A 72,089-nucleotide genomic window follows, 5' to 3' on the forward strand; every position below is an offset into this window, starting at 1 on the left:
CTTCTGGAAGCTAGCCAACTCACCCTGGGACAGAGTACTCCATTGGTAGCCCACAGTGAGCAAGTTTCCTGGTAACCACTCTTCAAATCTTGACTGAAGGACAGATGTGTGTCTCAAAAGGATACATCACAGTAACAGCATACTAGCCCTCTAATCTGGGGGCTCTCACAGGAGCCTGTAATCTTCATGCTAAAAGTCTGGTTGAATCTTCAAAGATGTCACATGAGAATTAGCAAGGAAAATGGAACTCGGAGACTACATGGAACAAAAGGGTTGACTTTCTGTCTCTTTCAATCTCTGTTGGCAGCAGCTGACTTAATAACTGAATTTACCCATAAAAGGATACACAGACAAAAAACAAAAAACAAAAAACAAAACAAAAACAAGCAGAAGCAGAGACTGAGCCCAACCCAGACCACAAAATTGCAGTCAAATTAAAAAGATGTATGTCAAGCCTGTATGTTTTAAGTGTTGGTTTAGTTTTGAAAAATGAATAAGGGGATTTAGCCATATAGAACAGGATAAGCATACTATGAAGCATAGATCCATAGAAGATAAATAACAAGGAGGATCCAAGGGAGGATGCATAAATCTCACTTAGAAGGGGAGATAGAATACACAGAGGTAATGGCTCAAGAGAGGAAACAAGTTAGGAGAGGAGGTACAGAGAATTAAGAGAGTGGAGAACAGACCTGGGAGGACATAGGAACTACAGAAGGAAGAGAAACACTGGGTGGGGACATCTCTGTGACAAACTGGAGACCTAATTCAGGGTAGGCCCCTGAAAGGATATGAGAGGACTCAAGCAGAGCCTCCTAGTAGCTGAACCATAGGGACTGAAGAAAACTCCCTCTAACTAGACTAGTCTTCTAGTAGAGGGAGGAGAACACCAACACACCCACAAAAACTTCATCCCCACATTTAGCCTGCCTACAAGATGTGTAGCAATAAAAATAGGGCAGATGGATCAGAGATTGAGGGAATGCCCAACCAATGCCTGGCCCGACCAATGCCTGGCCCAACTAAATACCTACCCTTGACACTATCAACAATACTCTGCTAAGCTTGCAGACAGGACCCTGATAGATTTGTCCTCTGAGAGACTCTTCCCAGCAGTGTCCCAAAACAGATGCTGAGACTCACAGCCAAACATTGGGCTATGCATAAGGAGTCTTGTCGGAGGAAGATCACCACAAGAAGACAACTAATCATGGAGGCCTGTAGAGTCTGAACACCAAGAAAGGACAATGCATGGACTGGACCTAGGCCCCATGCAAAGATGTAGCAGATGGACAGATTTATGTGGCTGTCCTAGTAAGGGAAGCAAGGACTGCATCAGACACGGACTCACTTGCCAGCTTTTTGATGACTTCTACTTGGAGGGACTGCCTCACCAGGTCACAGGGAAAGAGGACATGCTCAATCCTGATGCAACTTGATGAGCGAGCTGGAGTGAATGGGAAAGGAAGCTTCCCTTTTCTGCAGAATAGGTGAGGGAAGAGGAGGGGAGGGTGAGACTGGAAGGGGAGGAGGAATGAGGCTGCAACAAGAGTGCAAAGTGAATACAAATAAATAAATACTTTTTTTTTGCCAGACAAAATTTCTCATTTATTCTTGTATGTGGAAATACACACACACACACACTAAAGTAAAAGTAATATAAATAGAGAGGGAATGTTCCAAAAGAAGGAAAGCTAGAAGAAGAAAAAGTAATTGGGGAAGAAAATAAATGTCACACATTCTGTCTCATATACGAGACTGATATTTAATATATCATAAAATCTGAGTAGGCACTATTTGGGAAGAGGAAAGAAAACAGCAAGAAGGGAAGGAGAGATAAGAGAGGGTAAGAGAAGGAAAATATGAACACAATATAATCAGAATATGATGATACACATGTATGAAAATATAACAAAACCTATTATTTTGCAAGCTTAAGAAAAGCACCAATAAAAGACTAAAAGACAAAGAAAAAAACAACCAACAACTTCCAGTCTGAAAAATACAAAAGAGCAGTGACAACTAATCATAAAAATTAAAAGGTGATGCATACTTGAATAAAGTGTCATACATTTACTTCTTGGTCTGTCAGAAAATTAATGTTATTCTAAATATATAAAATGGCACTTTAGCTAGGATTAAGCTATCATAAACACAGAAGACACAATTATCTCTCACGTTTCTGTTCCAGGTATGAATGGCAATACTTCTGTGTTTGGCCACGTTTTCTTTTTTTTTTTTTTTTCAATGCAGTTTAGAAAAAGTAAGAATGAGACAAAACACCCACATGTTCCCAAATCTGTATAGTTTGTTAATGAAATACAAAGAACATACATGAAAGAAATGACATATTTTTCCAGGTTTGGAGCTCCATTTTGATATGCATACTCTCAGTGAAAATATCAGAATTTATGTCTTATACATAATGTTTTTGTTATATGCTTGGTTACTCAAAATGACATGGCAAGTCAAATACATTAACCATTTGGTAGGCAAATGAACTTTGAGCTTCTAATAAATAATTTCCACATAAACTTTGAGAGCTTGCCAATGGGCTGAGTCTTACCGAGAGAGAGATTTAAGCCGACTTGTGCAGTTCAAGAAAAATTGGAACATGTTGGTGTCGGGACACGATAACACAAATCTTTATGTCTTTTCAGTATGTGCTTCCAAATACTAGAGTATGCTGCCTGCACCTAATGAATACTTATAGACAAAGTTAGTGGTACTAAAGCAATCCATATGGCTGTTCGATGAATATCCCCAGGAGCTGAGTTAGAATTTATTCTCAGAACACGGAGATATTCGAGTCTATCCAACTTTGTAGAAATTGGCTAGAGTCCTTTCAAACTGCATAAAGGTTTAGAGGCTTTGGTATTTAGTTATGCTTTCCAAATTTTCAATGTCTCAGATTCCACGGTGTTTCTTCCTATGGTCATAACGGAGGTATCGGTTGCTTCCATAACTTAGCATAGAGCAAGTGTCATTGAGTAATCCAGATCTGACTTAAATATGTAAGCACAAACTTTAACTTAATAAAGAAAAACAAATAATAAGCATGGTATATGTTTCTAAGATACAGAATCTATATATTTTTAGGTTTCTCCTTTTTAGCACTGACAGTACAAAATATGGAAGTTCTTTTAAAATGCAAAAGTGCTTCATGTTTTTTTCAAAAGCATTACTCTAAATGGATACAATTTAGGCTTTAAGTATTGTTTGCAGTAAAATATTAAAGGTAGCTTTTGATTTGAAATACTTAAATTGGAGATGTCTGTAGATTAATTTCAAAATTAAAACTCATAGTCAGATGTTAATTCTAATTATTTTCACTTTCATAAAAGTGTAAAATTGTATTTTTATCTCTAAGGTAACATAATGAACCATGAATCTAAGATGTGAAAAACTGTATACTAATGAACTTATAATTCCCTTGTGCATATGATGGGTGGGTTTTTTTTCCAATGTGTATCTGAAAGTATAAAGAATGTCTTTTAAGTGTTTGATTAGCAGCAAAATTAGTGAACTAGAAACATTCTTTCTAATACAATGGAGATGTAGGAAACTTGGAAAATCTCCAAGAGAGTATTTGGAAACAGGAACAACTTAATTGTTCTGAGGGTGAAAGACAAGTTATTGATTACATTTTTCCCAGGAAGGCATTCTCTTTAAAATTGAAACTGATTTTGTTGGTATGTTTGCTAAAGGAGATGCTGCTCTTCTCTTGCATACTGTTCATCACCTAGCACTTAGGAAATGCTTAAAAATTAATTCAATGTGAAAATACGCCCTTTGACTCTGAATCTCTGAGGCTTGTTACTCATTTAAACTTAATGGAAATTATCATTTTTTTATTTTCCTTACATATTAAGCACAGTCAGAAAATATGAAGATGGATTCATTGTTGGTTGCTTTATGAAGAAAAAAAAAAGATATTCTGAATCAACATTACTATTTTTAGTATATATTTTAAAAATCTGCAATGTATTGCATTTGAAACTAAATCTTTGTATAATCTCTCTTTGAACATATTTTGAATTATAAACCTGAAAGTATAAGAAAGAATAAAAGGGGAACCAGAAACGGGAGGTTCCCTGTGACCCATTTGCCAGTCAGCCTAGCTGGATTGGTGAGTCCCAGGGAAGTGAAAGGCGCTGTCTTAAAAAACAGGCTGGCAAGTGATTGAGGAAGACACTCAACATTGACTGCTAGTTCTCATATGAGCCCATAATACACATGTGCTCATAAATGCACACATATACACACACGAGCGTGCGTCTATATGCACACACAAACACACACGTGAAACAGTGAAATTCCTTAAATGTTAAGTGGAATTTTCAATGAAGTATTTCTTAATTACAATTGTATTGTGAATGAAGGTATAAAATTTCTGGGCAGCATAAGAAATTATGCTAAAACAAGACATTCCTGCCGTTTATGGTGGGCACATATTTGTGTTACTGCTGTGTGTGCTTTACCAAAGATGTGAAAATGAATCATATTTCTCCCGAGTAACTAGCAATTTCAGGTTCCTGGTAGTGAATGTATCGCATGAAATAATATTTTAAATGTTTGCCATCAGTTTTGTGGCTCTACTCAACTAGAAAGCGTTTTCACCTTCCACGAGAAACGTGGCAAGAGCCGAGCTGGATGTGGGAGGGGAGAGAATGATCAGAAATGAGCAGATACAGGCACAAAGGGGTTCTGAATAGTAATGTGTTTGCAGCAGTGTGAAAAGACCGTTCTTTGCCCAACATTCACTGGACACAGAGACTGCAGAATGAGAAAACTGGGAAAGTCACACCCTTTGTTTTAATATCTGCCATTAGTTTCAATTTTGAAGATGCTAATAGAAACAAGGAAAGAAATCAGATGTTTCTAAGTGAAGCTCACATATAGGAGAATAGCAGATACATCAGGCTTTATTGTAATATAACAGTAAATCTTCCTGGCTACATTGTGGCAGAGCACTCATGTACCTAAAATTAAATGAATCTAAACTAAATTTCAAAGGGGCCACATAGCAGAGAAACTACAGGTGAAGAGATGAAAATTAAAGAAGCATAATATTAGGGTTACAGAGGAAAAATATGCATCATGTGTTTAGTGTTAACTAGAATATGATTCTGGAGTGATACTGGGCACACAATATGAATGATGATAGAAAACTGTATAACTATAACATTAAGTTTTCTCTCTGTGTGTTGGCATTTAAAAACTTCGGGTTAAGGAGCCCTAATTGTATTAAACAAACTCACAACGTTACCAAAAGTCTATCAGAACCCATAGGCTAACATGAAAAAATGGTGCATTTGAGGAAGGACACTTTTTGAATGGAGGTCCATGGGAAAGTATGCACAGAAAGTCTGAAGACAAGTTGGAAGGTTTCTATGAAAATCCAGACAATGAGGCCTATAAGATGCTAAGAATACAGAAGTGCTTGATGTACATACGTGTCAAGCTGTATGATCGCCGGAACTGACATAAAGATGAAAAAAGAGAATTGATTCCACAAAGTTGTTCTTTGACACATGTTCCTTGGCATGCTTACGTTACATACACATCATTTACACACACACACACACACACACACACACACACACACACACACACAAACACGAAGATGTAGGGTGTTAAGAGTCTCAGCCACTTCTGATGAGAACTGGTCAGTTCTCATCAGAAGGAGAGGAGGACCTCCCCTATAAGTGGACTTGGGGAGGGGCATGCGTGCAGAAAGGGGGGGAGGGTGGGACCGGGAGGGGAGGAGGGAGGAGCTGAGGGAGGGGCTTATAGGGGGATACGAAATGAATAAAGTGTAATTAATAAAAGTTAAATAAAAAAATTTAAAAAAAGTCAGCAAGAACATAAAGAATGAAAAGCAAAAACTGCTGCCAGGAATGAAATAAAATATTTTATACTCAAGTACATTTTCACACAGATAAAATAAGTGAACTTATTGGTAACTACCTACCATTTGTTCAGATATTTTTACTTCTCTAAAGATTTTATCCCTCCCTCCTTCTTCCTTACTTTCTTCATCTTTCCCTCCTTTCTTCTACTGTCCTTCCCTCCCTTCTTCTGCCTCCTCTCTTTGAGGCTTTGCTCTGCCTCCTAGATTGGCACCAAACATTTGATCTGAGGAGATTCTGTTGTCCTCTGAATCCCTGGAACTGAAAGCATGTACCAGTGTTCTAGGATGAACTACCATCTGAAATTTTCTTTCATTTCATTTCATTTCTGATGCAAATCTAACAAACTGGGCTGAAATGGGTTAAAAATGTTTTCTGCTTCTTCTGCATTCAGGAAAAGTTTATACAGAATTCTCATTTCTTCCTTGAATATTTGGTAGGCTTTACAAGTGAAGCCATAATTTAAGCCTTATCTAGATACACAGTTGTGTTGAGTTTATTTTTTTCAAAGAGCCCACGGGTTACGAATTTGAAAGAATATGTCTATTTCATTGAATTTATCAACATTAATTGAAGTTATTTAGAATGTTCTTACTTTGTTCCTTGGTGTTTATAGTATCCACAGTGACTTCCTCTTTCAATTTCTAACACCACCCATCATCTGTGTTTCTATTTTTTTCCTCAATTAACTTGACAATATGCTCTCTCAATTCTATTGATCTTACCAAAATGTCAACTTTGGTTTCTTTGGTTTTCATCTAGTGTTTTTCTGTGCTGGGCATTTCTATTGCCGTTTTAAAAGTTTTCTTTTCCTCTTCTTGCTTTGTAGCTAAATGATAATTTTCGATTAATTAAAGCAAAAACTTAGAACTTTGGATGGAGCCCCTTATTTTCTTTTCTTTCTTTCTTTCTTTTTTTAAACATAGCGTTGTTAGTGCTATTTATTTGCTTTACATTCCTATAGAAGCTTTCCTTCCGTTCTCTCCTTCCAGACTCTCCCTCTTTCCTCCCTTTCCCACCTACCCTCCTCCCTTCTCCTCGGAAAAGAGAGGCCTCCCATAGATGTCAAGCAGCCTTGGCATATCAAGTTGCAGTAAGAACAGGCACATCTTCTGCTATTGTGGTTAGAAAAGCAGCCCAAAAAGGGTAGAGATTCAAAGTCAGGCACTGTAGTCAGAGACAATCCCTGCTCCTACTTTAGGAACCCACATGAAGACCCAGCTGCACAACTGTTACATATGTGCAGAGGGCCTAAGTTTGTACTATGCATGCTCTCTGGTTGGCAGTTCAGTCTTTGTGAGTCCCCATGGGCCCAGGAAAATTAATTCTGCAGATTTTCTTGTGGTCTCCTTGACCCCTCTGGCTCCTTCAACCCTGGCTTCTTCCATGGTATTCTGCAAGCTCCACTTAGTGTGTGGCTGTGGGTCTCTGCAATAGTTTCCATTAGTTGCTGGGTGAAGAAGCCTCTTTCATGACAGTTATGTTATGATCCTTCCTGCAAGTATAGCAGAATATAATTAATAGAGTCAGGGATGGGCTCCCTATCATGGCATCAGTCTCAAGCTGGGCCAGTCACTGGTTGGACCTTCCCTCAAATTCTGCTCCATCTTTAACCCCTGTACATCTTGTAGGCAGGACAAACTTTGAGTGTTTTTCTTTCTGGCTGGGTGGTAGGGATGCACTCTGCAATCTTTGGTATGGATACTTCTTTTGTGTAAAACTTCAGAAGATTTTACGTTCCTAATTAACTCTAGTAGAAATATTTGGTGGAGAAGATATAGCAGCAGCACATTTGGAAGTGAAGAAATGAAGACAGACAAAGTGAGTGCTCTGACTGGAATTTGAAACTAGAGTTTGCTTTTAAATATCTTGCTCTTCCCACTATGCCATATGGATCCTTGGGCTACTTCACAAGTTCTCAGATGCAGAAGAGCTGAAGAAACTCATAATCAGGCAAATTTTTGGATACAGGAATAGAAGAAAAAAATTCTCTTTACAGTAAGGGTGTTTTGGCTTTCTTTAACCATGGTAGATTGAAGCCATTTGTCAGGGAGATCAGGTACTGTCTTCATAGTTTTGTTTCCCTAAATACCTTGAAATCTGTTCTTCAAGGATGTAGCATCTGGAGGAAAATCACCTGCTCTTTTTTGTTTCCCTGACACTGTGGTGGAATTGAGGTAAATACATGGCTTCATCTACTTACCACTTACTATCCTCCATATTCAGGTAGACACATTAGACCTAAGAAAGCAACAAGGAACAAATTGGGGTGGCTGTCCTAGCATATTGGTCACAAAGGAATCAGCCATGCAAGCAGATCCTGGCTGAGAACTGTAGAAGCCAAAATGTCTTTGGAAACTGTGAGTTATGATAGGAAAAGGAATTTGCATGAATTGAGAGTATCAGGGTGCTAATAATGGCTATACAAAAATATTCTCACAGGTAAAGAGAATGATAAGAGGCAAAACTTGACATAAATTGTGAAATACATTGGGAAATACATTGATGGACCTCATCATCAAAGGGTTACTAAAAGTTACCATTAGAAGATGTGCTATGACAAGGCAATGTGCTCACCATCTAAACTGACCCTTGGCAGTGTATATATTGATCTGAGAAATAACTGGAGAAATAAGTTAAATGAGCCCTGGCCTAGTGGCATATAGATACAATCCCAGCAATCATGATACTCAGATAGGAGAATTGTGAGTTCTGGCGCATCGTGGGCTATGCAAAACAAGTAAAAATCAAATTAAACAAATATACAGCAAAAACCAAAAATCCTCTCTGACCACCTTAAAAAATAAATTTTGAAAATACAAAATAATGGGCCACACAGAATATACGAAATAACAACCAAACTGATGGAATGGATTTGGCACCTGACTGAGATAGCCAGGGATTGTACTTTGCAAAATAAGAGGTTGTAGAAACCATAAATAAATTTCAGAAAGCAATTAATGCTCTTACAGGAAGCATTGCTTCACATAAAAGAGAAAACAAATTTTATGTTGAAAAGCACTGTTCAGATGCAAGAAAGACAATGACTTAAAAGAAGGGGGAAATGTAAGGAAACTAATTATCTAAGAAGGATAAAATGCATTAATAATAGAAAAAATGTTAGATGGTGACATGCGGGGAAAAAAATAAAAACAAAAACAAAACAAACAACAGAACCAATCAGGATCAGAGGAAAAGAACCAAACCATGAACTGAAAATTTTAGTCACAACTCTTTCACTTAGCATAAAAATACACCTGGAGAGCCTAGTGAATGATTTGGTAAGTAAAGGTGATTTCCACCAAGACCCAGTTTGATTGCTGATACTCACGTGGCAGAAGGGTGTAGCCAACCCCAACAGACTTCCTCCTCCAACCTCCATACTGGAGTTGTTGTTCTGGCACACGTGTTCCCACACCCACACAAATAAATAACCAACCAAACAAACAAACACTTAAGAAAACTACATAGGGGGAAATAATCAGTGCAGTCTGTGTATCTCTCTTCAGAAATACATACTTATGTGCATATAGGATGTGTGTCCATGCCACAAAGTTCAAATGTCTCCTAAATAGCATTTATACATACTGTGTTATGGGGCAGTTTCCAATATACAGCAAACTCAGTGATATAAAACAACCTTCTTCAAATCAATAGTGAATAGAACTTTTTTTTTTTTTTTTTTTTTCAAATTGGCTGTAGCCAAAGCATCCGGTAGAATAAACTTGGGAAAGTTCAGGTCAGTCAACCCTAAGCAGATGCAAATATTTCTTTACCTCTCACCCTCCTTTGTGTGCGGTGTGAGAGCATGTCCCTGATCATCTCAGCAAGATTGAGATTAGTCAACATGTATTCATTTTACAATGGTCTTAATCCTGAGGTATATGTACTGTTGTTTCCGCTTTTACACTGACATGGGAACTGAAAGACAGCAAGATGAAAGAATGTGGTTTAATATTGAAACAGCTGGTGAAGTAAGGATAGAATTCATTCCCGGTGCGTAGTCCTTGTCAATAAAAACAGGAAGCAAATAATAAAGGGATCATTAAACATTTATTTATTTTGATAGAAACTTGTCAGTATTCTATGCAGTGCTGTTACACAGAGAATGATATGGAAAGTAGTAATATGACTGATGATGTGAACTGAATAACATCTATATACACAAGCTAAGGCATCATAAAAATAGGAAGTGCTTACAAAACTTGAGCTTTCTAGACAACTAAAATAGCTTAGCATATTCTAGATATAACAAGAACATATATTTTATATATTTAATGTTGATAGCAACAAAACTAAATTAGTAATCATTAACTCCATCAGTTATGACATCATTGCAGTTGCTGAATGGGGTCTTGAAATAATAGCCCCTGAAGAGACATTAATTTGTCTCTTAGAGCAATGATTCATACATTTTCAGAGCAGAAAAAGTAACTACTTGGAGACCAAGATGTCTACTTGCTTATTCCAGAAGCTGCCATTTTTCATCTGGGGTCCAGGGGGTGGTGAGATAGTCCAGTTCCTTTCTTCTTCAGATCTGCATTTTAAAAATCAGGAGGAAGATGCATGCTTCCTCTGAGGGTCAGAGTTCACACCCTTTCCCTTCCCAGGATTGTCTCCTCTTGGAACTCAGTGAGAGGGCCACAGACAGTTGCAAAAGCGGCTGAGTGAGGTACTCAGTTAAAATATATGCCACTACATGGGAAAATGCTAGCAACAGTGGAGTCGTAGAGTAGATGTAGGAGTTTTGGTAGAGGAAAAAAAAAGGAAAAATTCTCCTAACTCATGTCAAGTTTAAAAATCAGAATTATATCCAGAAAAGAACTAAACCAGTAGGTTACTGCCAGACCTATACTCAGAATAAAATATAATGCTTTAATGTTTTTCATGTTAAACAAGAAAGAATGAAAATAGGTTACTTAATCATCACAGTAAAAAGAAAAATAGGAATAATTCTTTTAAATGAGTATAAAGGGGCAGGGATGAATTAATAAAGATACAATTGCAGATCAATAATTTACAAATGAGAGTAGAGCATTTGAGTGATAAATTTAAATGCTTGCTCTCCAAAAGATCATTAAAAGAGATAAACTGCAGAAAAGGCAAGTCAATAAAAGAGGAAGATGCTAATCCTTGGGGTTGTGCATGAAAGGGAGCTATAACCACAAGAAAAGTAATCCTGTGCTTAGAGGAGAAGCCAGCCAAGTCTGTCACAGCACTTCAGCTGGCCCAGCACCCTCATTGTGTAGTACTTAAAGGGGACCAGCCAACAAAAGGCACCTGTCAATAAAGTGATTCATATGTGCATGTGTTACAGCAACACAATCAAAATCGACCTAAAACAATCTTGCAAACAGAGGAGAGAAAAGCTGGTCATGTTCTCACCGTTCTGAAGGTTAAGACAAGAGAATCATGAGTTTAAGGCCATCCTGAGCTTCATAGTGACTTTCAGATCATTTAGGGCAATATCTTTTCTTAAATAAATAACATACAAATCACCAAAGATTCTTTAAGAGAAAGAAGGTTGTTAATATATTTTAGTGCATTTTAAATACCGTTTTCTCTGTTCATGGGCTTTTTCCTTTTTACTTATTTTCTTCTCTGCTTCTTTGGTTTATGTGTGTGTGTGTGTGTGTGTGTGTGTGTGTGTCTTTACACAAGCAAGTGAGTGCACCTATATGTCACTATAGGAAAATCTGAAATGAAATTCCATATAAACAAGTTTAAAAAGCATTTAGTTATTAGACTGTTGTGAAAAGAGCTGGGTTCTTGAACTAGAACACTTCTGTAAGTAACAATATTTTACATTAATAAAAGAGCAAACCAACAGAAGCAAATACAGTTAAAAGGTTGTGTTTATCTAATAATGTCATATCCATGCTATGATGGTAGATGTTAAGGCATAAATCAGAATAAAGAATGGAATACAGATAAATAATAAATAGGAAACAGGTAGATGAAAAGATGACAGATTAGGCATAATGTATAGGGTATATATGCAAATGGTAGATAAAAGGTAACAAAAAAGATAACTCAGAAGTTATAACTGAAAATTCAGCTAATGATTATTCAGGTTTAATGGGATAAAAGAACAAGGCAAAACTAAGAATATGCAAGATCTAAACAACACTACCATTGACTCACTGGCATATATTGACATACACTCAAAATTAAATACATATTATATTTAGACATACAATGAACCAATACCAAAAATGAATCTTAACAGATTACAAATAGAGACTAAACTTCTTACTACTACTACTACTGATTTAAATTAAAGAATAATGGGACAAATGACCAGAAATCTCCAACTTAAACTGTTTCAAAACTTTCTATCAAGAAACTTTTCTAAGCATTGCAGAAAAAAATAATAGAGATTCTACACAAACCCCACCAGAAAATGATGAAAATAATTAGTGGAGACAATTTCTATTCAATGTTTGAAGTTTATGTAAAATCTGGCAAAAATATTAGAAAAAATTAAAATCACAGATGAACCACTTTCATGAATACAGATGGAAGTGTATTGACCAAAAGATTAGCAAACTAAATAGAGGAGTACATTAAAATGGATTAGTTTTAGCCTGTGAATTATAACAGGATTTTAACAATAAGAGAATACAAATAGCCAACATTAACATCAAAAAGAATAAGAAACCTTGTCACATGAACAAATTAAAAATGCTCAAAAACCAATCATAAAACCGTTAGTATGCAGAGAACAGATGAGATCTTCATTTGAAAATTGACCAGCTCATTAAAATATTGTATATAGTTGCAGAGTTTTAAGAACAGTCAAGAGCCTAAGGTCATCAAGATAGCTCAGTAGGTAGAGGCACTTGCTACCATGATTGTGGACATGGATTTGACTCTCAGGGTCTCTCTCAGGAGAACATTGACAGCCACAGGACTTCCTCCTCACGTGTGATATTTTCACATGTATTGTAGTTCAAATACCACCCACATAAAATAAATAAAAATAAATAAATAATTTAAATGTCCTTAAAGAATAGTCAAAACTCTTATAGAAGAATAAGGAAGAATGACTTTCATGGTTATTGTACATGTAAATTAAACCAGTATAGTTTTGATAATATACCAAAGAAATCAATCTAAACCCAGTAGTATTCTACATTCATTTTTATGTGGCTGTATGACTAGGGAGGTGGCACAGGTTATGGGACTGCAGAGAATTGGTTCCTTTAGATACACACACACACACACACACACACACACACACACACACACACTGAAAATTCCAGCAGTGGAGAACAAGGCTGTAAAACAATAAAAAAACAAGAAAATTAAATATTTTGGAAAGAGTTGATGATTCATTAATCATTACATATCATTAGCATTGCATTGAAGAAAAACATGAGAAGTTGAACAGCATTAGCGGTCAGTTAGTAAGCTTTATTACACTAATACGAAGACTGGCCATGAAGATGGCTCAGCGAAGTAATAGGGCTCACAGCACAAGTCTGACACCTTAAGTTCAGTCTCTGGAGTGAACAATCTAAGTAAAGAATCTACTCCTACATATTGTCTTATGACCTGCATATATGTAACCTCACTGGGCACTCATGCACACACACACATACACCACAGAAATATGCAATAATAATGAATGAAATAAAAAAATAAAGAATGTTTAGTGACTAAAAGCATCATAGAATTTAAATCAAAACATATCCATAAATGACATGCATATATGCATAGATCAATTGTATCCAAATTCATCTAGGCCCGATTAAGAACATTTTCAAATCAATATGAAAACATTACAGCCTAGTTGAAAACTTTTGAAAGGACTTTAATAAACTGTTGATGAATGTGCACATCCAAATGTCCAATGGCTGTGAGAAATTCCTCCAATTCCTTTGTTCATTGGCTTAATGTAAGTCAGAAACAGACTAAGTAAAGAGACAGCATAGACAGTTCCAGTACTGGTAAGGTTATGGTACAGTGGAACCCAGCACTGGGCTAATTGGATACAAACTGGTAAAATGAGTTTAGATAATGGCAAGACAGGCTGATTAAAGCAACACTCGAACAATTGCATTCAGTACGCACTTAGTAGAAATTAGTGCATGTATGCACACATTCATGTATTATCTCAAAGACAGTATTCATTTTAACCAAATGGAAGGGGGAGAGCAAATTTTCATGGACAGTAGAAAGAGCAAGTCAATTGCAGAAATGTAATGACATAGTTTAATACTCCAAGGTCCTGAAAACTATTGATATCTTTACCAACAAGGATAATAACCAAAGACAAAATATATTGTGAAGGAAGCCAGAATAAACAATGGCTGCTGCATAATTATAAACAGTTAAGCCAAGAAAACCTCCCTTTGCTTCTAAGATGGACAATATTTGTAAGCTACTACTTCCCAGAAAATGAAGAGGTATTCTCAGCTGCACATCTAGTGGAGGAGAACAAAGTCCGCAGCTCACATCCACATGTTACTCCAGCTCCAGGGAATCTCACACCCTCTTCTGGCCTCCAAAAGCACCCTCATCATGTGACATGTACTCCCACAGACACACATTTGTATATATATAAGCATATATACAAATAAAACAGAAATGGAAAAAGAAATGTTGTAATACAATTAGCCCAGCTACAGTGGGATCAGCATGGAGTTGTCTCAAAACTTCTAATGATAAACAGTTTACCTATTTCACCCAACATATTAAGGTGGTTTTATGCATACTAGGAAGTTTATTTTAAATTGAGTAAATTTGTATGCTAATAGTGTCTAGACTGTGTTCAGTAGTGCAGGGATAGTTTTCACATTTTGGTGAATGTGGTGGTAGATGTTCTCAGTGCCCAGGGATGCCATCATCACTAGATGTCATTTGAATATTTTTTTCTTTGAATTTCCTGCACATAACCCCACTTGTAACATCCATGACCAGAGCTCTAATATATTGGAAAACTTAGAAACCGAAGGGTTGTGTGCAACTCATTTGAATGCTAGTTCCACACACTGTCTGCATTTCGAATGTAAACATGCAGTAAGACGTAGCAGAATCATTATTAGCTGCTTCCGAAAAGACACTGACTTCATTCATCATGTATTAGTTTGGGGGCCCTGACAGATTTACTCATCACCTGGCTCCCACATTTTCTGAATTTCAAAAAACAGACACGGTTCAAAAACAGGATGAAAAGGTGGAATTTGGAGAAAGCTTCCAAGTAGGGGTTCTGTTGAGTCTCCAGGCAGGAGGCCAGAGCACAGTCATTTGCATAAGAGAGAGTGGGTGAGGACAAGTAGGTTAGGGTAGTCTAAGGGGAAGGAGGATCTGTGACAGGGTTTGAGAGTGTGTTTTGGGAAGGGAGTACTGGAAGAAACACTGAAAGGCTTTTCAGAGGATTATTCTTTGTTGTACAACACCCAGTACAGAAAACTATTCTAGGAAGATTTGGAGAAATTGCAAAATATGAAGGCTGCATCTCAGTAAATAGAAAAACAAGTGAGACTTTAGGGGAAAAAGCAGTAGCAGAGGCATATAATCAAGTAAAAAAAAAAAAGAAAGAAAGAGAACAATGTACACAATCATAAAATAGCATTTATAAATAAGTGTCATACAATCCACGTCTTTCTTTATCTTTACGTTTCACTCAAGGTTTCATTTTCATTGTTGGTGTATCACTTGACACAGAAAGCATCTCTTTCTGCCTGCATTCCGTTGTTACTATAATATTTTAGATGTTAACTAATATTTTAGATTTATTTCTAAAAGAGACTGACTCCCCAGAAAAGCTAAAATGATCTTTGTGACACAATTTGCAATTCAAAAGGAAAATTATTATGATGAACTTATCATACATATGTGATATCTTGCCCTTTTCACACAGTTGTAGTATCTTGCTTACACTCTTCCTGTTCTTACCAAGTAATAAACTTAAAAATGCCCCCACAGAAGGGAGGTAAATCATATTTTAGCTAAAGTCCACAGCATGAACTGCAAAATTCCTTTCTGAGCTGTTTATAATTTGAAAATGTCGATGATTTATGTATTCTATCTAATGAATCAAAATGATCATCAAGAGAGTGACCAGTAAATATTTAATGGCTTCGTGAGCATCAGACCTATTATTTTAACTTGTTTCCATTATATGTAAAAGGAATATTGAAAAACGGTGGCATATTCTGCTGAAGACATCATGTTTTCAAGCCTTGCCGCTCATAAAATTTTTAACGTTAATAGCAACCTTATAAATTATTTCATCCTAATTTTACTAATGAGATCCAGGTAGAGAGAGGTTAAGTGATGTTTCCTGGTCAGGGAGGCTCTTACTCTGTTTAGTTTTGTTGCAATCAGCTCCACTGTTAGTTACTTCGCACTGTATAAAACAAGGGGTTTTCAGATTGTGCACTCACCCAGGACAGGACTCTCCATTTCACAGACAGCCTTTTGCTCCACTTTACGAGTGGATGACTGTTACCCCCGGGTGTACCCACACTATCTGCTGGGCACCACCCATCCATCACTATAAATGACCTTATCCCAGGAGTAGAAATGGTGCCACCTTCATGTTTATTGCAGTGCATTGAGAATTTGAGGGTACATGGGCATCTTACAATCATAGCAAAGAAACGAGACACAAGCGCTTGTTAGACCAAAGAAAGGCAGTGTTTCCAACATGAACCCCAGAAAATGTTGGGCATCTAGCACTATGATGGCAGGCCCTTGCACTAATTTATTATCTGTTACCCTCGCCTGAATTCTTAGTTATCTTACTAATACAGACTCTAACATTCCCATCAGCCTACTTCTAAGACCTTTTGAATGCTGCTGTAGCCTCTTTGACTTATTTTCATTCTGTAGGCCACATATGCCTAGATATACTTTTGTTCTGAGTGACTGCTGTGAGATACGTGATAAGAAATTTAATATTAATGTTTAACATTGAAATAAAAGAACGTTCATTTTGTCGTGGCCAGATTACCAAGGGAGTGGGATTATCTTCCAATATACTGTAGTTGAAACTATTGAACCTTGTGATTTATTGTTATCCAGTGAATTCTGACAGTGTGGAACACTACAGGTGTGCTCCTCTGTGGCAGAGAGTACATGTGGTGGTTTTCTCACATATTTACTCCAAGTTCCCACTAATGTGCTGTGATCTAGACTTTCTTTATCTTTCCCCACTTCTGGAATGCACCAGCCACTTTTCCACATAATCATGGAGAACTGGGTTCAGTTTTAAGTTGGCTGTTTTTGTTTGATCTGTTTGGACTCTAGTACCTGGGAAGTTTATTGACCCAATAACAAAGTTATCTAAACACCTTTGTTTTTCATAAATACATATCCTGAGAGTTATTCAAAATACCATTTGCGCACATGTATGAATAACCATACTAAGTATATTATGGGATAGAAAATCAAAATGGGTTCATATTTCCTTTCCCAAAACTATGTATGTCTTTATAGGGAGATTGGACTAAACTGGATTTACCCTGCCAGTCATAGCCCGGCAACAAAATCTACATTGTCCTCATACGTCTTCTTACTATAAGACTGATAATAGGCACTATCTTTTGAAAAACACCTTTTACTCTATGGTACTTAACTCATTATCTGCTCCATAGAAGCTCTTCTTGCTGGGACTCATCACTGTTCGTGTCTACTTCCAATACTGGTAAAATTCAATCACTTGTTTTCCACTGAGAAATCCATGTTTGTAGCAAATATTTTTTAAGTACCTGGGCTGTTCCTATCATCTTATCAAGCTCTGGGAATATTTTGGTGAGCAAGAAAGATAATGTATTTCTTTCCTTACACAGTATTCAGTCCAGCAGGAGAAGAAAGTAATTAGATAAGACTATTGTGCTACTTGTTCTGATCCACAAAGTACAAAATCTGAGACAGTCCATAACAGAAACAGCTCATACAACTTCCAACAGAAATTACTTTTAAATAGGCATTGATGGATGAGTAGGCAGTTCCCAAGTACTGCAAGCCAGCTACCATTTTTATAGTTGTGTTTGGAATTCTTCTTTACTTTCAAGAAAAATACTTTGGGAAGATTATATTTAAATGCATTTCATTGGGAAACTAAGTTTTTGTTTGCTTTTTGATCCAGAATGTATTTCCTACATTTAAATTTCTAGGATTCCTATCATGGAATCTTAACATCTGAAGGTCAAGCCTGGTATAGACTTGGTTTCCTAAGAATGAGGTCACTCTTATAATTTCATATGTGAATATCAACTATGAGTTGATAGGCTTCCAAGTCTTAGGGAAACAATCTCTGAAGGAATGGGGACTGTGAATACTTAAAGGTTGCCCTCATTGACCTATGTTGGCTGTCATCATAGTGTGATTAAACTCTATTTCCTAATTTTCTGTTGATTGCCTTTAAAAAATCAGTGTGTGTGTGTGTTTTCACCTGCCTATATGGTAAAGGCTCACCTTGATTATATCCCAATTGCATCACCTAAGGCACTCTGTTGGTGCACAAGCATTTCTGGGAAACAAAATGACACATGCCTAAGGCGATTGCCAGTTACTGCAGCCCACTGACTTGGGAGAAACAGGAATTAGAAAGGTCAGTGTTCAGAATTCCTGCTTTGCCTGTCTGGGGTTGTATATTTTTATCTAGGAAGAGAAAAGCACGGTTACTGTAAATGGCTTGCCTCTGGCCAACTAACAAAATTGGGGCAAAGTTTATCAAAAACAGAGTTTGGAGCCAACAATCCAGTTGTTTTATCAACTAAATCTGTTTGGTGCCAAAACTTTTTACATAAAACTGTTACCTTATTTAGTATATGACCAGCCTGCTAGAACATGATACCGAAAGATCACTTGGTACGTGCGAGAAGACTCAACTTTATTTTTCTTTAATTTGCATATCGGTGTGTGTATTCTAAGTTGTGAGAACTCATGTTCCATGGAGTTCTAAAAAGAGAAAAAGTTGGCTTAAATTATTTGACGAGCTTTTCTTTTCTTTTTTTTTCTCCTGCTTTAGCATATTCTACTTATCAGAATAGGTAACTCAAGTGGCTAGAGGTTCCATTCAGTTGGAAGAGGAGGAAAGATAGAAAGAAACCCAAAGAAATGCCTGAGTCTCTTCCTTTCTTATCACAGAAAGGAAAACACAAACATGGGATAATGTGAAATAAAGGGACTCAGAGATACAATTCTGAAAGAGTAGCTTTATGCCCAAGTCCATTGCTATGGTGAATAAGGAGCAAAACACTGGTGTAAAATCAGCCACCTGCATAACTGTGCTTTAGAAACGCAAGCTGAACAATAAGTTTTATCCACAGAAGAGCAATTGGCTTTGCAAATGCATATGTAGTTTTTCACGAGTATAGGAATTTATTGGTTTAATAAGAAATGAGGCATGTTCCCTTTGGGCAAATGTCTGGGTAATTCATTGCTGCCCAACAAATCACCTCTTAGAATTAAGCAAGAGTTCACAAAGTTTTTGGTGCAAACAGGAAGATTTTTTTTTCTTTTTTGGCTTCTTAGGTCACAGAGTCTCTGACTGTTCAACTCCTGCACCTTTGTGCACTGCAAAAATAGTCTTAGCTAAGTAAATGTATCTGTGTTCTCCCAGATTCTGCATTCCTAAAGCAACTGATGTCTAGGATTTCTCGCATGAGCTATGGATTGCCAAATTCTGTTTTCGTTATCTATTCTCATGTATCTTTGTGTGGAGTATGGTTATCTTTTAGTGGACAGGTCATCTTAGTGTAGTATAGCCACTGTCATTTGGTTAGTGTTTGTTCCCGTTCTCTTAGCTGACATGCTATCTCTTTCTTGTGCTGCTTCCCGGATGCTTCTTTAAGCTTCTTTTAAATAGTGGCTTCAGGAAAGCATATATGTCAGCTTTGACAAATATGTGCTTTCGTCCTGCTTGCTAAAGTGATATTAGACAAAGTGTGACAATAGGCAAAGTCCAGGTTGAAGGGACAGTACGGAAGTGCAGGGGTGGGACATGAAGTAGCATATAGCTAAAGATAGATGAGTTATTTTCACTTTTGTAAATAATCACTCAAAATCTGTTAAGTAACAATTTCATTTCAGTAGTTTCAAAACTACACAACTCCATAAAAAAAGCTTTTAAAATGTTTTAACAGTACATTGACCTTCACAGTTTGTAAACTATTTTGCAAAAAAACAAGTGTATGAATAAGTTGTTTTAACATAGTGTAAAAATTACATTCCTAGAGCAGAAACAGAAAGAAGGATCGAAAAGAACAAATAATCCCTGTTGAAAACAACCTACATGAAAGAAGTTTTAGCTAGGCAAGTGAGCAGGGTGATTTGATGATGGTTTAATCTTCACTTAAATTCCTGATCTCCTGCAGAGCCTACCTTTAAAGGTTCTCATTGTACATTCTGCCTGTCATCATGATAGACACAGTGGCCTCTGGCTTAGAATATTCTATTAGAGCTTCCTGGACAGCAGGGCAAACAACCAGCACCAGATGTCATACTAATTTACCAAGGAGTGAGAAAACAGAAGCCCTGGATTTATTCTAATTCTGAGGAGCAGTTAAAATACCAAGAGGTGTGTGTGTGTGTGTATGTGTGTGTGTGTGTGTGTGTGTGTGTGTGTGTGTGTGTGTGGTGTGCTCTGCTTGTGCCTGTATCGATGGTTAGTTCCTGTCAACTTTCCATAAACTAGAGTTATAGGTGAAGAGAGAATCTTGAGATCCCGAGTTGCTGCTTGCATTAGGTTGCCTGTAAGAATATCTACACAAGGGGGGCATTTTCTTGATTAATGACTGATGCAAGACGATTCAGGCCATGGTGGGAAGTGGCACCCAGAGCAAGTTGGTCTTCTGTAAGAAAGCAAGCTGAGCAAGCAACAAAGAGCAAACAATTAAATAACATTTCTCCATGGTCGCTGCTTCAGATTTTGCTTTCAGGTTCCCATTTTGAGTTTCTGTCCTGACTTCTCTCAGTGATGAACTCCAATAAGGAAGTCCAACACAAATAAACCATTTACTTTCCAAGTTTCTTTTGATGGTGTTTTATCACGATGTCAGAGAACAAGTTAGAATATATGCATGTATATATTCTAACACACATATAGAGTATATCTGTATTCTAATTGTATGCATATATACAATATATGAACTTAATAGACAATTTAGTAAGTGTATGTTGTCTTTGAAACTTTCTAATAATTCTTAAAGGCAAATATCTCACCTGTCAAATGATTTTTACAAATTATCTTTTCCTGGAGTTGTGTTCAACTAATTGAAATGCTTTCTAGTACATCAGAATTGCAAAAGAGTTCACTGTTCTGCAGAACATGCCGAATTAAATTACAAGAGTTATATTAATTTTTGCTTCATACATGAAATCTGAAAGATACCATTTATTGAAAGATCTGCAGAATCTTATGCAGAAAGGACTGTCCTTGTATTTGTTTCTTTTCCAATGAATAAAGGAGGAAGGCTTGTAAGGGTTTGGAATGCTTTTCATCTCCAGCTGTGTGCTGCTGAATGAACACAGGAGAAACAAAGAAAACTTCCCTAATTTAGGAATTGTCCCCTGCGATGGTCTCAGTCATCCTGGCTGTGTGTGATGCATTGCCGGGCATGGTACTGGGGCAATCAAACACAGTCAGCTCTTGTGGACTAGCAGGAAGTTGCTCCAAGACGCCAGCCAAGATTACACACATAGCAGGAAGGAGGAAGCAAGGATTCCGGCTCCAAGTTCTCTGCAATATCCACTTTCCAAGCCACTGTATAAAAATGTTTTTTCTCACCTGCTAACCCGTTGCTATGATGAAGTGTAACTACATGTTATTCATGTATTTAGACACACAGGTGTCTCTTTGTTCTATCTTGAAAGTTAATTCCATGCCGGAAATATTATTTCCGAATGAATCAAATTATGATAAAGCCCCAGGAAGCAGTTTGTGCATTTTTTCTCACAACTTCCTTTCTTTCCTTTCCATCATCACCGTAAAGCATTTGCAAGGTTCCTTAGGGTAATGGTTCATATCACCTGACAAAAATCTTGAATCACCTGGGTAACCGGCTTCTGGATATGCCTGTGGGAATTATCTTGATTAAGCTACGTAACATGGAAAGAGCCACCCTCTGTGGGCAGCACAGTTCCTAGGCAGGGGATCATGGGGAAAGTGAGCTGAGCATGAATTCACAGGCTCCCCCGCTCTCTTCCGAATGTAAACCTGAGGTGTTCAGCTCTTTCTGGTTCCTGCTGCCTAGCTCTGCCACTGTGGTGCTTGAAAAAGGCTGGAAGACAGCCTTTTGCAGGGTATTTTACCACAGCAAGAGGAAAGGAAACTGGGCCACTTAGTGTGGCATCTTACCTGTATTTTGCTGTTACACTTCATCTTCAAATCCTTATGCTTGTTCTTCCACAAATTTCTTTGCTTCCACTTTTCTCATTTTCCCCTATATACTCACCTGTTTATTTCTCTTACTTGTCACACAAATTCTGACTTTGATTCCGGTCCCTTGGCATTTGAGCAAGAAGTAGTAGATGCATAGAATTCCTGTTACTGAAATAAGATAGGCTCGCAATTTTACAAAAGATTTACCCTTGGGATACCAGAGTTTCAACATCTGTAAGTGGAGATAAAGTATTTCTTATGTAATATTGGAGAAATGCTCCATGCATTAAAAAAAAACTGCATAAAACCATAAACAAATAAGTACAAAGGTCTGGCCAGAAAATTGCTGCCCAAGAGGAATGATATCCAGGAACATTTGAAGCTAATGAAAAAGAATATTTGATGAGTGTGGGGCATACTCTAATCAATTGGAAATAGATTTTCTGAAAGAAATAACTTTTTTTTTTTCAGAAGAAGAAACAAAAAAAACTTGTTGTGGATACTTTCTTTATGTAACTCAGATAAGCTGAGAATTTAAATTATTGTTAAAATAATGAAAATACAGGTGGGTACTTTTTACCATTACCATAGACTGAAGGAATGGCCAATGAGTAGTTGTTTTCCCTAAATAATAGTGTAAGTATTTAGTCTAAAAAATAAAGGAAATAGTTTTGTGATTTAGTATATCTGGGTGAGCCATTAGGGAAAAACTCATGAAAACATACCTGTGATAAACACAGAGGCAGGTTTGCACTGCCCCAGAGCATAGGAATCCAGCACCCCACCAGAGTTCTCATAATGTCTTCAACTGGCTGAACTGCAATAAGTGGACATCCAGCAAAATTACTATCACACATCTGTGAAAAGTGAAAGGAGATATTAAATCCTTTTAAAATAAAATGAACCTCACTGTTTATGGTCTCCCCATGTAAAGATAAGATAGGTGCTGTGAAATTGATCATTTACAACGGGCAGTTCCTGCTGTAGAGAAGTTAAAAAAATCATCTTACCTTACCTTTTTTTTTTTTTTTTGGATGTATCTTTTAATGGATCTGTGAAAGATGGCTGAGATCCTGGCTTTCTGGTGAGATTATTACTTTTATTCCATGATAAAGAGGAAGTCTCCAGTTAGTGTAGTTAGCTACAGCTTGTTAATGTTACACAGTGCATCTTAGAATTTTGAAGAGTCATACAGAGTGGTGAGTAAAAATTTTATTTGGCCCTAGTGTATTTTCAACTACATTCAGGCAAATAAAGATAAAAAGATAGAAAACGGAGCTAATTCAGAAGACTGAAAATCAAATAAAATTAAAGCAACAGTACAAAGCTCTGGGTCGGGAACTGGAGGCAGGAGTGAATTCCGTTTTAAAGAGCAGTTAATTGTAGTTGGACTACAAGCAAAATTTGTAAATCATGAATTAGGCCACAGAAAGAATCACAAAACAAAGTCTGTACCCTGAGTCTCCACTGACCTTTACTTTCTCAGCTTCTGCCCTAACATCTCTGTTGCTCCCTCGAATCCACGTTTCACTGAGAGATGGAAGAAAACAGAAGATTATGACATGCTTTGGGCTGGGAAGTAGTTCTGGTGAGAAAAATCATGTCATAAATTTTAACCAAAATTGTTCTAATGGAAGGGAAGATGTGAAAGTGAGGTAAAGCCTGCTTCAGAAAGAAAAAAGGAAGAAAGAAAAGAAAGAAAGAAAGAAAGAAAGAAAGAAAGAAAGAAAAAGAGGAAAAAGAAAATCTGTTGAACACGGAAGCTGTTTTACAAATGCTTCGTTCTGTTGTTGAAATGGATGCTAACAACAGCATTCTGTCAGAAAGTGCATCTTGAGAAGGGGTGGTCATATCTTGCTTTTCCTGGGAAACTAAAAGATTTGACTCTTCTTTCTGCCTAGCATGTTTGCTGTTGATGAGCCAGATTCTTCTCTTCAGAGTGTTGCTGTACTGTAAGTATAATGCATAGAAACAATAACTGACAGCATTTTTTTACTCCCCCCACCTCAGTGGAAAGTAATGAATCAGCTTTTGCCTGAAATTTGGGTCTTGAAAAAATTATTGTTTATTTTATAATTCTGGGAAATTTCTATTTATTATCTATCTATCTATCTATCTATCTATTTATGTATTTATTTTCCTGTAAAATGACAGGGCCTTTTAAAAGATATAATAATTTATATTATCTGCAAGAACTATATCACTGATGAATATATCACTGACGAATAAATCTAAACATGTTCTAGCTTAAACAGATTGTAAAGCAGATGTCATGAGAAAACTAAATAAATAATAAATAGAATGAGAGGAATCAGAATTACTCAGAGTGAAAATGAAAGCCCTAATAATGACAATGTTGTGAACAAAACATTTGAGGAAAACGCAGGATGCATGCCTTATGGATGGAAATTCTCATCTTCTCATACATTCTCTGGGATGTACTTTATTGCAAACTTAGAATCTAGTATCTGGAATGTTAGGCATGGTGAAATTTGGAGGTGTTGCACCAATTATTTTGCAGCATAAACATCCACTTTGAATGTCCCTAATAAAAATTCTACATTATGGAGATGTTATATTTAATAGCTTTAATGCTTTAGTACATATGACTAGAATCTCTCCATGTTAACTTAATTTGACTGTATAAACTACCATTTAACCAATAAACTCTTATTTTTTTTAATCCTGAACATTCTTTTTTTACATAGTCTAATTTCCAGAAAGCAGTCGAGAGTGTTTAAATTGATCATTTTTATGGAATGCATGGTGTGTCGTGAGCAACATAAACAAATACATTAATTGCCTTATCATAGCTTTATCTGACAGATGGGTCCCCAGGCACAGAGCCTAACCTTTTATTTTGACACCTGCCACGTCTTGCCAGCCGTGACCCTTTTTCTTTGCCAGAGTGTCTCTGTGTGGTTCACCATGGTTTCATTAATCTCCAGCTCTTAGAAGGCATAATGTTGGAACCCTTCTGAGAATCACAACCATCAGTCAGCTGATACTACAACAGAAAGTATTTCACAGATCTATCCAACATCCGCTCTCTCGTGCAATTCAACACATTTTCTCTTATTCCTATGACCTACTGGCTCAGTAAGATTACACTGAGCTCCCTTCAATCAAAGACATATATTGTTAGCATGTGACTGGAAACATTTAATTCAGTGGTCATTTAAATTTCAGAATTTATCGGAGAAAATGTTTTTAAAAAGAAGCTATATTTTGACTTTTGTGCTAAAAGACACTTTTTGCCCACAAAGAAAATTTGCTGTTTTACCAAAGCTAAGGAGTTAAAAAAACAAAAGGAATGCTTAACATTTCAAAAGAAAAAGAACCATCAAGGCAATAACCCTGTGTTGTGAATCACAATACACACAATCTCCCATTTGCACCTTTGCTTTCTGGGGTGACTCCAAAAGCCATTGTCACATGATATGTGTTCTGGTTAGTACAGCTAAAAGCACCTGTCAGGTCCATTAAAGGGAGAGGTTCGGTTCTAAAGAGTTTCACAAATCAGTGAACACAGAGAGGACAGGTGAATTATGAGCGCACATCCATTATTGGGGTAATTTGGTGTAAATTTTAAAGGATTGTCTGCTTGAGTTAAAGCAGACTATAACGAATTACAGAAAATGCTGTAATCAATCTTTGAGGGGCGAAAGTTGGGAACAAAAAACCCGAAAACTAGATATGCAGATAATAGATAGGTTTTTAGAAGCATATAGATTGTTCCACTAGCTCGTAGCAGTTTGGTTTAAAATATCACTGCCGAACTGTGTAATTTGTCTTTCCCAGAGGCATTTGTTAGTTCTAGAATAAGCTTATTTGATAAAATGTAAAAAGCCCGGGCCTAAGTCTTGGTTAAGCTAAGTTTCTTAATAATTTAGAGGCCCATTTATGCCAGGCGGGATATATATGCACGCTGAAAGAAGTATGGGATCTATGTCTTACAACAGTCAAGGAAAATGCTGGTTCATGCCTCGGGCTAAGGGCTACTGGAGTCAAGGTAATTATAGGGTGATGGCCGCTCCATGCACCTCTGCAGCATCAGCGTTCTTCAATCTCTGCTGACCCTTATTAACATGACTCAGCTCTGCTGCACACATTCCTCTTTCTGACTTACCCAACCCAGCTTTCACAGGTTGCTCTGAGCTCCTGATGACTCTGATTTACTTGGGTGTGCTGTAGAAAAATCCTTTCTTCAAATGGTAAACCTAAACCCAGAGACAAGGCAGCAGCAACAGCATCGGTCGGCCCAGCTCAAGTTTTAAAGCATGACCGCAAAGTTCATAGGTGACTGACCACCCTGTGGACCCAGTTCAGTCAGCTGGGTAGAGAGCTGGAGATAGTATGTCTGCAAGCCCGACAACTTGCTTGGAGTGCATTCTGAACCAGGGTGGTTCTCTTAGAGAAAGTATATTGTCGTGGATTTGAAAAATACTCAGAACGTAGTCAGGAACTGGAAGAGTTCCGGTGTTGCGCATTGACCACCCGAAACAGTGAACACACCGAACACCGTGATTTAGGAAACCTTTCAACTCTGCTATTAACATTTGATAGCTGTTGAATTGAACAATCACAATTTAGTACTTCTATTTTGCCTGATTCGTTTCTTAAAATTTTATAATAACTCAATTATCTCTATTGATTTTTTTTTAAAGAGGGGTGATGGTTGCCAGCATATTATGGTGGATAAGAAACCAGAATCGCGTAGGGTTAGAAGATTCAAACTGTTTTATTCTGCCTCTCTAGCTGATTAATACATAAGGATCAAATCTTTATGATCAGATTTTAATTCTCTGAACACTGGGGTTTCTCCTCATAGAGCAGACACTGTAATGGCAGCAACTCGACAGCTCACATTATCGGTAATAAGAAGGCAAAAGTAGAATGAATTTTAAAAACTAGTAATAGGCTAATCAGAATTAAGCTATTATATTTTTCTCTTTTTAAAAGCACTCTTGGGGGTTTAAGAGATAACTTAGCAGGTAAAGTGTTTGACGTGAACACTAGGGGACCTGAGTTTGGAACGTTAGATCCTTTGTGAAGTCAGACCCAGTAGTGAGGGTCTGCAATCATAGTACTCTTGCAGTATGATAGGAGATTCTTTGGAAGCTTATGTTTCAGTTATCCTGGCATAGGCAGGATCAAAACAACAAAGAGATCCTGTCTCACGGTGGAAGATGAAGATAAACACCCAAGGTTGTTGTCTGACGTCTATACTTGTGCCATAGCACTCACACATACACATATATATGTACACATCACATGCAATTACTGTACATACACTATACATAGGATACATACACTATCAATCTATCACCTATCACCTATCACCTATCATCTATCTATCTATCTATCTATCTATCTATCTATCTATCTATCTACCTACCTACCTACCTACCTATCGTCTATATCTCTCTAACTCCTGGAAAAATAAAGTGAATAAACAATAGTTTCATCATAGTTATATTTATTTAAACATTATTATCCATATTATTATTACAAATTCCTCATGTGAGTTAGTAATACAGATCATATTGCTTTTTCTATTGTATTTCCTCCTTTTTTTTTTTTCAAATAGCATTCAGACACTAAATTTACAAAGATTACCCCAGGAAACATTCTACTCTTGAGATTTGCAGCTAAGTTGATTGTGAATGTTAAATAAAAATATTTAAGCCTTATGATACATAAAAACTTACCTAGAGGAAGTATATTCAATAAATTAATGAAAGAATGCTAATGGATCAAGATATGCAAAAAGAGGAAAGAGGGTTTCATGATATGCTGGCGGAGGAAGCTGCATATTGCAGGTGGAATTCATGCAGTGTTTAGACTAATAAATGATATTGGGAAACAGGAAGGAGGAGCTATCTTATTTCTGGAAGAGTAAATACCCCAATGGAAATTCCAGACTATGAACGTTTATGTATACATGTGCATGGATATATAAATATAGATAAACCGAGAAAATAAAGGCATCGAGAAACATAAACCAATAAAATTTAAAAGTCTCAAAATAAAACTGGAAACTGCAAAATATCTTTTGTAGTTTTCAGCACCTGTCAAATGATATTAGATTATTAAAATGGGGCATCCAGAATTAGAAATGCTGGACTGCATGCTGGTTCAGCAGGTAAGGGCAGGTGCTTGCTGCTCCTCCTAAAGACCTGAGTTCGATTTCTGGGACCCGATGGTCAAAGGAGAGAACTGACACCGACTGTTCTACTTTGACTTCCACATGTGTTCTGAGGCACACACTGGCCTCTATCCTATATACACATACTTTCACATGCATACATGAACACATACACATAGGCACACGTGAACTAAGTTAATATACAACATGAACGTGTGCTGCTTTTATAAGACATCGCTTTCCATCCTGTACATCAAAGGCACGTTACAGAAGTTAAGTGTACAAAAGAATTATTTCTTCCAAATAAAGTGCAGTACGTTACAGCGCGCAAGTACAACACAACACGTTAATTAAAATTCCTTAAACCTCAGAAACATTTCAAAAATAAATCACTATTTAAACAATATTAACATGCTTTCCTGGGACCATCTGGCATCTCAGTTTTAGTGCAGAGAACAAACAAACTAAATGGAAAGAGAATTGCTTCCTTAATGAACAACTTTATAACCTCAATAGTTGTATTAATTTGCAATACAGACATACTAATTAAATTACAGAATTACCACAGAGCATTAAGAAAATCAGGACTACTGTATATATAATACCTTACATGCAAAGTCTACTTAGTATGAATGCCATTCATTACTGTCTGAATTTTAAAATTATAATATTATCAATAATGAAATGTAGTGGTACAAACTTGTGGTCTTTCAGCATTCAGCTGGGACACAGAGTGCAAAGCGTCACTAAAATTCTTCCAAACATGGGAAGCTGTTTTACGAATTGTATTGAAATCAATGATCTAATTATTCACGAAGCTGACCAAGCATGCAAGTCTAATGGGGACACTGTGTGGCATGCTAAGTTAGCAGAGCGGGTACAAACGCACAGGGTGGGGACTATCCCAGTCTGGTATTTTTAGGACAGTATTAAAAGTCGGAGCGGCAACTCCACACAGCCATCTTTGTGTACACAAAGTGAAACTGAGAATGAGAAACATGAAAAGATGTCTCCATAAAATTAGAATAGAAACTATGTGTCAAATTCACTGTGGAAAACAAACAAACAAACAAACAAAAAACTCTGTTAATGAAAGGGACGAAGGAGGCAATAATGTATTAAAATGACCAAAACAGAAAGGGATTATGTTGCAATGATTAAAATGCACAGTGGCTTATGGTTTTCTCTGAAGTTTTTCTCTGTCCAGGATAGATGAGGAAAGTGTATTTGAACACATAGAAAATCTACAACACATTTGATTTATTGGAGTTTTCTACCAGAAACTTGAAAGTTTTAAAACCAAAGACTGCTATTTCACTTTCGTTCTGTTTGCAAGTTAAATTTTCGTTCTTTTCTCTAGTGTTCCAGTTATTTAAGACTGTAATTCTACTAACTGAATCTGTAAATGTATCAGACTGGTGGTTGATGTTTACATTTTACATTTTGTACTTTAGTCCATATGCTTGACAGGTATAAAATAGTTAATTTTGTTTCCCTTCTCAATAATCACATACAGTCGGCATTAGTCTTGTTTTCTTTTCCTGGCTTGTCACACCCTGCCTGGATTGTAGCTCAGGGCTGAAGAAAGCCATACTAGTGGGGACACTTAAGGGCTCTTAAGGAAAAGGCTAAGAAGCTAATTTTTCAGTACACGGCTAACTTTCCCTTTTATCTAAACAAATAAAAACAAACAAATGATTAATTAAAAAAAAAATCCCAAACTAAACAAAATCCCAATTCTTCTCCCCAAAAGTTCCTTTGCAAAGATACAATTCATTCCTTTCCCACATTAGAAAAGACACACCACTTTCATTGATTTATCATCATTTTCTAGTCATCTTTAACTTTTCTTTTCTTTTTTTTTCTTTTTTTTTCAATGCAGTTTATTCAGGAACCTTGAACAATCATCTGACCCTGGGGAAAGCCAGCCCACAGCTTAAATAGCCTCTGGGTAGCCAAACCCAGCGTGCCACGTGGGCAATGCAGATAGGTCCACATACATGGAAGCAAGCCAGATCCTTGGCCTTAGCCAAATGTGGAATTGTTCATGACAGAGAGCACTCACCATCGGGAAGGTGGAAGGCAGAAAGCAGCTCCATCTTTAAGGCGCAGCATTCCACAGCTCTCTACAGTTCCCCCTTTTTGTTTTAGACGCATCAGGCAAGAGTAGAGGTCTGATCTCTGATATTAGAAATAAATTGGGACTTTGTACTGATGTTCTTTTTTTTTTAAACATTTATTTCTATATTTACGATTCCTTGCCAAGGTTAGAAGACAACGTTCAAGAATTGAATTTCCCCTTTCACCATGTGGGTTCCAGGTACTCGTGCTTGACATTGAGCAGCTTTGTGTGATGTGCCATCTTGAGTGCCTGTCACTGTTCATTTATATTTAAAGTTCCTGTTTCTTTAACTATTAGTCACCTCCACTGTCTGTGTGCACCCTCTAACATTTTCAGTTTGGATTCCTGTCTCTAAAAGTTTTTGTTAAAAGCTCTTTAGGTGTAAAACTCAGGGTCAATCTCTCTTGGAGCCTAGGCAGATCAACGGGTACATACAGCTGTCCTAAAGATCGGCCTGCCCCCTTTTCCTTATCGTTCGGAGGATTAAAACTTTCTCCTAAAGGTCCGTTTGTGCCTCTGCCAGTCATTCCCAATAACATTACCTCATATCACGCTAACATCTACTTGAGGTTTAGACAACAGCACCTAAAACTCCACACATCCAAACTCACCACAGGCTTTCCCAGCCCTTTCATCTGAAAAACAGGCTCCTGTCTTGGTGCAGTTTGAATGCATCTCCCCCAAAGGTTCTCAGGCCGGAGGCTTGCTCTCCGGGTTGAAGGGAGATAGTGAAGACCTGGACTCTCTCCTGCACTGGGAGATAGTGCAGACCTGACGCAGGAGAAGCATGGAAGAGGGGGATGGAGAGCGGGAGATGCTTGGGTAAACACAAACACCTTCTCAGAAGGGACTGAAACAGTTCTGCTGGGATTCTGAGGAGTTTTTTAAAGTGGCTTATTTTAAAGGTTTCAAATTGGTCCTATCCAGACTGTCTGGCTTCCACTGAGATAACGTGAAATTCTTCCTTCTGCACGCAGTCTTCTAATTGCCGTTGCCATGATAGAGCTATGGGCAGAAGGACCCTCTCCTTCCTCCGCAGCATCCAACATGCTCCTAAACCACGAGCCAATTAAATCTCTTACAAAAGGAAAATATCCCTGTGCTATTAGTCACTAAGTATTTCACTGCAGTTGTTAAATACATACAAATGCGGCCAATAATCCGAGGACATGTCCCCATAGGGTCTGTGTTTATACATTTTCTGGGTTTGGCTTCAGCTCTATTTTGGTGTCTGTTCCCTCCTCTGAATTCTCACTTTCGCCATCAGTCTTTCATTTAACATAAACTAAAATGTGATTTTTTTTTCCTCTAAACCTGCTTACTTTGATTTTGCACAATTAACGGTTTCTGTTCCAAAACCCTCAACGACTTTTAGGAAGAATTCTCAATTGCTTTCACCATTTCAATCATTTAGCCAAATGTGCTCATCCAGCCAACTCTCTCCAGATTCCACGTTTTTTAATCTTAACACTGTTGTATGTGGTATTCCACAGGGGATATGTGGTGAGAAGAAGACAGCTCAGTTCTGTCTTTCCACCATGTGGTTTTGTCTTGGTGGCACGTGCCTTTACCAACAGGTAAAGGCATTCCATATCTTTTTCTTATCCCTTACACCATATTTTTCTTTACAGTTTATTTACCTTGTATCCCTGCTGTAGCCCCCTACTTCATTCCTTCCCAATCCCCATCCTCCCTCCCTCATCTCCTCCCTGCCCCTCTCTAAGTCCACTGATAGGGGAAGACCTCCTCCCCTTCCATCTGCCCTAGCCTATCAGGTCTCATCAGGACCAGCTGCAATGTCCTTCTCTGCGGCCAAGCAAGTCTGCTCCTCCCTCAGGTGGGGGTGAGGGAGCGTCAAGGAGCCAGCCACTGAGTTCATGTTAGAGACAGTCCCCGTTCCTTTTACTAGGGAACCCACTTGGAGACTGAGCTGCCATGGGCTACATCTGAGCAGGGGTTATATCCAAACATGGCCCTTCTTTTAAGACAATGTTTCACCCAGCGGTTCACCCCCTACTACAGTCTCAGCATCTGGAGACTGCGCTATTTGTCTGTCTTATTTGTGCTACTTATCCGTGTCTCCTAGAATGTTTCGTAATGTGGGAGAACAAACGATTGAATGCAGTAGCTATGGTCACCATACTGCATCCCTGGCACTGTCCCTTCCCACTTAGAGGTTTTCAGTCTGCGTTCCCTGGAATCACTGGGGAGATTCTGAGAAATACTCAGCCTCCACCTACAGAGATTCCGATTTAATTGCCTTGGGTGGGATTCAGTACATGGTATTTTTAAACGTTCCCCAGACAATCTGAAGTATGCCCAAAGTTAACTTTTGAGCTAGAGAGTAAAGTGTAGGCTGTGGAAACTTGACTTTTGAATTTAGTTTAAGATTAATTTTCATGTACTATATTTACCTCAACAATCAAATACACCCAAACGAATCATTTAGCCACTGCCAATCAAGAGAATTTGATACTTAATAGGTCTACCGCTAACGGGGAATATATGCAGAAAAAGTACTCATTTTTACACAAAATTTTATCTTTTGAATCTATACACACTTAGAACATGTCATAGGACCAGAAAGAAAACATTCATGCCTAGTCCTTTTCTTATCGATTCACTTAACAACATTAGTATTTAATCACATTTGGATTGTTTATAATTGCATTTTGATTAGGACTGGGCTAATTCCAAGTCAGGCTATTTTAAATTTTAGAGGTTATCGATCTTTCATATGTCTCATGTGATTATTCACAGTGTTGATCATCTTTAGAGCCCCAGCCCCAGTAAGACTTCCAAGCTCCCTGCACTCTTTATGTCCTTAAATGTCCCACGCTGCCCCTTCCCAGGAAACTCTCCTAAGTTCACAATTTCTTTGAAGTTGGCATTGTCTTTAGAAGGCAGATACAACACATACTCAGAAAATTTTAAATACTTTAATCCTAACCAAACAACCAATTTGTATTGTTTAACCCTTATTTTAGAAAGCAATTGACTTTCTTAAACAAAAAACAAAACAAACAAACAAAAAAAACAACTTTGCTGAGTCAGCTGTTAACTAGTTACAAAACAAAAATATCTTTAAAATGAAAAAAAAATATTTTGGTAAGTTCTTTCAGAAGGGCATGCAGGTGAATGAATAAAGAATCCTCCATTCTTTTTTAATGGGTTACAGACAACTGAGGTTGGGACCATAGTTCAATAGTTCAGTTGGTAGAGCATATGGCCTGTGGCCCTGCCTTAGATTTACACCACTGCACAAGACCAGCCTTGGAAGTACACAACTGTAATCCCAACTAAACAAGTAGAGACAAGAAGATGGATGATGAAAGAGTTCAACCTCAGCTTCCTAGGGAGTTCAAGGCCAGCCTGGGGTACACGAGAGACTGCCTTAAATAAATGACAGCAACAAAATCAACCCAGAAAGCCTGGAACCTGTGCAGAACTGAGAGTGTTCAACATTTAGAAAAGCATTTGAGGGAAATTCCTTCAACTCTGCTCCAGCTCAGGCTTCCTGAGGGTGGAGACAGTGACACAGACAGGGCATCAACCTGCAGAACTATGTGTAGAACTATACAGTGTCTGGAGGCAGTAGAAATCAAAAAGAGATGGGGACAAGCAAGGTTTACAAGTTTGTGGAGTCTGCACGTTCAAATCCTCCCTGACATTCTGGGAGAGAACACTTCTGTTCATTTGCTTAGGAAACTTTCCCCAGGTTTACTCACCCACATCTAGGCGGAATCATTTCACTTGCTTGTGATGGACCCCAAGCGTGGACAACCTACCAGGCTTCACCCTTCACATCTTCACTTCCACTGTACTGCCGTAGCGTAATCTAATGGCTTCTGGGGACATGGTAGAACTCTGCTGCCTCCTACCTAGGACAGGGTTTCTAGATCTGGCCGCAATTACTGGTCTAGAAACTTCACTTTGGGAGACAGTGTTCATTTTGGGCAGTAAATCTTCCCTGCCCGGTAAAGGATTATGGGTTCTCCTCTTTTCTTTTCTTTTTTAATTTTTTAATTTTTATTTTTTTTTCTTTATTAATTACACTTTATTCACTTTGTATCGCCCCCCCGTGGTCCCCTCCCTCCTCCTGTTTCAATCCCTCCCTTCCTCTACTCTCTGCATGCATGCCCCTCCCCAAGTCCATTGATAGGGGAGGGCTTCTTTTTCTTCCTTCTGATCCTAGTCAATTAGGTTTCATTAGGAGTGGCTGCATTGTCTTCTTCTGTGGCCTGGTAATGCTGCTTCCCCCTCAGGGTGAGGTAATTAAAGAGCAGGCCAATCAGTTCATGTCAGAGACAGTCCCTGTTCCTATTAAAACGGAACCCACTTGGATATTGAACTGCCATGGGCTACATCTGTGCAGGGGTCTTAAGTTATCTCCATGCATAGTCCTTGGATGGAGTATCGGTCTCAGGAAAGACCCCTGTGTTCAGATTTTTTGTTTCTGTTGCTCTCCTTGTGGAGTTCCTGTCCTCTCCAGATCTTACTGTTTCCCACTTCTTTCCTAATACTCATTTATGTGTGCATATAACATGCATGTATGTGCATGCATGCTTGCATGTGTGGTTGTTTATTTGTGTGTGTGTGGTTATTCATCATATGGGTGGGCATGAATGTGTAAGCCAGAGTTTGATGTCCAAAATCATTCTTTTTTTATTAATTACACTTTATTAATTTTGTATCCCCCCATACGCCCCTCCCTTCTTCCCTCCCGATCCCACCCTCCCTCCCGTTTCTGTATGCATGCCCCTCCCCAAGTCCACTGATAGGGGAGGTTCTCCTCTGTTTTCTGATCTTAGTCTATCAGTTCTCATCAAAAGCGGCTGCGTTGTCCTCTTCTGTGGCCTGGCAGAGCTGCTCCCTCTCAGGGGGAGGTGATCAAAGAGCAAGACAATCAGATTATGTCAGAGGCAGTCCCTCTTCCCATTACTAGGTAACCCACTTGGACACTGACCTGCCATGGGCTATATCTGTGCAGAGATTCTAGGTTATCTCCATGAATAGTCCATGGTTGGAGTATGAGTCTCTGGGAAGTTCCCTGTGTTCAAATTTTCTTGTTCTGTTGCTCTCCTTGTGGGGTTCCTGTCCTCTCCAGCTCTTACTATTTCCCACTTCTTACATAAAATTCCATTCACTCTGCCCTACAGTTGGCCATCAGGCTCAGCATCTGCTTTGATAGTCTGCAGGGCAGAGGCTTTCAGAGGCCCTCTGTGGTATGTTCCTAGTTTGTTTCCTGATTTCTTCTTCTGGCTTTCAGAGGCCCTCTCTAGCAGGTTTCTAGGTTGTTTCCTATTTTCTTCTTCTTCTGATGTCCATCCTCTTTGCCTTTCAGGTGGTGATTGAACATTTTAGTTAGGGTCCTCTCTCTTGCTTGGTTTCTTTAGATACATAGATTTTGGTGGGTTTGTCCTAAGTTGTATGTCTATATGAGTGAGTATATACCCTGTGTGTCTTTTTGCTTCTGGGACAACTCACTCAGGATGATCCTTTCCAGGTCCCACCATTTACCCGCAAATTTCATGATTTCCTTGTTTTTCATTGCTGAGTAGTATTCCATTCCATAATCATTCTTAATATATGCTTTTCCACCTTGTTCTTCAAGGCAAGGTTAGTAGGCCAAAACCCAAACTTGCTGATATAGCTAGTCTTGCTAGACAGCTACCTCTGGGAAATTACATTTCCTGCCTTCTCCCAGCATTTTTTTTGTGAGTTCTGAGGATATGAACTCAGATCCTCACACTAGTGCATAGCAACAAGTTCTTTAACCACAGATGTACATCCTCAGCCCTTGTTTCATTTCTCCACACTTAGCCAAGAAATCAATTTTCTCCATGGTTTAATTACAATAATGATTTTGAGTATTACTCTACATCAACACAATTTTCAACTCAGTGTCAACGATGTGCCCATTATAAAAATGAGGAATTCAATGGCACAGAAGGGCTTGTGAGACCCCAGTAAAAATGTAAGACCTGGGGTCTCACAGGCTGACTAACACTCACATAACCAAAGCCACACAGAATGTCAATGGCAAAGACTGATAGTCCAGAATCTTTACTGGCATGAAACTAAACATGAATTTACAATTGTCCTGTCGGAACCTGACTCCTACCTTCCTCAGGAAACACATGACCTGGAGTAAACTATGGAAAGATCTGTGTCTTGGTTTCTAGCTTATAAAATATAGTAACAACACTATATTTTATAGTAACAATTTATTAGTAACAATTTTATAGTAACATTTATAGTTGCCTCATACAACTGATGTGTGATTAGGTATGCTAATACAGGTAACAGTGTGCCTATCAGTTATAACATATTTCGGTGTGAGTGGTTACTTCTAGTATATGGATATAACCTCTCCATCTCATTCCTGGGTCCTGTGTTGTAAGTGAATTAATATTTACTAATAATTATCCTTTAGTAATGCTGATGTTAGTCCTAAACAGCTGTATACCCAAATCACCACACAGAGACTGGGTTTATTTAGTTAACCTAGAACGCAATGCTGGGCAATAGTTAATCCATCTTAAACCTCCAAGCCCTCATAGTTTCCTAACATTTAGATTTCCCACATTATACTTGCTTTTTGCAAAATCTTAGGTCTGGTTCATGCTCCAAGTCCTCCAAGATCTGTCCTCCCTCTGTGCCTTCAAGCTCCCCTCTCGCCCCTTTTCCTCCCAATCATTTCCTGCCCTCTAGCTCCTCCCCTCTTTCCTCTCCCCTGGCTCCTCCCAGTTTAACATTGTATCTAGTTGCTTTATTTTGGCCTGTTTACACAAGAGTTGAGACAGGATGCTTAGAATGAGTATCATAGTGCAATGTCCGGATTGAAACCAATATCTGGATTTGAATGAATAAGGGTAAAGTGTATACATTTCAAAAGAACATTATACCAACAGTCCTGGTTCTCCTGTTCCATGTTAGTTTACCCAACTCTGCTTATGTTTAGATATTCCATAAACATCTTAATTTAATAATCTCTTCCCAGTCTGATATTCTAGTATAGCTCAGGGGTACTAGTGTAGTGGTGAGTGTTCTCATCCCACAAAGTTTAGGGGTCTCCCCAGGATTTCCTTTTGAAATAAGATTACCCTAACAATGAGTTTCATCATACTTCACAGCTTTCTGTTTTGTTTCTTCTTCCTGCTTATTTATTTATTTATTATTACAATTTATTAACTTTTTGTCCCTGCTATAGGTTCTTAGCTCATCTCTTCCCAGTCCCACTTCCCTCCCTCTTCTCCCACTATGACCCTCACCAATCTACTGATAAGAGAGGTCCTCTTTCCCCACTATCTGATCCTAGTCTATCAGGTTTCATCAGTACTGGCTGGATTACCTTCCTCTCCTTAGATGGAGTTGATCAAAGAGCCAGCCACTAAGTTCATGTCAGAGACAGTCTCTGTTCCCATTACCATGGAACCCATTTGGAGACTAAGCAGCCATGGACTACATCTGAGCAGGGGTCTCGGTTCTCTCCTTGCATGGTCCTTAGTTAGAGCATCGGTCTCTGCAAGTCCTGTGGGCCCAGATTTTTGGCTCTGCTGGTCTCCTTGTGGACCTCCTGTCCCCTCCAGTTCTTTCCATGTTCACCTTCTTACACAATATTCCCTGCACTCTGCCCAAAGTTAAGAGTCTCAGCATCTGCTTGGATACTCTGGTGGGCAGAGTGTTTCAAAGGCCCCCTGTCGAAGGCTCCTGTCCTGTTCCCTTTCTTCTCCCACTTTCCATGTCTATCCTGTTTTTCTTTCTTATGAAGATTAAGCCTGTTCCCTAAGGTCCTCCTTCTTGCTTAGTTCCTTTAGGACTATAGATTTTTTAGTATGTTTATCCTATATTCTATGTCTACTATCCATGTATAAGTGAGTATATACCATTGTGTCTTTTCCTTCTGGGATACCTCACTCATGATGATCTTTTCTAGTTCCCACCATTTGTCTGAAAATTTCATGATCTCCTTGTTTTTAATTGCTGAGTAGTATTCCATTGGGTAAATGTACCACAATTTCTGCATCCATTCCTCACTTTAGGGGCATCTAGTTTGTTTCCTGATTTTGACTGTTATGAATAGACCTGCTATGAACATGGTTGAGCAAATGTTCTGTTAGAAGAAAAACTGGGCAACATCCTTGAATTCTTCCTGCCTCTTGTACCAACTCAGATGACTCAGTTGCAAATATGAAATAGTGATTTTCAGTTACACATCTTACAGACAGCTAAAGCTGCCAAGGAATCTCTCCCTCAGTAATCTCCCAGTCTAATTCAAAAGACAAACAATTAACAGGAAATTTAAACAATGCAGATAAATTGCTAGACATGCATTTTGAATTGTACAAATGAAAACAAAAGAGAGATTCTGGGCAGAATGGCACAGCAGGTAAAGCCAAAGCTCAGCCTATTTGATCTAGGACTAGAGGTTTTGAATTAAACAAGAGGTGTTGGGGGGCAGTGTTTCTCACCCAAACAATTTAATCAGCTACAGGAAAAATAAGGATAAAAATGTTTATTTTTTTTTAAAGTAGCAAATGTTAAGATAGAAGAAGGTGTGCAAGGACCAAATATATCTGGGCACAGGGTCTTTTCTGAGACTGACATTCAACCAAGGACCATGTATGGATATAACCTAGAACCTCCACTCAGATGTAGCCTGTGGTAGCTCAGTAACCAATTGGTTTCCCAAAGTGAGGGGAACAGGGACTATTTCTAACAGGAACTCAATGACTGGCTCTTTGGTCTCCCCACCCCCGAAGGGAGGAGCAGTCCTGTTAGGCCACAGAGGAGGGCTTTGCAGCCAGTCCTGAAGATACCTGATAAAACAGGATCAGATGAATGGGGAGGAGGTCCCCCCTATCAGTGGACTTGGAAAGGGGCACGATGGAGATGAGGGAGGGAGGGAGGGACTGGGAGGGAATGAGGGATCGGGACATGGCTGGGATACAGAGTTAATAAAATGTAACTGATAAAAATAAATAAATAAATAAATAAATAAATAAATAAATAAATAAATAAATAAAAAAGAAGAAGGTGTGCATTTTTGAAGCACAAATGAGGGGTTGGGAGTAGAAGGATATCAAAATCAGGAGTAACTCAAAGATTTAACTCAACATCCCTACACCAGTCTTTGTTTAATTTGAAGATTGTTATCTTGAAAAAGCCCATTGTAAATGCTCTCTGCAGTCACCACCTGCAGTCTGAAGTTGATCTCAGTTGGGTTAGATCCCCAGTGACCACACAATTCTACTTGCTTCCTGCTTCTTTTTGACCACTGCTCTGAGAAATCAAATGTAACATGCTGGTTTTTAGCTTAATTATTTACACACTAATCTTCCTCTCAATCTATTATCAGGTGAGGCGGGCAGGGTTTACCATAAAATAATCTTTACTGTCAAATATTAATCTAAAGAGTTATCAAACACTCTCTCCAGTTAGCCTGAAACTGTAATTGGTGATTCTGAAACTGAACACTAAAATAAAGGATGAAATTGACATTTAAATAAGGCTTGTGTTGATGCTAATGGTGTAACTGGGCAAAAATGTCCAACATATTTGTTTATTATTAAAACAGTCAAATTATATATGAGTGAGATTTTTTCCATCGAATGGCTTTATTTGTCCCCATAATTACTGATAACAATGAATTACCTATCCAAAATATATAATAATATACATAAAATGATTCAATAATCGGTAAATGCTTTTAATCAGTTGGCCTTTAAAATTTCTTCACTGATCTTATAAAAATATGTCCAGTGTTCTTTTGAGGAGACATTTGAATAATTAGACTCATAAGGTTTGCCAACTACAAAATCCTATGACCTATCTGTGACTTTACGAAGGCAGCTGTTTTACACAAATCAAAATATAGTCTAGGTGACTCCAGCAAGAAAATTAACAGTTCCCAAGTGTTTGATATTCAAAGTCAGAGTGTTAGCATGGTTGAGTTCTGGTGAGGGCTGTCTTCCTAGATTGTAGATGGTTGTTTTATGGAGGAGCCAAAGGAAGAGAAAGAAATAGAGGGTCTAGGAAGAAGGTGACAACAATGATTTAAAAAAAAAGGGGGGGAGGAGGAAGAGGGAGAAAGCACTTGTATTTCTCCTTGTAAACATGAGGACACCGCCATCCCGATCTCTTAAGGTCTGGATAGCATCATATTGGAAGAAACAGAATGGGGCCCACAGTTCCTTCATGGCATTCTCTGCAAACCCCACTCCCATGCACACCCAGCACTATCCTGTTACCTCTGTAGTCTCACCATCTGTATGTCACAGCTGCCAGCTCTAGGGGAGGTCTTGTTCCAACAACAACCAATGCAGATGATCCAGACAGTGACACTAAGTGGGGCTCTGGGGAATCTCAGAAATGTGGTTGGGATCACTTCCTTTTCCTAAAAAGTCATGGGTATGGACAGCCCAGCAGCTCTGCCTGCCATTTCATATCCAAGGTGTCTGGCAGCCTTCATTCATTTTGACCAGTTTTATTCCCCTGAGTTTAGAGAGTCAGAACGTTTCTTCACACAAATCAAACATTTTTTTATCAAACACTTCAGCCACACATTATTTTCATCAAAAATCTATCCATTTATCTTTTTTCTCTTTCTCCTTCCTCCCTTCCTCTGTTCTTTTCTACTTTCCTGCTCTCTGTTTTTCTTTCCTTCTTTATTTTTTCTTTGTTTCCCTTTCTTCCCTTTGTCTCTTTCTCTTTCTTTCCTTTCTTTTTTCTTTCCTCTTTGTTTTCTTTCTTTCCTTCCTTCCTTCCTTCCTCTCTCTCTCTTTCTTTCCTTCCTTCCTCCTTCCTTCCTTCCTTCCTTCCTTCCTTCCTTCCTTCCTTCCTTCCTTCTTTCTTTCTTTCTTTCTTTCTTTCTTTCTGTTTTCCTAGTAATCTTTCTTCCTTTTCTTCTTTGTCTCTATTTTCATATTCTTTTTAGCAATATGAACAACATGAGACATTACCAAATCACTGTTTTTCAAGCTCATCCTTATCCTCTCACATCTTAATCAGCTATAAAGAACCACACTGCTCTTTTAACACATTGTTTCCAGATTTCCTAGGTGGGATACCCACTTGCATCCTCCCAAAATCTCCCAATAGCAAAACACCAAAACCCCAATCCACCAAACTCTTTAGCACTTGGCAACAAGCTTTCTTTTCGTACTAAAAATGTGTCCATTCCACCTGAGACATTACTAGAATCACATATAACATTTCTGATATACATGTCAAAATTCTTCCAGCCTTTTACTCATCACTAAATTCTAAAGTTTCCTCTTCAATTTTAAGTATGTGTCACAGCATCATCCCACTCCTTATCAATAATTATTTCATGGTATCAGTCTGTATTAAAAATTATCAAAGACCAGTGGCTTACACAGCCTAAATTTATTTCCTTTCACTTCTAAGGGGTGGTGAGTCAAGATTAAGGTTCAAGGAAGGTGGGTGAAATTCTGGCCAATTTCTCTTCCTCAGAAGGCTGCTTCCCTCACTACATGTGGACACTTCTTTTTGTGAACATGGTAAAAAAGTGTGCAGGTTCTGCAGTGTCTAATCTTATCATGATTTCCTCCACCTTCATAATCATATCTATGTCTAATGACCTTATAAGAACCCCATCTCCATGTATCACTACATTGGAGATTCATGCTTGGATACATGGATTTTTGGAAAGGCACAATTCAACCCACAAAATGCAGGTATTTTCAAGACACTTTCTTTTCATAAGCAAATTTTCACCATTTTTTGGAACAGTCCATGATACTGCCTGATACAGAACGATCCTTCTGGGGAAAAATGTAGTGAAAGTGCTTTTATATTTAATCTGCAAAGTTTGTTTTTTTTGAATGTTCCTTGGGGTTGTGTGGTGAATACCTTTCATAACTACTGCTCAGAGTCCGCCATACTCCATCTTGCTCTCAGTACAGCAATATGTGAAAGATAACTGCTTAAAGTATGTTACATCTGAAGTTAGAAAAATGATTAAAAGATTTTCTTCAAAATTATTTGAAAGGGGCCCCATCTCGATGAGGACACTATAGGAGACTAAATTGAATACTTAATAAGAAACTAAAAATTACCTACAGTGATATACTGTGGTGTTTGACAGTAATTAGTAATAAGTAATTTCTTAGTAACAAGAAAACATTTTTAATAAAATTGTGAGACTCGTTAAATGTGGAATTTAGATTTGGAATAAACCTAAATAGATTTCATATTCAAAACTCTAATTTCAATAAAAGACATACTTAAGCCAAGCTGTATAAATAAGTATACATCTTTAAAAATAGAAATTAGGGGCCAAAGAGATGGCTCAGTGGTGAAGAACACTGGCTGTTCTTACAAAGAACCCATATTTGATTCTAAGCACCCACATGGTAATTTTTAACTGTTTGTAACTCCAGTCACAGGGGATCCAAAGGCCTCTTCTGGCTTCCTTGGACACCAGGCATGCACATGTACACAGGCATGTGTGCAGGAAAAATAACCACACACATAGGAGATGAGGGAGGCAGGATGGGATTGGGAGGAGACAAGGGAGGGCACCACAGCTGAGATACAAAATGAATAAACTGCAACAAATACATTAGTTAATGAATGAATTAAAAAAAGAAAGACAGAAAAAGGAAAAAAGAAATTAGAAATTAATTGCTAATGTGATTTTTTTAAAAAATTAAAAATGAGCAAACAAACTTGGGCAGAATTTTTTTTCACTATAGACTCACTCTCTGTATCAGCTTATTCTGAATCACTGCATACATTTGAGCCTGTTTCCAACATCCTTTCTTAATTATCGCTCCTTATGAATGAAAAAAAAAGAAATCAAAGAAAGGCATTACTAAGGAATTGAGGTTTTTATCATATGATATCTCACATATATATACATATATATCATATATATTTCTTAATACATATATATATATATATAATTTTTAATTTTATATGTCTTTTTGGTTTTTTGAGACAGGGTTTCTCTGTAGCCTTGGCTGTCCTGGAACTAAAGCTATAGACCAAGCTGACCTCGAACTCACAGAGATCCACCTGTAGACAGTCATTTTGTTTTGATGATGCTGTCCTTTGCTTTACAGAAGCTTTTCAGGTTCATGAGGTCCCATTTATTGATTGTTGCTCTTAGAGCCTGTGTTGTTGGTGTTCTGTTCAGGAAGTTATCTATACCAATGAGTTCTAGGGTTTTCCCCACTTTTTCAACAGTAGTAGATCATCAATATTTTCTGTTAGAAATTGATAGTGGTGCCAGTGCAATGTAAAACAGACTCTAAAGGAACAAATTTACTTTTAGCACCTGCTTTGATCCTACCACAGGCTGGCATTTTATATTTGGTATAACATTTATTGAACTGAATGAACAAGAAATAAAAGTTTAAATCTAAACACCATGGATTCAAATTGAGTATAAAGTCCAGGTGTTAGTGATGCCTTTAAACCCATCACTCCAGGGTCTGTTGTCAAGCAGAGAACATACTGCCAAGGTAGTTGCCAAGCCATTTTGTTCTAGAAGTCATGTCTTGGGCTTCTGAAGATGAAATTACAGATGAGCTGCCATGTCCAATTGGCTTTTACATGGATTCTGTGGGTTAAATTTCTGGTCCTCTTCCACAGAAAGTGTTTTATCTTCTCAGTCCTCTCCCTAGCCCTACAAGCAAAAATATTCTATTTAAATGCTTAATTGAGATGCTTCTCAGTTCATTTCTTTGTCTTGCTCATTAAGCATGAAAACATTTATGGCCTTGTTGGTGTTTCCAAATAGTCTTATAAAGTAGCCCAAACATCTCCAGAGAGGTAGAAACAATAAGTTTACTTCCACAGTTCAGGGCTTGCTGGGTTGCTCATGAGATCTTTTTGTCTTTCTTTTTGGAGGAAGCCAAATATTACTAAGCAGAAAAACAAAAACAGAAAAATCTATATGAAGTTTCAAAGTGTAGCTGCATAGCTGCAATATAAATGGGGACTTATTGATCTGTAGCTCACCAATCCAACCTCACATGCAATCTCCTGATGTACATAATAAACAGGTTGCTTTGGTTCCGCCACATAGGGCTACTTTTCTTTGGCAACACTATTACAAAATACACTAATGTCCATTCCTCAGAAAAATACCATTGTTAACAATGAAAGTTTTATAATAAGAACATTATTTCTTTTTGAAGAGCTAATGATTTAGTTATTACAAGTTGAAAAGCAGATGCAGAAATTTGATTGGTGCTAAAACAACACAAAAATAATTTTTATTTAAAAAAACTAATAAACAAGGAGAGCAACAGAACAAGAAAATTTGAACACAGGGAACTTCCCAGAAACTCATACTCCAACCAAGGACTATTCATAGAGATAACCCAGAACCCCTGCACAGATGTAGCCCAGGGCAGTTCAGAGTCCAATTGGGTTACATAGTAATGTGAAGAGGGGCTGCCTCTGACATGAACTGACTGGCCTGCTCTTTAGTCACCTCCTCCTGAGGGGGAGCAGCCTTACCAGGCCATAGTAGAGGACAATGCAGCCACTTTTGATGTGAACTGATGGACTAAGATCAGAATGGAGAAGAGAACCTCCCCTATCAGTGGACTTGGGGAGTGGCATGCATGCAGAGGGAGGAGGGAGGGCGGGATTGGGAGAGGAGGGAGGGGCTTATGGGGGGATGCAGAATGAATAAAGTGTAATTGATGAAAAATTTTTTAAAAAAAGGGAAAAAAATAATTTAAGAACCCTAAATGACTTTCAAAAGTGGAGGAAAACATGGAGTTAGTCAATTTACATGGAGCACGTCTCACCCCTGGGGGCAATGGTCTCCTGAACCTACTCAGACCTCGGACACCACCACTGCTAGTTCTAGAACTGATGCAGGATGTTCCAACGAGGGGGTTAAGGCTTCTCATAATATTTCCTATAAGCCCATACCTGTTTGTTTATATCCCCCATTTTTATTCATTATTAGCCAGATAGAGCCAAGTAATTGTGGTAATGATACTTGCTTTTTTGCCCAATGCTGTAATGCTAGTAAATTTACTAGCTGGTTACTCGCATGCCTCACTGGGTGCCTGTGCCCGTTGATGCCCTCACACTATGACTCTCTTCAGACAGAAAAGGGATCTTGGAATTACAGCTGCCATTGTTACTGCCATCTCATTGGCGGCTGTTGGAGCTACCACCACGGCATTAGCCATGAGTCATACTGGGCAGACTGCTCAGACCCTGAATAACCTTTTAGCCAATGTAGCTCATGCCTTAGATGTACAAAAAGGAATTAATGTTCAACTAAAAGGAGGTTTGATGGTGTTCAATCAGAGGATTGACCTCGTGCAGGAGCAAATTGATACCCTATGGCAAATCGCTCAACTTGGCTGTCAATGAAAGTATGCTGGACTTTGAGTCACTAGCATACAATATGAGAATTTTTCCCATGCTGCAAATCTGTCTAAACAATTGTCTAGCTATATGTTAGGTAATTGGACTGGAGAATTCAATACTATGATGGAGCAGCTGAGAGTGGCCATTGTCACGGTAAATTCTACCAGAGTAGACGCAGGACTAGCCACAGGATTATCATCATGGATTGCTGCAGCCATGAATCATCTGAAGGAATGGGCGGGCATGGGAGCGTTAGCAGGCCTTCTGGTGTTGGTCTCCTTGGTTTGCCTGTGGTATATATGCAAGATTAGAGTCTCACAACAGCGTAATGCAGCCATGACCATTCAGGCCTTACAGCCATTGAAGCAGGACAGTCTCCCCAAGCATGGTTGGCTACCATAAAAAGCTAAAATATTATGCTCAGGATGCGAGGCTAAGCACTGCACTCAGGGTCAGCCGCTTTGGACCCAGAGAAGAGCATGTCTGATTGCATGCGGGTTGATGCCCCAGGTCCCGCCTCTGAGAAAAAGGTATCGGACGGGTCTGATGCTCTTTGGGTGGATGACACCTAAATGAACATCAGTACAAAGTCCCAATTTATTTCCAGTATCAGAGATCAGACCTATACTCTTGCCTGATGCGTCCAAAACAAAAAGGGGGAACTGTAGAGAGCTGCGGAATGCCGAGCCTGAAAGATGGAGCTGGTTTCCGCCTTCCACCTTCCTGATGGTGAGTACTCTCTGTCACAAACAACTCCACATTTGGCTAAGGCCGAGGATCTGGCTTGCTTCCATGTATGGGGACCTATCTGCATTGCCCACGTGGCATGCTGGGGTTGGCCACCCAGAGGCTATTTAAAGTGGGCTGGCTTTACCCAGGGTCAGATGATTGTTCAAGGTTCCTGAATAAACTGCATTGAAAAAAAAAACAAAAACTAATAAATCATTTTGAGGGAAGTATGATGTTTTGATAACAAGAGTATTTAAATTGCTATTAAATTGATGATATGGAGAAAAAATGAACTGATTTTGATTACACCTTTAATTTTAATTCAAGTGCCTCTTGATAGCTTCCCAAATTAGTTTAAGCTGTAAAATAAAATTCCACATTGGTGATCTATTTTTACAATTCTGTTCAAAAAAGAAATTGCATAGCCTATAGTTTATTTGTAATTTTATGTCTATGTGTATAACAGTGAATGTTTGTACATGTGGTGTATGTGCATGGATATTTATATGTCCATATATGTCCATGTGTTTGTACATGGACATATATGTACATGCATGTGTGTGTGTGTGTGTGTGTGTGTGTGTGTGTGTATGGGTCCAGGTTCATGTACATGTATGGGCATGGTGCTTGAACTTGCAGAAGCCAAGAATATCCGGTTTCCTGCTTTGTCACTTTAAGCCTTACAAACTCCTTGGAGACAGGATCTCTCTCTGAATCTGGAGCTAGTCTGTAAACTCCAGAAATCATCCTCTTTTCATTCCTTACAGTGCTGGGGTTAACGGTGTTAGAAAGAAGAAAAGAAAAACCAAACCTGTTTATCAAAAAACTGTGCCACAAGAGTGAACACACAATGAGAGGAAGTCTATTTGGTTTTTATTCTACCAGGTAGTATTTTTCCTCTATTGGCTAGTGTCCCACATACCTCTCAGTCTTACTCAGTTGGCTACTCTGGAAAGAATTGGTTCACAGAAAACAGAAGAGAAAGGGGGAAAGTGGTCATTGTTCCTAGGAGAAAAGTTCACTACTCCCTGACATCAAATTCTGGAAAGCAGAATCGTTCAGAGGTCTTCTGTGGTAGGCCACTGCCCTGTTCCCTCTCTTCTCCTGCTTTCCGATGTCTATTGCATTTGCCCTTCTGAATGAGGATTGAGCATTTTCCCTAGGGTCTTCCTTGTTGTTTAGCTTCTTTAGGACTATAGATTTTAGTACCTTTATCCTATATTATATGTCTAAAACCCGCTTATAAGTGAGTATATACCATGTGTGTCTTTCTTTTTCTGGGTTACCTCACTTAAGATGATCTTTTCTAGTTCCCACCATTTACCTGCAAATTTCATTGTTTTTAATTGCTGAATAGTATTCCATTGTATAAACGTACCACAATTTCTGTATCCCTTCCTTGGCTCAGGGACATTTAGGCTGTTTCCAGATTCTGGCTATTACAAATAGAGCTGCTACTGATCAAGGTATCGAAGAAGAGGTTGAGATTTACAGCCAAACTTTGGGCAGAATACATAGGATTTTATAAAATAAGGGGGAGATAGAAAGACCTAGAGGAGACAAGAGCTCAAAAGACCAACAAAGCCAAAATACTGAGGATTGGGGACCCTGAAGAGACCAATACCCCAATCAAGGACCATGCATGGAGAGGAATTAAACTCAGGCTCAGATGTAGCCCATTGACTCAGTCTCCAAGTGGGGCCCTAGTAAGGGGAGCAGGGGCTGTCTCTGGCATGAACTCAGTGGCAGGGTCTCTGATCACCTCCCTCTGGCAGCCTAGCCAGGCCACAGAGGAAGACAATGCAATCAGTCCTGATGAGACCCAATAGGCTAGGGTCAGATAGGAAGGGAGGAGGACCTCCTCTATCTGTGGACTAGAGGAGTGGCATAGACTGAGAAGAGGGAGGTAGGGTGGGATTGGAAGAAGACAAATGAGGGTGCCACAGTTGGGCTACAAATTAAATAAATTGTAATAAATGATAATAATATTGAAAAACACACAAAAAAGATTTTTTAACTCAAGCCATTTGATAGATAATATAAACTAGTCAATTATCTAAAAAAAAAAATTCTCAAAGCAGCAGGGGCCTTTGTGTAAATAAAGGTTTTACTTGGGGGGGGGGAGGATGTGGAGGGGATTAAGTCATTTGCATAGAAGTCTTTACAGGATGAGAAGGATAAAAGCTTCAAATTCCTTGTCCTAAACACAAGGTTTATAGAATTTGATGAAAAAGATTCATATTTGATTTTTTTTACACAGATCCCTGCAACTACTAAAACCAGTACTTAAGTGTGAATTCAAGTCTTCATGCTTAGTGTTCAAGTGGGCACTCTTTCCCATAACCATCTCTCTAGTCTCCAGCTATAGTTTTTATTTACATACAGTCAGTTACATCCCTGGCATGATTTGTTATTCTACCTTAATTTTGGGAAGTATTTCTCCATGTAATGTCCTGGTGGCTTTGCACACCTTTTCCTCCTTGACACATCCTCTTCATCCCTGTTTTCTAATGATACATGCATCTTAGTTCTTTGAAATGAAGGGAAGGAACCCTGTTGTTATACACATCAAGCTTTTGTTTTGCACCCCTAAAATGTTTAACTTAACATGTGTATATTTGCATGTGTGGCATGTATGTATGGCTATGGGGATTTGCACATGCCAACAAGGCCAAAGAGGACATCTGGTATACCACTCTAACACTTTCATTCTCTCTTACATTTAACTGCAATTTGAACTTACCTTTTCCTCTCTTCTGAGCTTTTCTAATGGTGATGAAGTCTGCTATCAGCTTAATTGTTCCCCTTTAGATAGGCTTTTATCTCTGTTTGACTCCAAAAGTTTCTCTTGGTCCTTGACATTCTGCCTTTCCCTGCTACAAAATGACCAGCTAAATATAATCGTTTTATTTATGGAACCTTATAAATATGAAGACTTACTTTCAAATAAATAAATTGTTCTATCTGTATTTCAACATGTTTTTCCTCTTTCCACACTATTATTTTCACCATTATTCTGGTGAGATGTGTCAGAGCATCTGGGTTCATTTTCTCTACACCTTTGAAGGTTCCTTTAATATTTTGATGTTATTGTTTTTCTTCCTCTCTGCTGCATCTTATAATGTATCAACCTTCCAATTTGTTTGTCTTCTCTTCACCTCTGTTTCTTATACTCTATATGAGTTCTATTATGGTTTTGTTTCAATAACTAGATCAACTTATTTGATAGTAGAAAGTTTCATTTGGGGATATAGCTCAGTTAGTATGTTGAATACTTAACATTTAGGAAGCCCAGAATTCCCTCCCAGGGATGTTTCAGTCTATAATCCCAGCCCTAAAGAAGCTGAGGAAAGAGGATACCTAAGGATAATGCCATCCCTAAGTATATACTTAGTCCAAGTATATAGCATATGGTTTATTATGGACTACATGTGTCTCTGTCTCAAAAAATAAGTGATAATAAAGGGAAAACAAAAGAAGGGTTCTATTATTTCCATAAATAATGCTATATTACTAATTCCAAAGAAAGTCCTCTCACCAGATTACAAATGCATAAGAGAAAGAATGTTTTCCTTTTAACACCCCACTACCTAGTCTCCAGTCTACACATCGTATAGTGGCAATAAATAGTTAGAATAAGACTCAATATAAACCAAGCAAATGGTAAACTCAACAAGCTGTACATTATCACCAATAGATCATCACTACCAATTACCAGCAATTCAACTGTAGTAATTCTAAAACTGGTGTAGAAACCTAATTGAAAAACAAAACAAAGTCCAGTTCTTATGAACAATATGCAGACTGTGTGGCTTGGTTAGCAGCAGGTACGTTAGAGATTTACAATAAGGGAGTAAAAGCTAGAGAGCACGTGGAAAGTCCGAGAAAGGTCAATACTGTCATGGTAGGAATCTTTGTCAATCTACATTGCTATTAACACTGCAGATAGAAAACATTTGGTCATTTGCTCTCATGAAAGGGTGCATTCTACAACATGTAATTTTCATTCTTCACATTTTCCTTCATTAATTAAAGCTATTTGGAAGCAGAAAAGGTTGATATTGGTCTGTTTCTTGAGGATATTTTTTAAGCTTTGTGTTGAAGTTGTAGCCTGATAGAATGATAATGCAATGCAATTTAGCTTAATATCTATTTTGTGTTAGATGACAGTTTTATTAAGCAGAACCAATAATCATCGTCATTCAGACTCATAATGGCCCATTATAAATGGTCTCATTTTCTCTAATTTTAATTTTACCTCTTAGAGTATGCCTTTCTCGAATTGTTAAAATGGTTACACTTGGATTCTTTTATAAATATAATTTTAACAATCACTATGGAAACATAAGTCATGTAGCACTTAAGTCCAACTTTCTGTGTATTTGGTACAAAGCTATTTTAGTGTCTTGTTTCCTCTTAATTAAATTTTCTGACTAGTACATTTAGGGAGATTACATTGTCATGCTTTATGTATTGGAAATTTCAGATTGAGGTAAGCATGCTTTCTTCCTGGGATAATACTTTCTGACCCCTGACATTCCTCAGTAGAAGTTAACAGTCAGGTGATATGGATACGTGTATAATCATTACAGGCCGCCTTCAGAAGCTGGGCTCACAATTCACTATTTTCAGCTTGACAGGATCTAGGCTCACCTAGGAAACAAATCTCTGAGGAGGGCATGCCTGTGAAGAGGTGGTAGGTTAACTGATATGGGAAGGTCAGTCCTGATTGTGAATAAAAGCATACCATGTATTGGACTCACACACTGAATAAAGGGCACTGAGTAAGATGAAGACTAGAATTTTCTTTTTTTTTTTTAACTGTTTCCTGAATGCAGATTCAATATGGCCGGCTATCTCACACTCTTGCACCATGACTACTTTCCAATGATTGACAACACCTTCAAATTGTGATCACAAGTAAACCATTTCCTCAATAAGTTGATTTGTAAGGAACTTACACATTTTAGCAGGGGGAAAAGTAACTGATACAGAAAGTTTGTAGTGGAAGTGTGCTAGTTGCTGGGAAAATACTGATCACATGGTTCTTAGGCCTTTGGAGCTGGTTTCTGGGGAATTGTGGAACAATTTGGAGGTGTGTTTGTTAGAAAAACCCTAACAGGCTTTTAGGAGAGGTATATTTGTTACTCTGGTGGAAGTTTGAAAGACCTCCCTGCTAAGAGAAAGGCAAATACCTCCTTAAAAAGATAAAACAGTAGGGTGACTATATATTTATATGTTCCAGGAATTTTTATCTGAAGGTTAATAAATTTTGATAATAGTTAGGTTGTTCAAGGAGAGATGAGAGTTTAGATAAAGAAACCAAAGCTGTGTGAGTCAGGTACTTCAAGGCAAGGTGGGCTTTAAAGGGTCCCCAATTTTAAGGCAATTTTGAACAACATCAATTATCTGTTGAATGTCATATAGATTGCTGAGCATGCTTTCATGTAGCCTGTATGATTCCCCTAACAGGAGAGTCATTATTATTCTAAATTTACACTGAGGAGACTAAGTGCAGGGAAATTATCTTCTATCCACACGATTACATGGTTTCAGTGAAGGGAAAGCTTAAGCTTTTTCCCACTTTTCCACATCAGAGTTGTTCTTTTTTTTTTTTTTTTTTTTTTTTAACAGTCAATGCACACCTCAAAAGCTCTGGATGCCTGGGAGCAGAGTCATCAGGTCAAAAAAGTTAAAAAAAATAGAGGTTGAAGGTCATCTTGAATACAAACTTTGGCAGCTTTCTATTATTGTCCAGGGAGCAGCATGCAACAATTGCTTAGAATTCAAGGCCAGCCATCCCCTTTCAGCTTCTGTCATGGGCACTATAGGTGGTTCCTGTTGCTTGTGAGGAATAATTCTTTTTCATCTATATGTGATTAAATGTAACTTTCCTCTATAAATTTGTGCCTAGAAAAACTGAGGACTTATTTCCAAGCATTCACAGCTGTGCAGGAGGACATCAGATCTCGTCATGGTCCCATACACACTATATCATCCAAGATTACATCATGTCATTTGATCTACTTTATACCATTGGTTTATGACTTCATGAAGAAAACAAAAGTGATACTAGCCACCGTTCTATTTTATAGGATTGGATCTAATACATTATATGAAGAACTGACTCACTCTTTGTGGGGTTAGTCTCTAAAACGGATTATTTTCATGCTTCTCCAAAAGCCCTGTGTGGGACCAGGCCTCTGCCATGTCGATACAGTTTATGGACATTTCAGAAAGGTGTTATTTTATTTTATATTTCAAAGCAGCCTTACTCATTTTGGTTTAACTAAGAAGGATCTCCATATCGGTTTGGTTTATGTATTTGAAGTCACTTCCCCGAGATGGCGGTGTGAGGCTGTTGAGATCTCTAGAAGTGTTGCGGGGAGCCTCGATGAGGAGCTGGATCACCAGGGCAGCCCTTGAGGTCTTAGAGCCAGGCTTGAGTTCCTGTTCATTCTTTGCTTCCCATTGGGGACTGTTATGTACTGCATCCCCTTTGGAACTGTAAGCTGAAAGCAACCCTTCCTTTTCTAAGCTAGTTATGGTCGGGGGCTTGTTCTCAGCAGTGAGAGAAGTAACGAGTAGGAACACCGCATTTGTTTTGTTTTATGGGGAAATAAAGCCCGCTTTCCTGCCAGCCATTAGACTGATTCACAGGCAGTTAAATGAATGTTGGTTCATTTTCTCACTGTCATGGCAAAACACCTCACATGTTAGGTGGACCGTGCTTTTTTACCTGTAAAGATTATACATAACAAACATTTGGTTTTTCTCGGTCATATGGATACACATACTGAAAACAGTTTATTAAGCAGGAATTGGGGATCCTTCCTGAAGCTTTGCCAAGGTAGACCAGCATGTTATCTTAAAACTAAGGAAACTGGGTCACCAACATGTCTCAGCTAGTAAATATGATTGCTTCAAAGACTGATGACCTGAATTAGTTCTCTGGGACTGACTCCCACAGTTATTTTCTGATTTCCTCACATGCACACACACACACACACACACACACAGAGAGAGAGAGAGAGAGAGAGAGAGAGAGAGAGAGAGAGAGAGAGAGAGAGAGAGAGAGACACTGAATAAATGCAATTAAAAATTTAAAAACCCTGAAAACTATCATTTGATACTTGACTTTATATGTTAGCTAAGCTCAGTTGGCCAGAGTTTGCTAATTTGTCTGCTTTGATTATTCAGTTTTCTCGGAGCACTAATTACAATCAGATTGATCTTTTGCCCTCTGGACTTTGGTTTTATTTTATTTTAGGCTCACTGACTGACTGCAGCTGTAAATTCAGCTTGCCAATGTACACTCTTGCCCACAAGAGGGCCAGTGGAGAGTGGGGGTGGATTTATTCCCATTTCAACAGCAAGGCAGCTTTGTAGATACGGTGCTGATGAGCCACTGCTGATGAACAGCGGCTTCATCTCAGGAGAAGCTATTCTCAGCGCAAGCAACAGAGATTACAGGAAAACAGTGGGAATTACTGGGACCATTGCCTCTATTTATAGAGTAAAGCCTGACTATGTTTTCACGGTTGTGCTTCTTTTTTTATTATTTATTACAATTTATTCACTTCGTAATCTGGCTTTGGTTCCCTTCCTTATCTCCATCTCCTCCCAATCCCACCCTCCTTCCCTCTTCTCAACCTATGCCCCTCCCCTACTCCACTGATAGGGGAGGTCCTCCTCTCCTTCTATCTGAACCTAGCCTATCAGGTCTCATCAGGACTGGCTGCAATGTCTTCCTCTGTGGCCTGGCAAGGATGCACCCCACTTAGGGGGAGGTGACCAAAGAGCCAGCCACTGAGTTCATATCACAGACAGCCCCTGCTCCCCTTACTAGGGAACCTACTTGGAGACTGAGTCTATGGGCTACATCTAAACATGGGTTTTAGGTCCTCTCCCTGTATGATCCTTGGTTAGGTTATCAGCCTCTGCAGGGGCCCCAAGCCCCATTTTTATCTTTACTTTTATCTTATTTTTGTCACTGTTGGTTTCCTTTTAGAGCTCCTGCCCCCTCCAGGTCTTTCTATCTCCCCCTTCTTTCATAAAATTCCATGCACTCTGTCCATAGTTTAACTATGAGTATCAGCTTCTGCTTCGATATCTCTATCAGTAGAGTCTTTGAAAGGCCATCCGTGGTAGGCTCCTGTCCTGTTCCCTGTCTTCTCCTGCTTCTGATGTCTATCATATTTGCCCTTTGAATGAGGATTGAGCCAGAATCTGGAAGCAACCTAGATGTCCCTTAACAGAGGAATGGGTTCAGAAATTGTGGTACATTTACACAATAGAATACTACTCAGCAATTAAAAACGAGGAAATCATGAAATCTGCAGGCAAATGGTGGAATCTACAAAAGATCATCTGAAGTGAGGTAACCCAGAAGCAAAGACACACACATGGTATGTACTCACTCATAAGTGGATATTAGACATATAATACAGTATAAACATACTAAAATCTGCAGTCCTAAAGAAACAAAACAAGGGAAACCCTAGGGAAGATGCTCAACCCTGTAGTAGTTATGAGTTAATTGAATTATCTGTTTCTTTTATGCTCACTCCCTCTTAGATCTGGTGTAACTTTTTTCTTTCTTTAGCACTCTTTCCTTTGTTAAATGGTTTGTATTCTCTGAGGAGTGGAATACCTTTTTAAAATATTAATTTTAGAATATTAAGTATGTAGCTAATTATCTTTTGGAGAACATCACAAGACAATGCATTTGCACACACAGAGGAGTACCAGGGAAGAAATACACACTACCATATCCTTTCTGGCACTTCCAGTGATAGATTTCATATTTTTATTCTAGGTCACTGTTTTGTTTTTCTATTACAAAATTTAAAGCCCAAGGTTGCTAAATCTTCCCCATCTGTTTGAAAATATCACATTATATAACAAGCACTATCCACTAAAAGAACTAATTAAGGATCTATTCATGTATTTGCTCATCGATTAAAAAGGGGGGGGGAACTTTAACCATTCAATTTCCAAGTTTTGTCTTTTATTTAATGTATAATATTAAAACACACACTCACATCAAGGTTTATACTTGAAAAACTGAACAATAAACCTAAATTACAAAAGCACTGTCCTGAAACAAAACAGCAAAACAGTGACGAGTTCAAGTATTTAGTCATTTATCATATTCAAAATTATTAAGATACAACTTGTGCCAGAGATTTCTTAAGATCCGAAAGTGGGTAAACACGGACTTTTCTAAAACACAGATTCCAACAAAAGGAATGGTGATATGGATGTGGAAACAAATGTAAACAATTCAAGGTGAGCAGATTCTGAATAACTGTACCTATATCCTCTCTAAAATTATTCACCCAGTGTATAAGCCAACCAGGTAGACAGTATATGATAATTTCCTTTTGGATTCAGAATGCATTCTTGTTACTACCAGGAAAACATGTTTTATTATCTTTTTGCTGAATTAGCTAATTTATGATTACCTCGTGTCCATGTATTTGTGTGTACACACGTGTACATAATCCAGAGTCCAGGTGTCTCACAGGATAGATGAATGGGAGTACGAAAGTTCAAATGATATCAACATTTATAAAAAAAATTAATGTGAAAGTGGAGTTCAATCAAATGAGAACATATTTGTGTTCAGCGGTATAAGTGCGGCCTTGACAGTCTGATTTTTTTCTTGCATTTCTATCTATTCACATTGTTCCTTGGGGAGAATTTGACATTAATATCTCACCAATGTGTTGCTACTTTCAAAAATTCTTGCTAACATTTTTGCAAAGGGGAAAGAAGTTTTAGCATTGTCAGTGTTTCTCCAAACTTCTCTGCCAGCTGTCTCATTAAGTAGGAGGCTTCAGTAAGGTAGCACGGAAAGGCAGTTTGCACAGGCATCTGATTAACAATGTAGACTTTTTTTGTAAATAATGTTTGGGGTGGTTCTTTTGTTTTCTATGGATAGAATTTTCTTGTTGCAGTTAGATGCTCCTGTTTGTTACAACACAGCATAACCTGTTATGCACTTCATAGACAATGTGCTGGAAATAAATGTGCAAAATCACTCTACAACTTACAAAGGACTATGCACAAAATGATTACCATATCTGAATTGGTTGTTTATTCAGTATGTTTCCATGTAAATATTACTAGTGCATTAAATGCAATAATTTTACTGATGCAGTGAGTTTTTAATGGCAACATTGTGTACTTTCTATTAAACATCATAATATAATCATCTCTGTGTAATTTTGATTCTCTTGCTAATAGAGACCCCAGAGGGCAAGTTTAGTGCCCTATTCACTCTGTAGAGATTTGTATCATCAGCTTAGTACTAAACAAGTGTACCTGTTTATTGACATTTTTAAGAAGTGGATGGCTTGAGTTAAGAATGCTTGGAACAGATTCAATGCAATTCCTATCAAAATACCAACACAATTCTTTATAGAACTTGAGAGGAAAATTCTCAATTTCATATGGAAAAACAAAATCCCAGAATTGCTAAAACAATCCAGATTGTCTGGAGGTATCTCCATCCTTGATATCAAGCTGTACTACAGAGCAATAGTAATAAAAACTTCATGGTACTGGCATAGAAACAGAATGATAGATCAATAGAATCGAATAGAAGACCCAGAAATAAACACACACGTACAGATACTTGATTTTTGACAAAGAAGCCAAAAACAATACAACGAGAAAAGACAGCATCTTCAAAAGATGGTGCTGGTCTGAAATGGATGTCTACATGTAGATAAACCCATATTTATCACTCTGCACAAAACTATAGCCCAAGTTAATCAAAGACCTCAATATAAAACCAGATACACTAAATCAGTTAGAAGAAAAAGTGTGGAAGAGCCCAGAATTCGTTGGCACAGGAGACAACTTTCTGAACAGAACACCAACAGCACAGGCTCTAAGATCAGCAATCAATAAATGGGACCTCATGAAACTGAAAAACTTCTGTAGAGCAAAGGACACCGTGACAGCCTACAGACTGGGAAACAATCTTCACCAACCCTACATCTGACAGAGGGTTTATAACCAGAATACACAAAGAACTTAAGTAGTTAAACACCAACAAACCAAGTAATCCAATTAAAAAATGGGGTAAAAAACTAAACAGAATTCTCGAGAGAGGGATATTGAATGACAGAGAAATAGTTGAAGAAATGCTCAACATCCTTAGTCATCAGGGAAATAAATCAAAACAACCCTGAGATTTCACCTTATACCCATCAGAATTGCTAAGATCAAAAATTCAAGTGACAACTCATGCTGGACAGGATGTGGAGAAAGGAGAACCCTTCTCCATTGCTGGTGGGAATGTAAACTTGTATAACCATTTTGGAAAATAATCTGGCCCCTTCTTAGAAAATTAGAAATTTCCTGAGGAAATCCCTCAAGATCTAGCTATACCACTCCTAGGCATATATTCAAACTCAAGTATACAACAAAGACATTTGTTCAGCCATGCTCATGGGAATTTTATTCATAATAGCCAGTATCTGGAAACAGCCCAGATGTCCCTCAATGGAAGAATGGATACAGAAATTGTGGTACATTTACACAATGGAATACTACTTAGTATTTAAAAACAACGAAATCATGACATTTGCAGGCAAATGATGGGAACTAGAAAAGATCATCCTGACTGAGGTATCCCTGAAGCAGACACACATAGTATATACTCACTTATAAGTTGATATTAGACATATACTATAGGATAATCATACTAAAATCTGTACACCTAAAGAAGCTAAGCAAGAAGGAGGACCCTGGGTAAGATGATCAATCCTCATTTAGTAAGGCAAATAACATGGGCATCAGAAGAGGGAGAAAACAGGGAACAGGACAGGAGCCTACCACAGAAGGCCTCTGAAAGACTCTATCCAGGAGGGTATTAAAGCCGATGCTGAGACTCATAGCCAAACTTTGGGCAGAGTGCAGGGAATGTTATGAAAAAAAGGGGAGATAGAAAGACCTGGAGAGGACAGGAGCTCCACAAGGAACGCAACAGGACCAAAAAAATTCTGGACCCAGGTGTCTTTTTCTGAGACTGATACTCCAACCAAGGGCCATGCATGGAGATAACCTAGAACCCCTGCACAGATGTAGCTCATGGCAGCTCAGTCTTCAAGTGGGTACCCTAGTAATGGGAACAGGGGTTGTCTCTGACAGGAAATTCAGTGGCTGACTCTTTAATCACCTTCCCCTGATGGGTGAGTAGTCTTTACCAGGCCACAGAGGAAGACTATGCAGACACTCCTGATGAGACCTGATAGGCTAGGGTTCAAAGGAAGGGGAGGAGGACCTCCCCTATCAGTGGACTTGGGGAGGGACATGGGAGAAGAGGGAGGGAGATGGGCCTAGGAGGGAATGAGGGAGGGGGCTATATCTGGGATACAAAATAAATAAATTGTAATTAATAAAAGTAAACTAATTAAAAAAGAATGCTTGGCATTTGTGGGCTTCATTAATTATATAACTATATCTTGCAATTTGAATATTTCAATCTGGTCTGGTTGTTTACTGAAACTGAATGAAAGGGAATATGCGCTGTTTAATTTTATTTCTATCCTATTACCTTTGTAATGTAAAGTTTTCTTATTCTCTCTCAGTTGAGTTACAGAAACAGCCTTCCCACTAGTAGTGGTTTGACACCCGTGATGGATCACCACCATATCATGCCTGGCATCGTGTTCTTGGCAACACTCCTGATTGGGGCACACTCACGCTTACACTTTCTCCATCCCCCCTATTCTACTGACAGTCTATATCTCGATGATACTTCACCTATCACAGCTCTTTCAGGTTTCTAGAAAATGTGTTTTTCTCTTTCCCCATGCCTCAAAAAGGTGTTAATTAAATATTATTGAGTAAATGCTGCAGGAGTGAATAAAAGAAAGGGGCCACCGAAATCACTTGTGCAAAGGTGGGGCGGGAGTGCTAATTCATAGATGTGTCCGGTGGAGCAGAGATGGTGCTTTGGAAAAGCATCTCTCACTTATGAACCCAAAAGTAATTTGTGAGCCGTTTATTTATTTTTATACGAACTTTTTTTTTTTTTTTACAGTTTCACTTTCCAAAAGAAGATTATGTAATCTTTATTTTCTTAAACAGCTGTCAAGGATCTTCATATGGAGGTAGGTTTGGGAAGATCTCTGAAAACAAGAATCAGCATCAGGTGTCTTTATGACCTTGGAGACTGGATCATTGGACATTGTCTGCTTTCACTGGGCTGAGGGGCTGTGGTTTTCAGAAGGCACTGTAAATGTGCAGAAGCGGACTGATGGCATGAGATCTACCTGAGTGAAGATCCGAAGGGCCTGGAAGCAAAGGACTAGATGCAAGCGTCAGCAGCTGGGAGAAGTTACGGTTAAATTTCAGCAGTATTAAAGGAAATTGTGCCTTCCACAAATCCCCGAGTTGGTTTATTCATATCTGATGCTATATTGACTATCTCTTACAGAGCAGGCACAGCTCCAGGTGTTAGAGGCACAGCAGTGGCTACACCCACGCACTTTGCCTTTGTTCTGCTGATTTGCAGCAGCTCACTATGCTTGTCCCTTCAGTGGCTGAAGAATTATTTTTATAGCCATGAGGTGCTGGTGCAAAATGAGAGCGATTATCCCTAAAGGACTATCATCATCCTGACTGAAAGTGAATGTCCAGGCATTTCAGTGTGATGGAAACTGAAAAAGCTCCCACATCCTCCGGAGAAGAGAGCATGCACAGATTCTGGGGTTCTGAGGCTTTCTTCTCACCTCATGGAAACTACCTGTCAGCTTAAGCAGGACTTTGTACTAGAGCCAGCTGTGAGAGCCCAACAGTGAAATGCCCTATTGTTTCAAGTAGAAGTGTAATATATATTTTTTAATAATATATCTTCTTTTTTATTTATTACAATTTATTTACTTTGTATCCCAGATGTAGCCCCTCCTCCTTTCCCTCCCCCACCCAACCCCTCCCTCCTTCCCACTTCTCCTCCTGTGCCTCTCCCAGAGTCCACTTATAGGGGGAGGTCCTCCTCCCATTCCATCTGATTCTAGTTTATCAGGTCTCATCAGGACTGGCTGCATAGTCTTCCTCTGTGTCCAGGCAAGGTTGTAGCGCCTCCCTCCACCCACCCTGCCCCAGAGTGGTGATCAAAGAGCCCACCACTGAGTTCCTGTCAGAGACAGTCCCTGTTCCCATTACTAGGGAATTCACTTGGAGACTGAGCTGCCGTGGGCTACATCTGAGCAGGGGTTCTAGGTTATCTCCATGCATGGCCCTTGGTGGGAGTATCTGTCTCAGAAAAGACCCCTGGCCCCAGATTTTTTGCCTTCAAGGAGAGCAAAAGAACCAAAAAAATCTGGGCCCAGATGTTTTTTTTCTGAGACTGACATTTTTATATTCTTAACTGACTTATACTGCTCACCTTAACATGTCTAATCTATATTTTAAACTATGGATGTGGAATGGATACAGAAATTGTGGTATTTTTACACAATGGAATACTACTCAGCAATCAAAAACAAGCAAATCATGAAATTTGCAGGCAAATGGTGGGATCTAGAAAAGATCATTCTGAGTGAGGTATTCCAGAAGGAGAAAGACACACATGGTATATATTCACTCATATAGACCTATAAGATATGATAAACAGAATGAAATCTATACACCTAAAGAAGGTAAACAAGAAAGAAGACCTGGTGTAAGATGATCAATCCTCACTTAGAAAGACAAATGGGATGGACATTGGACATAGGAGAAAACAAGGACAGGAGCCTATCACAGAGGACCTCTGAAAGACTCTACCTAGCAGTGTATTAAAGCAGATACTGAGACTCATAACCAAACCTTCAGCAGAGTGCAGGGAATCATATGAAAGAAGGGGGAGTTAATATGACATGGAGAGGACAGGAGCTCCACAAGGACCAAATCTATCTAGGCACAGAGGTCTTAATGAAAATGTTTCTCCAACCAAGGACGATGTATGGATATAAACTAGAACCTCTGCTCGGATGTAGCCCACGGTAGCTCATTAACCAAGTGGGTTACCTAGTAAGGGGAACAGGGACTTTTTCTGACATGAACTCAATGGCAGGCTCTTTGACCTCCCCACCCCGCAAGGGAGAAGCAGTCCTGCTAGGCCACAGAGGAGGACTTTGCAGCCAGTCCTGAAGATACCTGATAAAACAGGGTCAGATGAAAGGGAATGAGGTCTTCCCCAATCAGTGGACTTGGAAAGGGGTACGGAGGAGATGAGGGAGGGAGGGTGGGATTGGGATTGAATGAGGGAGCCGGATACAGCTGGGATAAAGAGTTAATAAATGTAACAATAAAAAATAAAAAAAAATACACTTTCCTTCAAATGCAAATATATACATATAGACGCACAGTGGTCAATTTGGATATTAGATATACTGATCTTGAAATCCACTCATTAGTAATAAAACCATGGACACGCTATGTATCCTATCCAAGATTCTGTTTTCTGAGGAATAAAATTGTTATAGTAGCTTCTACTTCCTTAGTCACGAAATTAAGCAATATCAAAATAAGGTTACAGTACCTAACGCTTAAGAATTTATATATTATATTTATGGTGTAATTTATCTTTCTCTTACTGGACACTAAGATTTATGGTACATGAAATGGTTTCTAAAAAATGTACTTCTAGCAAAATGGAAGTTTGAGCCTAAATGTTCAATGTTTTACACTATCTAGTAAGTCTGTAAAATGATAAACATAGATAAGAATTTTCTCTCATGTTTTTCTAATACAATGTCGTAGTTAAAACCATTTCTTAGACATTTTTACATGTTCTATTACTAGTCCCACTTCAAAGAACAAAGCATGGTAACTATCTAAATCAAAATGTTATGCTTTCCCAGGAATTTCATTTCAACATAAAATCTTTCAAAATTAAAGTCAAGAACAGTAAAGTACACTGAAATAAATTTATACATAAATACTACTGTGCATGTACAAAAGAAACCTACAATGCTGTGAACAAATTAAGAATATTTTTGGTTTGTATTTATAGTAAAATAGTTGATGAGTAGGCACTTTGGAAAACCAAACACTGTTTTGATCAAACTTAAAAAATTAAAAATGTTTATGAGCCAAGAAGCCATGGTGATTTCTGTGAGTATATTTCCAAAGAAATATACATAAGAAGAAATGTATTTGTCATTAAATGTGAATTAAAAAAATTCTTTTGGACACTTCCATAGTAAATTGATTAAATTTTTTTCCAAATTTCTACACAGACCTATAGTTAAAAAAAAAAACAGAAAAAAATTTTGTTTTATTAGCAGTAGTTTAAATGTCCATGAGTTGTTCAATTGGCTTTTGATAATTTAAAGCCAAATTTTCAAAATAAATATTTCTTCTTTAAATATCAGATTGGTAAAGAGTTTACAAAAACACCAGGCTTGGTGTTTAAGAGATTTAAAGCATTTAGCAGTTTCTCTGGTGTGATGGTATATACCTTTAAGTTCAGAGATCTCTGTCAGTTTAAGGCCAATTTAGTCTCCATAGCAACTTTCAGACAGGTAGGACTACACAGTGAGACCCTGCCTCAAAACACACACACACACACACACACACACTCCTTGTTTGTGTTTACTTAGAATCATCATAAAGTAATTTTACCAGGCAAGTGCATTTTTGATTGGTGAATTGAAAAGAGAAGTCAGATAATTTTTAACTTTACAAACTGCACAGACAAAGTTCTGAAGTTTTTAGGCATCACGAAATTCAGTGAAAATGGTGTTGTATTTGTTTTCAAGACAGGCCATCATGCGACATAAGCCAGCTTCAAGGTTGTAGTTCAAGGTTGACCCAGAACTTCTGGTCCTCCTTCCTTTGCTTCCTAAAAGGTGGCTTTACAGACATGTACCATCATATCTCGTTTTAACTCTGCCACAAATCTTTCATCTTTTTGTGGTAGAAGAGGTCATATAAATATATTTGATAACAGAAGTGTAAAATCCAATGATATACATTGAGGTGGATAGACTTTGGGTGTGATTATTTTATTATGTAAGGATTTTTATTTATAAGTTGTTTTTTTTTTTTTTGTTTTTTACAAAACAGTTTTAAAAAATTAAAAGACCGAGAAAGAAAGAGTAATTGTAAAAGCACTGTAAGTTTATTTATTCTGTTTTGGCTCATTCCCTTGAGGGTTAATTTTAGCAGAATATATTTCCATCTCCTATATCTTAGACTTTGACCGAATAAGTTGTTTCTAAAATCTGTGATGATGAGACACAAGTAAGCATTTGAGCTTTTAGTTCACACTTAAAAGCATTTGGTAAGTAACGCTTTTCACATGGGTTTGGGTTTCCTCCGTGAAAATTACAGGTCAAAGTAGCTGCGTGAATTTCTTTCTTGTTGTTATTATTTTTAAGTTTTTGTTTGTTTGTTTTGAGACAGGGTTTCATGTAGCCCAGGAGAGAGTTAAACTCACTAAAAAGCCCCTTAGGTTCTTGGGCGCTTGATTCTCCTGCCTTTATGTCTCAATTGCCAGGATTACAGGCATGCACAGCTAGGTCACCAAGTTGAATTTTTAAGAATTTTTACCTAAGTAAGATAATTATTAAGGACTCAGGGAAAAGAGAGCAACGACATTCCTATGTCCCTTCGCTATTTCATGTTAAATATGTTTTATTATCAATCTCTAACATAAAATTGCTAATTTAACTCTGAGATTCAAGTCTTTAAAGGGATTAGAGTGCAATAAATAGAGGTAGAAAGATACAAAGAGAATGAAGGCAAGGAAACATTGATTTATCTGGTTCCTTTCATATACTTGAAATTTCACAATCCTCCTTGTCTAGAAGTTGTTATATGTAGCCTTTGTGTCTTCAACTATCGCGCAACTACATTTTCACTTTTTCTACCTTTTGAGCATAGATTTAAGAGACACACTCAGAAAGCCCAGCTCTACACCTAACATTGGGTGACGTGGTCCCACTCTAAAACTATTCTACTTCTCTTCAGTTTTAGAACTAGTGTCCAAATGTGTATTATAACAACAACAAACCAACACTGCCTTACTAAAAATACACACGCATGGATGCAGATGACCTGAGGTGAACCTGTGTTCTGTGGCTGCATTCACAATCTTTGGATATTTTCAGAGGACATTACCTCGTTGATACTTGTTGATAGTAGTCCCCAGGATTTGGCAGATTGTCTCGTTGGGGGTATGCTGACAAAGGCCCTTCTCCTCTGTTCGAGACTGAATTTAGGCTTTTGGGACTTTAACATGAGTGTGAAACTGAATCTCAATTACAGAAAAATGCCCTATCTGTATCATTCGTCTCAGAGTTCTTAAATGGAAGCTCTCTTTGAAATCCTTTATGGGTAACTGTTCACCACCAAATGTTTTCTGAGGAACTTTTTGGAGTACAATAGAAGTTTATCATTCCTTCAAAATCCATGGCAAGCTTTGGAGAAACTTTTTGTTTTAGGGTATGTACCCCTTAATTCTGTTATAGTTTGTGTTTCAGAAGAACAAATAACAGGAATTTATCATCTGTAGAAGACAAAAGAGGCTTATATCATCACTATTTCTTAAACTTAGGAGATATGAAATTATTTACGGGTGGACTCACAGATTGAACATTTTTCTTGATAGTGATTATAACATTAACTAATAATATTGCTCATTGCATGTTAAAGAAACCTCAGAGTGGAAACATCAAAATGATATAAATATGGTAAACAAAACTAGACTAGACATTCTTACACACTAGGATAAATACACTCACCATTATTCTATTGTATTCAAAAGAAAAACACATGATTATATTAGATTTTTCTGTTATCTGAGAGTTTTTCTTCTCTCAGACATTTTCAAAATTAGTAAGTAGATAGATTCTGGACACTAACGGATTTGGGGAAACAGTCATTCTGTTAATGTGAGCAATAAAGGTGTTCCCAGAAAACAGATTTCCAGGTAATATAAAGATTTCACTCAGAATAAAACCATTTGTTCAAGTTTATACCCAGAATCGTTCCAAATGATTTTTATCGAGCAGTTTTGAAATTTTAGGTTATTATAAATTACATGATGAGTTATGGTTTTTCTAATAATCATTGATTACAAAGTACTAATCATTCAGGTTTTGTAGCTATATCATTTAATTTTGTTTAATTTAACTTTTCTTACAGTCATCATTAACTAATGACACTATTACCTGTTCAAGGCAGTTAGTAGGTTCCAAGTTTTCTCTTTATTTTGACTATCAGTCTAAATTAACTTATTTCAGCATCAGATGGATTTAGTCTAGATGACCTTTCACTGAGGTGAGGTAAGTAAATATCACTAAATTCCATTCCAAGAATGTACCTGCCCCCACTCACTTACTTAATTCATGGACGTAAGTAGTCCAACTTATAGGCAATTGATGTTGACTAAGGGTTAAAACATATTACTGTAATAACTTGCAGTCTGACCATTAACAATGCTATCTGTTCAAATTGACTTCTGTTCATAATGCTAGACAAAATGAATTAAAGATGCATATTTTTTAAATACAGTCACAATTATGTGAGGTTCTTTCCAAATCATTCAGAAGTTATTCAGAAAACTGTTTTTGGCTTGAATGTCTTTCTGCAAAGATGTCCATCACTGTCACATCTGAAATTATTTCCATAACTGAAAATAATATGTGTTGTCCTTAGCCACCTAGTAAGAAAATTGCTTCATATATAAACGTAGAAGTCTGTTTTTATATAAATTCCATATTTTAAAGGTACTAAAGAAAACTTGCTGTTCCGTTGTATGATTTGGGTAATTTTTCTTTCTATTCCAAGAGATTTCAGTTGTTTTGGAAGTAAAGTCCAAGCGTGTTCTATGTAAAATTCCGTGCCTTCTCTGTCACTGAACTCTCTGAAAGCCTAATTATAATTTCATTAGTGAGAAACTATAGCCTGGGCAGGTCATCTACAGCCTCCGGCCATGTGATGTAAGCCTTTATCTCTAGTGAATATTTGCTTTTTCCTTTGCGCCCATTGGGTGTTGCATATTTAAAGAGCACATGGTGTGACTTGCTGGCTTCCCATTCAGCAACATTTTGTTGAAGGTAGAACCTGCAATTGACAGGAGTTGAGTAGGATCCACTCTCTGAAAAGCAAAGTGGGAATCAGCCGATGGACCCTCAGAAAGATGACTTGAGCAAAATGATCAAGAGCCTATAAAGTCTGGTTTGAGACAACAAATCTTAAGTGTAGAAATCTACCAAAAGGTCGTGCTGGAATGTTGGTGAAAGGTTATATTGACAGATGGTATTAAGATATCAAGTAAGAAGCATGATTGAAATGAGGAAATAAATTATAAAATGAAGATAATACTGTAAATAATTAAAATTATTGTTGTTCATGTCAGGTGTTATTTCTAAAGAAATAAGAAACAATTGAAGATAATCTTTAAAAATAGATTGTGTGATTTTGAGGAATCATTAATATTTATGTGTACACACACAAGTATTTGCATGTATTTCCATTTAATTACATTGAAAATGCACAACAACCTTTCAGGTCTAAGTTGGGTTAGTTTATTCTTCTGAATTTCTTTAGATTTTTATACATGTTCACAGTTATATAAAATCAAAGGTACAGAAATTGAGTCATTTCTTGGTAGTGTAAAAGAGTGTCATTGATTAGGTCATGTGTTCATGTCTGGTGTGAGAAAAGCACTTAGCATATCGTATCTGTTCCAGAGTATTCCATCATTTGCTCCATGATGATGGATTGCGCATACCTGATAATCTAGTGATAACTATAACTAATAATTGAAGTGTATGACTTCACATTCAGCAACATTTTCAGTATGTCATTCTTGAAAGAGCAAGTTTGGAACTTAAAAAAAAGTGTCTAAAATGAGAACATAGTAAGAAAATGAGCCATCATATGTAAAATAGCATATTTATATTCCATCAAATCCGTTATAAATTTAAGTTTTGCTTTGTCTTTTGTATGAAGATATTTTCAACACGTCCCTTAAATGCTTCTTTACAAACAGTGTGCTGTCTTCGGAGAGCTTGTATTTGTATGTTTGGAAACCTACAGGAGTGAATGTTTCCTACAGGATATTACAAAGCCGAGCCTTAGAGCTGTTAAAGGTTCTTGGCCTTCATATTAACAGTGATTTTGCTCTGCTCTATTGCCACCAGGCTGGTGATTACAGAAATGGAAGTATCATCTTAGAACAGGAATAACTTGGAAGCAGGCATAACTGCTCAACCTCAGCCAGATAGCAAAGGTACGTGGATGGAAAAGAAGTCTACATGATGTTTTGCTCATGATAAATACCACAGCTAAGGCCTTTATTTCATCACCATTAAGCTGAATAGGTATGACAACTTTTAGGAATAAATTGCTTTGAATAAATTACTTCTCAATGTGTTGAAGTTTGCTCAGCTCCGGATACACTCATGAACAGTGTTACAAGCATTGTGCGGTGTTTGGAAAAATGCTAAATGAATAAATAAAGGAAATGTTGCTGGAAATGGCTCAGTGTTTAAAGCAATTGTCACAAAGCTGGGGGTGGTAGCATTCATCTGTAATGCCATGGTGCCGAGTTGGAGATGAGAGACAGAACACTAGGAAGCTTGAGGATCAGTAGACAGGGTACATGCTGCTTACAAAGTACTGTGTCAAAAAAGGTAGAAATGGAGATGACATCCAAAATCATTATCTGACCTATATACCCCCCCCCACACAGAGTCACATACATCATACATATACATTAAATAAAATATACATATTTTAAACAGAAAAATAAAAACAATAAAGCATAATTGATGGAATAAAAGATCATAAATGTTAATGCTTGGGGTTTTATGTGTGATATATACATATATGTATACATGTGTATATGTGTTTCAGGATATTTATATATCCCTGAAACCACACACACATATTCATACATATGGACATAATACATACATATACACATACACACAACACACACACAAACACACACACACAAACACACACACACACATATAGGATAAAAGAACCTGAATGAAATATTTCTTGCCAGGTAGAATTTTTATCAGTAACTTAAGAAATAAAAATAAGCTATCAGTAACTTAAGAAATAAAAATGATATCCTTGCTTGGGCCAATGAAATTATGCAGTTACTCTAAAAATAACCCTTAAGGTCTTGAACTACCCAGTACTACTTAGTGTTATTAAAATCTAAAAACAAATGACAATTGAGATACTGATCATTAAAAAGTCAGAAAGGAAATGAGAAACGGTTTTATTTCTAAGTCAATATGTTACTGCTGATTTGAAAAAAAAATTGACTTCTTTGTATGCTAGAAAGAAAAATGATATCAAAGTGTTCTTTTTGTAGCCAGCTAGCTGTAGAAGCCACAAAAGAGTGCTGCTTTAAAAATACTATGCATTAAAACAGTCATTTTTCAGTGCTATGTAAATTGTTTGGACATTTTGAATTTGCGGATAAGCAGAATCAGCAGATAGCGACAGTTTTAAATTTGCTAAAAATCAATAGAGAAGCAGTAAAATCCAATTTTCCTAAACCAGGCTGTAACTTCAACTGAGCTAAACCATTTTTGATGCAACTGATAGATCTTTCTTTATTCTTTCTTTTTTTTCTCTCTTTCTTTCTTCCTTTCCTTGTCAAAAAGGACTTAAAAGGGATTTAACATTGTTTCATTTTATTAGTATCTGAGCGATAAAGGTGTGAATTGCTTTGAAGCGATCTGCTATTTATTTTTTATCAGCCTCAGGGCATCTGTATACATATTTTATTCTATTTTCAGAAGCTTAAGTTATAGTACCTATTAATTATTATTTGCAGATGATATTTGTTTTTCTCATTATAGCCAATTCCCTGAAAAAGGAGTCATTTCCTGTTGAGTAGCAGTTACTCAGTAAGTGCTCTGCACCTGCAGGCTCTGAATGGAAGTTTTAAATAATGTATGGCCGGTCCCTTTACAACGAGGCACTCTTTATGTTTTGTTGTGATTTTGTCACCTTATACAAAATGTCCTTTGTTAACATGCCACAAATCATATCAAGGATTTCATCAACTCCTTCTAATTCATCTCTATGCCTTTTATTGGGTGAGTGGATGCCATTCAAAGTTCCAGGGCATTTGATTCAAATATTACATTTAAGAGCCAGGAGCATCCTTATGAATTAGACATAGAACTCCGTTTGTAAAACAAGATCAGAGTAAACATATTTTTATCCTCATTAAAGATATATCTAAATAATTTTCTTTATTTTCTACTCTTATTGATTTTTTGGTAGGGACTTATTTGATAACCAGCCCTAGTGACTATTTTGGTTCCCAGAGTGGTAATGAAGGACACATTCAATACAGTAAATTTTCTTTATCTTGTGTCTGAAACTCCTTTGGTCTTGTAATGCAGCTGTTTTCTTGAAACTTCTTGCAAAATTCGATGACAATGTGGAGAGAAAAGGTTAATTTCTGGAGAAATAATAGCTTTGCAAGCATGGAATTGCAGTCTCACTTTTAAGTGTGAATTCTAAAATAGACCATCTTGTAATTAGAGTCGTAAAAAGAAAAAAAGAAAAAAAAAAAAAACCCTAAGCAAATTTTGTTATGATGAATGTGGTTCCTCCCGTGAGATGTCCTTCACTCTTCTATCGTCCTTCTTCTGTGCTTTCTGCATGTGAAACCGCCTGTACCCCCTGGCATACTTGGCTTGTCCAGGGATTGATATTTATTTTCTGCATTCCTTTTTATTGCCTACACATTTTGCTATTATGCCGTGTCAGGCCCTTTGTCAGCCGACAGCATGTGCAGCCTTGTATTCGGATAGCGTATGTCTGGGAGGCATAATAAGTAACAGCAATACATAAAACACAAATCAGCAGCCTCATTGGCCAGAGGAAATGATTTACCAAAGTTCTGTGATATTCTCTGAAACTTAAAACACAAGATGTTAATTTTACCTGTTTCCCAAAGAGCTTGCCATTATTATTGACATGCCTCTGGCTTTATGGTCCCAGGATGCATGAATTATTAGTGTAGCTTGACATTTTTAAATCCCTAACTCTGTAGCATAGCACCTCACTTCCAGTTAGCTATTATGGGCTTTAAGAGGCCATGCCAGTTGCTGGTCAATGATTGCTCAGTAATTCAGAGGTGTCAACTTCTCTTCTGGGTTAAAAAAAAAAGAAGAAGAAGAAGAATTGGTTATGTACTTTATAAGCCATTATCCCAATGAAAATATAAAATGCTATTATGGATCTCAGACTTAAAAGATACGCATTTTGATTTTTTTGGTGAAGATATCATACTCTGCTACTTCAAGTTTTTAACAATAAAACAGTGTGATTCAAATGAAATTAAATTACTTATTAGATTTTAGTTCCTAACAAAGCAGTGTGAGGAGGTATAAAGCAGTGATAGATTATAATTATTGAGGACACCTGAATTTTAATCTGCAAAATTTCAACCAATTACAAAATCTAACAAAATAATAATAAAAAAAAACTCTAGAAAATCTAACAAAAGGTATTTGCATTACAGAAATGCATAGCACACTTATTTTATGTGATTTACAGAAATGCATTGCACACTTATGATATGTAACTTTTCTAGGAACAAAGTACTGATTTTCATTATTTTGTAATGGCACATTGCCTGTCGGAGAAAAATGCAAACATTTGAAGTAATGATAGATAAAAACACACACCAATGACATCTGAATTTTATTTAGGAATTGCTAGCCCTTTTATAATATTTGCATTTTGGTCTATTTTATTTTTAATTTATCAGAGAGGATGTTAACTGAAAATTTGAAATATTTAAGTGGGTCAATACATTCCCAGGTATATCTATCTTTAGAGTGTTTGATTGTTTAAAAAATCAGGGTTGAAATATCTCATTTCATTTTTATCTTTTAATGTATACCAAGTGTGCCCTCTCAGCAGGAAACACTTCCAATTAGGAAACCTGTAATGAAACGCAGCACAATTAATTGCCTGTTAGTAGCTGAGACCAGATCTATATTACCAGTTATGTTGCTAAATTGTGGGTTTGGAAGCTTGCCTTATACAGATTGACTTACAGCTCATCAAAGGATGTATTGCGAAGTCCTAGTGATTACTTCCAGTGATTAATTTAAAACATAATCCACATTTTCTAGCCTTCTCCTGTTGTCAACTCCAACAGCTGACTTTAAGCCCTTGTCTCTAGTGAACTTGCTGGAGCATTTCAATCTGTAGGACTGTTCTCTATTAAAACACTATTCTCATTTGATTTCCATCCTCTTTTCTCTCTTCTCTTCCTGACTGTTAAGTAATCCTTGTTGACTCCCTTGCAAGATCTCTTGCACCTTTTTTTATTTATTTATTATTTCTTACAATTTATTCACTTTTTATCCTGGCTGTAGCTCTCTCACTCATCTCCTAGTCCTACCCACCCTCTTCTTTCCCTGTGTTAATTCAGTAACAGGGGAGGTCCTCTTCCCCTTCCAG

At 37.8% G+C, this 72,089-nt stretch overlaps 1 long non-coding RNA gene across 1 annotated transcript; it reads right to left on the reverse strand.

Annotated features, from left to right (window-relative positions):
• Positions 1–6,023: 6,023 nt before the first annotated feature.
• LOC132656918 (uncharacterized) lies at positions 6,024–23,272 on the reverse strand. Its single transcript, XR_009594727.1, has 3 exons — positions 22,977–23,272; positions 9,689–22,419; positions 6,024–7,407 (listed from the first exon to the last, which is right to left on the reverse strand). It is a non-coding gene; the product is annotated as an uncharacterized LOC132656918 (long non-coding RNA).
• Positions 23,273–72,089: the final 48,817 nt, after the last annotated feature.

Source organism: Meriones unguiculatus, chromosome 10 (genome assembly GCF_030254825.1).
Source record: "Meriones unguiculatus strain TT.TT164.6M chromosome 10, Bangor_MerUng_6.1, whole genome shotgun sequence".
NCBI lineage: Eukaryota > Metazoa > Chordata > Mammalia > Rodentia > Muridae > Meriones > Meriones unguiculatus.